General features: G+C 50.8%; 15 protein-coding genes across 15 annotated transcripts; 8 read left to right on the top strand and 7 right to left on the bottom strand.

Moving 5' to 3' along the window:
• Positions 1-1,567: 1,567 nt before the first annotated feature.
• On the bottom strand, positions 1,568-3,600 carry BD324DRAFT_606291 (autophagy-related protein 22-like protein; the record flags this gene model as incomplete). Its single annotated transcript, XM_022014009.1, has 11 exons — positions 1,568-1,724; positions 1,761-2,051; positions 2,094-2,308; positions 2,345-2,387; positions 2,425-2,507; positions 2,546-2,790; positions 2,832-2,874; positions 2,913-3,018; positions 3,057-3,158; positions 3,197-3,310; positions 3,348-3,600. The coding sequence occupies 11 exons, from the start codon at positions 3,598-3,600 to the stop codon at positions 1,630-1,632; spliced, it is 1,590 nt and encodes a 529-aa protein (XP_021867703.1). The 3' UTR covers positions 1,568-1,629.
• A 4,503-nt stretch (positions 3,601-8,103) lies between these two features.
• On the bottom strand, positions 8,104-9,239 carry BD324DRAFT_286293 (hypothetical protein). Its single transcript, XM_022012379.1, has 2 exons — positions 8,286-9,239; positions 8,104-8,246 (listed from the first exon to the last, which is right to left on the bottom strand). Exons 1-2 carry the CDS (start codon positions 9,202-9,204, stop codon positions 8,191-8,193), a joined length of 975 nt encoding a protein of 324 aa, XP_021867702.1. The 5' UTR covers positions 9,205-9,239; the 3' UTR covers positions 8,104-8,190.
• Positions 9,240-9,365: 126 nt separating this feature from the next.
• Positions 9,366-11,623, top strand: BD324DRAFT_640124 (general substrate transporter). Its single transcript, XM_022017319.1, has 5 exons — positions 9,366-10,341; positions 10,378-10,697; positions 10,733-10,888; positions 10,924-11,136; positions 11,173-11,623. The coding sequence occupies exons 1-5, from the start codon at positions 9,693-9,695 to the stop codon at positions 11,407-11,409; spliced, it is 1,575 nt and encodes a 524-aa protein (XP_021867701.1). The 5' UTR covers positions 9,366-9,692; the 3' UTR covers positions 11,410-11,623.
• A 2,143-nt stretch (positions 11,624-13,766) lies between these two features.
• On the bottom strand, positions 13,767-14,655 carry BD324DRAFT_640121 (hypothetical protein). Its single transcript, XM_022017318.1, has 3 exons — positions 14,546-14,655; positions 14,296-14,503; positions 13,767-14,244 (listed from the first exon to the last, which is right to left on the bottom strand). Exons 1-3 carry the CDS (start codon positions 14,627-14,629, stop codon positions 13,802-13,804), a joined length of 735 nt encoding a protein of 244 aa, XP_021867700.1. The 5' UTR covers positions 14,630-14,655; the 3' UTR covers positions 13,767-13,801.
• Positions 14,656-17,561: 2,906 nt separating this feature from the next.
• BD324DRAFT_658393 (hypothetical protein) lies at positions 17,562-20,449 on the top strand. The gene is made up of 4 exons (XM_022018882.1): positions 17,562-18,542; positions 18,583-19,215; positions 19,265-20,010; positions 20,055-20,449. Exons 1-4 carry the CDS (start codon positions 17,595-17,597, stop codon positions 20,329-20,331), a joined length of 2,604 nt encoding a protein of 867 aa, XP_021867699.1. The 5' UTR covers positions 17,562-17,594; the 3' UTR covers positions 20,332-20,449.
• A 1,511-nt stretch (positions 20,450-21,960) lies between these two features.
• On the top strand, positions 21,961-24,428 carry BD324DRAFT_610682 (hypothetical protein; the record flags this gene model as incomplete). Its single annotated transcript, XM_022014211.1, has 5 exons — positions 21,961-22,364; positions 22,404-22,902; positions 22,949-23,131; positions 23,181-23,995; positions 24,056-24,428. 5 exons carry the CDS (start codon positions 21,961-21,963, stop codon positions 24,426-24,428), a joined length of 2,274 nt encoding a protein of 757 aa, XP_021867698.1.
• Positions 24,429-30,076: 5,648 nt separating this feature from the next.
• Positions 30,077-32,839, bottom strand: BD324DRAFT_684322 (hypothetical protein). Its single transcript, XM_022019213.1, has 8 exons — positions 32,542-32,839; positions 32,056-32,481; positions 31,474-32,007; positions 31,334-31,411; positions 30,851-31,285; positions 30,658-30,804; positions 30,534-30,617; positions 30,077-30,494 (listed from the first exon to the last, which is right to left on the bottom strand). Exons 1-8 carry the CDS (start codon positions 32,818-32,820, stop codon positions 30,282-30,284), a joined length of 2,196 nt encoding a protein of 731 aa, XP_021867697.1. The 5' UTR covers positions 32,821-32,839; the 3' UTR covers positions 30,077-30,281.
• A 156-nt stretch (positions 32,840-32,995) lies between these two features.
• BD324DRAFT_640111 (P-loop containing nucleoside triphosphate hydrolase protein) lies at positions 32,996-34,561 on the top strand. The gene is made up of 7 exons (XM_022017317.1): positions 32,996-33,057; positions 33,107-33,171; positions 33,225-33,364; positions 33,415-34,105; positions 34,153-34,260; positions 34,314-34,467; positions 34,519-34,561. The coding sequence occupies exons 1-6, from the start codon at positions 33,003-33,005 to the stop codon at positions 34,407-34,409; spliced, it is 1,155 nt and encodes a 384-aa protein (XP_021867696.1). The 5' UTR covers positions 32,996-33,002; the 3' UTR covers positions 34,410-34,467; positions 34,519-34,561.
• A 4,268-nt stretch (positions 34,562-38,829) lies between these two features.
• On the top strand, positions 38,830-39,703 carry BD324DRAFT_285922 (hypothetical protein). Its single transcript, XM_022012378.1, has 4 exons — positions 38,830-39,114; positions 39,169-39,260; positions 39,314-39,401; positions 39,464-39,703. Exons 1-4 carry the CDS (start codon positions 38,974-38,976, stop codon positions 39,611-39,613), a joined length of 471 nt encoding a protein of 156 aa, XP_021867695.1. The 5' UTR covers positions 38,830-38,973; the 3' UTR covers positions 39,614-39,703.
• Positions 39,335-40,083, bottom strand: BD324DRAFT_640077 (hypothetical protein). Its single transcript, XM_022017315.1, has 2 exons — positions 39,464-40,083; positions 39,335-39,401 (listed from the first exon to the last, which is right to left on the bottom strand). The coding sequence occupies exon 1, from the start codon at positions 40,066-40,068 to the stop codon at positions 39,793-39,795; it is 276 nt and encodes a 91-aa protein (XP_021867694.1). The 5' UTR covers positions 40,069-40,083; the 3' UTR covers positions 39,335-39,401; positions 39,464-39,792.
• Positions 40,084-41,470: 1,387 nt separating this feature from the next.
• BD324DRAFT_640075 (hypothetical protein) lies at positions 41,471-42,532 on the bottom strand. Its single transcript, XM_022017314.1, has 5 exons — positions 42,415-42,532; positions 42,233-42,370; positions 42,066-42,179; positions 41,897-42,017; positions 41,471-41,845 (listed from the first exon to the last, which is right to left on the bottom strand). Exons 1-5 carry the CDS (start codon positions 42,472-42,474, stop codon positions 41,583-41,585), a joined length of 696 nt encoding a protein of 231 aa, XP_021867693.1. The 5' UTR covers positions 42,475-42,532; the 3' UTR covers positions 41,471-41,582.
• Positions 42,533-42,719: 187 nt separating this feature from the next.
• BD324DRAFT_640073 (hypothetical protein) lies at positions 42,720-43,860 on the top strand. The gene is made up of 4 exons (XM_022017313.1): positions 42,720-43,273; positions 43,318-43,435; positions 43,479-43,645; positions 43,689-43,860. The coding sequence occupies exons 1-4, from the start codon at positions 42,752-42,754 to the stop codon at positions 43,812-43,814; spliced, it is 933 nt and encodes a 310-aa protein (XP_021867692.1). The 5' UTR covers positions 42,720-42,751; the 3' UTR covers positions 43,815-43,860.
• Positions 43,861-44,829: 969 nt separating this feature from the next.
• On the bottom strand, positions 44,830-47,093 carry BD324DRAFT_610678 (hypothetical protein; the record flags this gene model as incomplete). Its single annotated transcript, XM_022014210.1, has 8 exons — positions 44,830-44,952; positions 45,130-45,334; positions 45,385-45,857; positions 45,925-46,178; positions 46,214-46,300; positions 46,338-46,760; positions 46,800-46,905; positions 47,040-47,093. 8 exons carry the CDS (start codon positions 47,091-47,093, stop codon positions 44,830-44,832), a joined length of 1,725 nt encoding a protein of 574 aa, XP_021867691.1.
• Positions 47,094-51,869: 4,776 nt separating this feature from the next.
• BD324DRAFT_610677 (hypothetical protein) lies at positions 51,870-52,641 on the top strand (the record flags this gene model as incomplete). Its single annotated transcript, XM_022014209.1, has 4 exons — positions 51,870-51,961; positions 52,000-52,177; positions 52,225-52,365; positions 52,405-52,641. 4 exons carry the CDS (start codon positions 51,870-51,872, stop codon positions 52,639-52,641), a joined length of 648 nt encoding a protein of 215 aa, XP_021867690.1.
• On the top strand, positions 52,514-53,061 carry BD324DRAFT_285667 (hypothetical protein). The gene has a single exon (XM_022012377.1). The coding sequence runs from the start codon at positions 52,638-52,640 to the stop codon at positions 52,977-52,979; it is 342 nt and encodes a 113-aa protein (XP_021867689.1). The 5' UTR covers positions 52,514-52,637; the 3' UTR covers positions 52,980-53,061.
• Positions 53,062-55,179: the final 2,118 nt, after the last annotated feature.

The raw sequence follows: 55,179 nt of genomic DNA, 5'->3' as shown, positions 1-55,179 counted from the left end.
CTAACCCCCTAACCCCCTAACCCCCTAACCCCCTAACCCCCTAACCCCCTAACCCCCTAACCCCCTAACCCCCTAACCCCCTAACCCCCTAACCCCCTAACCCCCTAACCCCCTAACCCCCAAAAAGAAAAAGTGCCGGTCTACACGGGGGTTGATGATGTACATATTTTAGGTGGTGATGGGGCATATAGCCATGCCGCAGGCCAAGCAGCATGCGCATATCCAGGCGACGCACGAGAAAGGAGACACAGATCATCCCCGCTGCGCTCATGGGCGCTGCGCCCTCGGGCAAGCGTGTAACCTGTTTGCTCGACAGTGAGGCTCATAAAATTTTGCGCGTAGTTGGGCACAGTAAACTTGGCGCTGTACAGCCCTGCGCCCAATAAAGTACCAATAATATAGCCTGTCTACAAAGAGCGGTGTTTGAGAACCCTAAGATCCACCAATGGATTTGCGCTGCGCAGTGTGCGCCACAAACAGGCCACATGGCGAAAGGCGCTCAGCACGCTGAATGTGCGGATGAAATTGGAGCTAAACCAACCTTCAGTTTGCCCTTCCTCGAGCACCGTTTGAAATCTGCCTAGTCCAAGGGCCAACGCGAGGATGGTGAGGTAGTCAATGGACCGTGTGATGCCCATGAAAGGCTTGTCTTTGGGCAGGTAGATGATGGTGAGTATGGCCGCCACAGTGCCGACGGGAAGGGTGACGAAAAGATTCATCGCCGGCTCATGTTGCTGGCGATGTATCCGCCATGAACCGGATCGATAGTGGGCCCGGCAATCACCACCGCCCCAAACAGGCCCTGGGCGATGGTCTGCTCCTCTGGGGGAAAAGTCTCAAATAGGATAGGTTGGGCATTGGCCAGCGATCCACCTCCAAATAGGCCCTCGATGATGACATCAATGAACTCACCATGGTTGTTCACGTACGCGGAGTTTAGACAATGTACAAGAAAAGATCAGACGCATCATGATCCAGTCTCAGAGGTAGCAAAAAGGTAGCTGATGCATCGTCTGATACCAATTTGCCTGAAGGAAACGCCGAAGACGCCTACCACCCGGTCCGCCGGATCGCGCATCACTGGCTAGATCGCGCCTCAACTTGGCGAGTAGTGATCTATTTGTGTCCTCACCAGATGTCAAGTGAGATTGCTTCCAGAAATGAACTGAGTCATAGTTCGGGACATCTGACTCTTCCCACCCTGGTCAGGTGTTCCAGATGCGTGCGCACGCACTACCTATTTGGGCAGTTTTCGATCGAGCCTATGTCTTATGAAAGCATCACAGACGAGGAGCATGAGTGGAACACAAAGAGCTCTTTGTCAGGCCCTTCCCTTTTACGTCCCACCTTCGTGAAGCACACGCAATGGGCTGGAATGAAACGCAGCCGTGTTGAGTAGGTTCGAGCCATTTTGTTTTCCCTTTGGCTGTACCGTAGCCAAATCCGAAACACGTGGCCAGTCTCCAAAAAGAGGCGCCCTCAGTCGTCCCCATAAAGTCTTAGCCAAGGGGCACTATCGTAACCACCCCCGGAACACATGTCTTCGACTCATCCTGAATCTGTGCATAGAATCTATATAGATCTTCTCATTTACACCAGTCACGCGACAAATGCCCCAGGCTCTCCGCATCAAGCCACATGTCTATCCTCGTCCACTTCCACGTTTAGCTTGTTCTCCACACGTTGCTCCTCGGTATATCTCTCTTCCGCTTCCCGCTCCGCCCCTATCCCGTCAGTGTCTGGCGCAAGCGGTGACTCACATTTCGCACAATCAATCTTTGCCTTGTCAGTATCAACGAAGAAGATGATGACGGTAGAAATGGATCCGATCGCAAAGAGGAACCAGAAGGCCGTGTTGCTGTTGCCATGCGATTGTTTGATGATCGCAGCTACGATAAAAGGACCGCTGAAACCTGTGCCTCCAACGACGGTCTTGAAAAGCGAGTAAAACATGAATAGTTTACTCGCCGGAACGACCTCGGAAATCATTGTGACATTGTAGGTCGAGGCACAAGCCGTCACCATATTCCAGACTTGGAAGAACCAGAATTCTGAATTGGCAAGTTAGCTGAATCCCACAGCCTGTCACTCACCCCACGAATGGTGGAAGCCAATCTTGTTCGTAAACGTCCCGATGGCACCCCATAGGTTCGGGAAGTTGCTAGTCATCGATCCGAAAAACATGATCCACTTGATCTTGAAGCCGTACTTCTTGTGTAGCAGCTGAATAGCGACGGTGCCAAGACCTCCGGCAACGTCACCAACAAGTGTGAATGCCGTGCTCTGTGCCGGCGAATAATGCACGTTCCTCATTCTCAGCGGCGTCACATGATTTGCAACTCACTCAAGCAGCAGGATGGCGTACACGCCGATGAACGCCCCGATGGCTTCATGTCAGCCCAGAGCGCGCGAGTTGTGACTTACCCTCCCATAAGAAGATGTAAGCGACCAGATACAAAAGAGTCTGCTTGAGTTGCAAGATACTTTTGGCAGCATACACCACTTGCCTACCTCGTCAGGTACACAACCTTACAACGTCACTCACCGAGGTCCCGATGTCCACATGGTGATACCCGCCGGGACAGCCGATCCGGGCCGCCATTGCATGAAGCAGAGGTATGGAAGTGCAAAGATCATTGAGAGGGGGGTGTAAAAGATGATGAGCCAGTGATAAGCACGCAGGTTGGCGGCTTCGCTTCCATCCCCCTGCAGAGCTCTAGCCAAGCCATACGCGGCGCCATACATCGCCAGGCCCGCGACTGAGCTGAAGATACTCGCATAGTTAAAAACCTTGAAGCGTATCAGCCCCTCGCAACAACGGAAAACCCCACCTGTGCTCGTTCCATTGAATCTAGCTTGTCGTGTTCCTCGGGACTACGCAACTCAGCCGTCAAATAAAGAATTTGGCTCACGTTTTGAGTCCATTCAATACGTCCTCTTCCGATTGAATCACTTTCGGGAGATCTCGAGCGAGTCCTGGATACGTCGCTTGATAAAAGATGCCGACCACACTTCCGGCTTGTTCGTTCAGTCGAGTTCCTAACCTCTCCACTCACTCAGACTGCCTATAGCCCACAGCACATTCGCGACTTGCCACTGATTGGTATTCTTGATGGCGAGCATACCGAAGCAAATCGCCCATGCAATAGTGACCGTGGCTTTGAGCGTTAGGAGACGGTCTCATGGGAAATCTCACTGATTAGGATCCATGGACGCCAATTTCCATAGTCCGCATAAGGACCGATAATGAACATCAGGACCAAACCTGCCACAGCCAGGATCCCATTGATGTCCAACAGCACAGTGTTGACTGTTGTCAGAATGAGTCACTGCAGTTGCGCGCTCACCTGGCTGACTGCTGTTGGCGAACGGCATGAAACCGCTCGGATGTGCGTCGAACAACAGCATCTGTCTGATATTCTGCACAGCTCCACCGAGCGCTGGGCGTGTCAGCCATGGAAACCTCCTCAACTCACGGTTCGCAGTCGAGTACATGTTAAAGAAAATGAACGACCAGTATTCCTTCTTTGTCGTGGGCTTTCGTTTGCCAGACAGCGGAATTGCACGTCTCTGCTCGATGACACCGAGACCCGCAGCCATTTCTTCTTCTTCCTCGTTGGGCGATCCAGGCCTCTCAATTTGCTGCTCTACGACGGCCTCCTTCTTCTCCATGTTGTCTTCCACCGCGGTAGAGTTGTCGCCCGCATAGCCAACCTCATAAGCAGGGCTGGGCGCGTGCGCTCGTGACTCAGCTTCAGTCATCGTAGTGGTGGGGGAAATCGAGCGAATAGATGCTCTGAGAGACTGGGGTCGTCGGAGTTATATGCCGGAGCAGTTCAATCGCGGCCATCGTAACGAAATGCTCGCCCCACGCGGTGCCACCGGACATAAAACTTTAATTCCTACAGCTCCACATGTTTTCGCGGCTTTTCGGGGAAATGGGGAAATGGAAAGCTTTGGATGTTGCGCCTCGCATTTGACCGTGTCCGACGGATCATTCTCAATTAGGGTTGAGTCAATCAGGCTAATATCTTTATAGCGCATCTCACATTGGCCGAGCGTTCAGAGCGCCCGCCTGATCGTCCGTGGATACGTGGATAGAATGAAGGCCCCCTGAATGGAAGGGGAAGTACTTGGCTGCCAGTTCGCGGAAATAAGGCAAGCAAGTGGGGAAGTCCCAAGGGAATGGATCAGGGAAGGTTGCGCCGTGGCTTTATGCCGCCAGCGGTTCGCCCGCACTGTTTGTGATCTTGAGGCTTCGCTTGACCAGGACAGCTGAGCCCTCCTCCGGCGGATCACGGAGGCGCACAATACCCTTCCACAGCACCGCTTGAACGGCCCTCGGCAACAATCAGCCTCTATACCGTTATACCGCGTATTTGTACGGACCGGCTCCCTGATTCGCCGAAATGAATATACTGAGGGAGGAACGCGCACATGGCATCACCTCCTATACCAGCCTCCATCAGTATCTGAGGCACATGACTCTGATGTGAATCAGATTGATGATCACCCCTTGGTCAGATTGTTTGGGGCTGTGTTGTGATTGCCAAAGACCACCGCTTTAGTATGCTGAGTCCTACTGATTTGTGTTCATCCTACAGCCTGATGGTGATGGGATTATGGCTCGGAGATACATACTGTATCTTCAGCTCGAATGGAGAACTTGACACTTTGCGGCATATGCTCTCACTACGCCCGATCAGCCACTGTGCTGCCCCACCCTGATCTCGGTATTATCCCGAATACTGGCTTATTTCCACAGCCGGAGTCTGCAGCAGCGTGTAGAATAATGTTCTTCCTGGCAGAGCCGTGTAGCGACGAATATCAACCACGGGCTCAAACTGGAATGCAAGCGCCCAGACCGAGAATGTGGATCTGCTATCATACTCTATGTGCGGCGGGCGAGAATGTGACCTGCCGGCAGAATGGATTTTGATCACTCCCCAGTCAGTGACAACAAAAACATTGATTGCAATCGCCTGCAAAGAGGGAAATGGCGCGTGCATTCAAACCGTCAGGCCTGCAGACCCCTTCGTAAGGATCGAGGGCTTCTTGTCCGCCAACATTCGATCTTTGATAGACTTCTTTTGTCCTGACAGAGCAGTTCAGATGATTTATCTCCACGACAGCCGAGATCATACAAAGATTCGGAGTCATAGTGCCAAGCGGTGAAATGGACAAATTTGAAGGATCCGGGAGAACATTGTTTGCTATGGCTCACTTTGTTTGCTTTTGGAAAATTATTTTGTTTGCTTCGATCATTTTGTTTGCTTTGTCTGTGTAAATCTAAGTGGCTCTTGAAATTCGTGTTCGATATGCTCGAAGGAGGTTCTCTTTGCAAGCCATGTGCAATTACGGATGTGCTCCCTCCAATGTAGTCAACTGAAGTAGATATGGTATGAGTATGGATACCTCCCGCTTAGACATGCTTACCGCCCCAGACAAGCAGTCAACCGATTCATGTCCACTCGGACGGGCGTCGTCGATCTGTTTTCGAAACCTAGAGGCCTCGAACTGGGCAGAATCAGCAGTGTAACTTAAGCCCACAGCGATCCAGTCCTCAATGCAATGCTTTCAACACGCAAACATGTATGAAAACGGAAATGACCTTCCCGAGAGTTCGAAACGTCAGGGCCGCGCACTGGTCGGGGCCGCGCACTGGACCTGGTAAGAAGGAAAAACCGGGTTATGCTTCGAACTCGCTGCCAACACATTATCGCTTTGACAGGAGCAAATCACTGCCCTGTTCATGATGTTTGTGTACTGCTACCTGGCGGGTATAGCATCGGAGGGTCACATTCACCGAGTTCGAGCCATCCGCAAGATTCAATCCCTGCGCATAAATGTGGTGCAATGTCATGGATCATCGAACTCAACGGAGATCAATGATGTAGTGGATTTTGAACCAAAGAAACTGGTAACATGCCCTGATAATGACGAAAATCACCTGGATAAGATGTTGGTTGCTTGCGCTGGCGAGTTCGATCTCATAAAACACGGGAGACTCGAAAAGGATGGGCAACCATAGTAAACGAGCATTCGAACTCGGCCGATCCAGTCATTTTTCGAGAGTCAAAATTGTAATAATCGAGATTCGGAATAGACCAATACATGCTCGCGTTCGCGGTCTATACTTTGCATTGATATGTGAGTTCGATGCTTGTAGGCTCGCGGGGGCGGAGATTTTGGGAGTGGTCCTTCACGCAGGTAGGCGGCGATGACCGCTTTCGGGACATCGCACCGTGAATCACCCATGAGAGAGAAGGCAAGTCATGAAAGTCTATATCCGGTAATGCACGCTTGTTCACTATGCGATGAGGGGATAGAATTACTCATGATCGCACAGTGATGAGTGATGATCATGTAGTGTATCGCCGATGCCGTTCGATGGGACTGTCCGCGCTGATTGTTGTGCATCAGCAGCACCCATCATTTTGTCACCGAGCTTACATCTGTGACACTGGAAAGGAGGAACACTTACAAGCGTTCAATTCCACGAAAGGACCAACACTTTTGCAACGCTGTCCACGTTCTGAGGTAACACCGTCGATTATTTCCGATCAATTCTCGGTTCTCCAGAAGGGGCCATGCTTAGGATCAACGGTCCTCGATCTCTTGGTATCCTAGCACAACAGCATCTCAGTTGTGAGCCATCAATTTTCCCGTTCATGGCTCAGTATTGGAGACAGAGGTGTGTAGCATGCGAAGCTCGCTTGATCCACAAATGATTCGTCTTGACCCCAGAAGACCGGGGTTTTTTCCAGTAGACTTGCGAGCTTTGTTACAGCCAACAAGGAGTGAGGAAACCAGCATGACCTGAGCCGTTAGGGTGTGACGCCGAGGAGTAAAGAAGTGTCAGGAACGGTCGGCGGTGATCTCCGCTGGCCGAGCCGTTACCCGAGTATAAGAGTAGGGCTCATAAAGATAAAGCTTTCTTCTTCATCAATATGTATATTCGTTGTCTATGAGCTACCCAGCTTGACATCCCTATTCAGAGAGCATCATCCAAGTAGGACCCTCGAGCCGGATAGGTCTGTTCTTGACAAGAAGGCAGCGCTACCAGACCCCGGGAATCAGAACAAAATCGGAGACATTATAAGCCTCGCTCAACGTTCTACTTGCTCATACATACAGTATCTTAGACCTCGATGAGTGTAATGTGAGACTTAAACCGTTCTTCGTTGAATATGATTTCAGTACCCATCAAGTACTTTGAATCGCAAATCCGAACGACTCCAATCTACGAACCTCCGCGGATGATCATACAGACTCAGTTCGGGCCTGAGAAGAAGCGATCGTACACTGCCTGTGGATCTGAGAGTCAGCTGTAGCCTGCCACAAAATACTGAGATAGCATTCAGCCTTTTTGTTGCTTCGAACTCGCCAGCACAATGGATATTTGCAGGCAATGCGGGAAAGACTATTTCAAAACCGGCATTGCAAACAAGGGACTGATGTTTGCTGGGATCAAAATAAGACACGGGCGAGTTCGATTGGAAATGGGAACCGGGTGAAAAGTGAGGAGATTCAAAAATAGAACGGCTCAAGCAATTTTGAACCTTTGAGGAACCCGTTCATCATTCAGCCATTTCTCATATCGTAATTCCATACGGGATGTCTTTCCTTTGGTGATTGGTGATTGAGCGGGGCGGGGAGCTGACAGCAGGCATAGACTGTCACTTACTCTGAGCTTGCCCCACCTTGCTCTTCTTTCGCCCCCTCGCCAATCAGATTATCCAATAGTCTGGTTTGAGCGAGAATACACCTAACCTGTAGATCCACCTCACCACTCGGTCGAACCTCATGGCGTCGGACGTCTAGCACACCTGCCGACTTCGACTCCGAACTGATGACATCTCAAGGCATTGAATGACGGAGTGGCCCATCCGGGTGTAGGCGATTGTGCAGACACTCATGTATGACTGGTGCATACCATATCAAACAAGCAGGTGATGAGCTGGTTGGGTTGAATTCTGTGCTTTGTACCGCGTCAGCAGAATACATCAGGTCCATAAGCAGTAAATCTCTTCCTCTCTCGACCTCCCTTCGGGGACGGAGCTGGCCCAGGAACAAACAAAATCATCGCTCCATGAGTATCTCCGACACCATCCCACTACTTCTTCACCTGGCATCGGACGGTCTCTGTAACAGACTCAGCTACCAAGCACGGAACATGAGCGGGGGAGTCTAGCAAGCTCCACTCTGGCTTTCACTGTGAGGTGCGAACCGATGCCGAAGCTCGTCTTTGAGTAAGCGCGACGGCTATAGTGATACTGACTCACGTTGGGATACAAATTCGGGCGCCTCCCGGGGCGTCACCAACGGTAGCCCCATTTCCCAGTCCTGAGCGTATGACGCAAGGATGTCCTGGGCACGATCCTCCTGCAGCCAGTTCACGAAATCCAAAACGATAGTTCTCCTCTCCGAGCTTCGGATCCCGAGTGCGCAAGAGTTCATCATGTTGCTCCCAGCCTCGACGTACACGGCCATGTCCTGGATCTCGCCTAGCTTTACGGCGGGTAGGAAAGTCGCCCGGTCCGTCAAAAGATAGGCGCCTTGCTCATTTGCCTTGACCAGCGCTTCTCGTGGAGTCAGGGGATGCCGAACATACCACGACGACCGGCTGCGGAGCTCGAAGGGCACTCCCGCCGTCTCCCACAGAGCATGCTCCTGGTGCATCGTTGCCGAGCCATCCCCACGGGTATGGAAACACATATTGCCAGCGGCGATGCGAGCGAGGGCTTCCTGTATGGTCGCCGCGGAGGGCAGTCCGGCCGGGTTCGAACGAGGGCCGACCAACAGAAAGTGATCATGGCAGAATACACCTTTGGAGATTGACCATCCCTCCGCTTCCGCTCGAGCCTCTTCGGTCCTCTCATACGTCATGGCAACATCGACTATCCCCGCCTGCAAAGCGACTTGGGAATGCCTCGAGTGATTGCAGACCCATTCGAATTTGACTTGCTCCGTCAACTGCCTGTCTTGGAGAAATCTCTCCGCCAGGTGTCCAACCAAGCCGCTTGGGCCTAAGCCTCCATTTCCGATTCGAATGGTCATAGGTGCATGCGAATGACCATATGTTTCGACGGTAGCGCTGGACACGATATGGGGATGGTTGGAGTCATGGTATTGGTCTGGCTTTAGGACCTCTGATGTCGTTAAGAAGGGCGTGACAAACGAGACTGGGTATCCGACGACCATGTTGTGCCCATCAGCTGGATAGTCGACGGTATTCTGGTGAGATTTGCCGGTAAAAGATTGGGGCGGCGAAACAAGCGGAGGCCCGGAGCCTCCGGGCCGATCGTCCGACATTCTTCGCCACATAAACGTGGACAAAAACTGCAGGGAGTCAAATCGGGAAAGTGGAGGTCTTTTTTCCGATGCCGATGGCTATTTACGGATGTGGTTCGATCGACGTCATGCAATATAAAATTGAATCGAATCAGCCGTTCTCTGCCCAACCCGTCGTCTTGATTCTGTTTCTATCAGTAAACAGTTGAAACGGGCTACGGGGTACCCGGCCCGAGGATCCGTTGCAAGCAGGCGACCCGAAGCGGCCCCGTGGAGCCCTGGACATCCCATAAGGGTGGACTTTGACACATCGCAGACCTCATTTTGGTTTTCCTCTAACCTATCGCCAGCTGCAATCGCACGTCTCTTCGACTGCCGACATTTAACACCGAGAAGTCATGGTCGGCAAACTTCGTGGCAATGCCGCAACGATTGGTGTAACGATCATGGCTGGCTTCGGTTGGATTCTATTTGGCTATGACCTCGGTGTCTTAGGCGGTGTACTAAATGAAGCCGACTTCTCGCATACATTTGTCCTGAACGATGTCCTCACTGGCCTGACAACCGGTGTATTCGAGCTCGCTGCCATGTTTGGTGCCCTAGGTATGGCGGCATTTGGCCAAGTCAATTCGCGAGCCAACAACACGATGATCGGAACCGGTATCATCGCTTTGGGTGCCGTTATCCAGGCGTCAAGTACCACGCTCGCTCAACTGATCGTCGGGCGATTGATTGGTGGTACTGGCCTAGGCATCTTCACCAGCGTCTGTCCACTGTGGCAAGCTGAAATTACTCCTGCCAATCGACGAGGACGAGTTATCGGCTTCTCCCTTTCGTTTTTAATCGTCGGTTTGATGTTGTCGTACTGGATCGACTACGGCATGTCGAAATACGTTGGTTCGGTGTCTTGGAGATTTCCGTTCGCCTTTCAATGCATTCTCGCAGGATTCAACATGATCTTGACGCGATTCGTACCAGAGTCGCCGCGATGGTTGTTGAAGCAAGGACGGACCGGCGAAGCTCGGCAATCTTTGTCTATGCTGTTCGGTAGGTCTCACTGCGTGTACGCAACCTGATTAACAGATGCACCGGAGGACGATGAAAAGGTCGAAGCCACTTTCCAAGAGATCGAAATTGCCATTGAAATCGAAAATGGGAATCGATACTCTTTGCTAGACTTCCTGCGCGGTGCCAACGACGGCGTGAGAGGTCGACGCCGTGTATTGACGGGCTGCTTCTTCCAGCTGGCGCAATGTTTTAGTGGCTCAACAATCATCTCCTTCTACGTTCAGCCTATCTTCCAGACGTCGATTGGCCTCACCCACGAACTAGCGAGTTTGATGAGTGGTTATCTCCAGATCTGGTTCCTTGTCGCCAGTCTGATGACATGGTATTTCGTCGAGGTGAGGACTGGATTCTAGCGTACCTGACAGCACAGCGATTCGGACGACGAAAAATGTTCATGTCCATGGCAGCTGCAATGTCAGTTGACATGTTCCTCCTGGCGGCCTTCATCAAGATCGACACCAAAGGGACGGGTATCGGTGCCGCCGTTTGTGTATTCTTATATCAATCCTTTTATACCTGGGGCTGGGTGGGTGGCAGCTACGGCGAGCGCTTACCAAGCAGATGGCGGGTGTCTGGCTCATGTGCACTGAGATCCACTCGCTGGGTTTCAGAACGGTTGGTGGCGGTCTCCAAGCTGCCACTCAGTGGGCTTTCAACTTCGCAACTCTTTTCGTGTTTCCTATCATCGTGCAGAATATTGGGTACAAGACTTGGTTCATCTTCGCGTGCTGCAATCTTGCATACGTCGCGGTTGTATACTTCTTCGTGCCAGAGGTGAGCCATGCCGGAAGGTGAGGGCTGACCAAGTAGACACGAGGATTGCCGCTGGAATCCATCGACCTGTGCTTCAGGCCCGGAGTTGACCCGGTGAAAGAGTCTCAGCGATTGCAGCAGCTCGTCAAGGAAGGTAGACTCGAGGAGACCACCCTTGTCGGTGACCTACGTCGACGCGAATTAGAGGCAAAAGGTCATAACGAGAAGTTTGAATCTGTGGGCGGAACGGTTTCAACAGCCCACGGTGTGCCACCCGCTGCTCTAGAAGTGTGATCATTCAGTGTCAGAGTTGTGCACGCGCATATGGTACAGCACCAGACACTGTGTGCATGGCAGAGCACCCGATTGGACGACGTCTAGGCCATTCTGAGAGTCTTGCGAGACCGCTGGGAATGCCGTAGACGTTTAGTCTCTCCCTCTTCTGGAAGTTGTCTGCGTTTTGGTGTTGGTCCTCGGAATGCTGGAGAATGTATGGTGTCTGCCCAAGCTGTGTAGGCGATTTTGTCTCTGCACTGTATAGCCTTAATTCAGGCGAAGTGTAGGCCCATGACAGCACTGCCTCCGGCGGTCGCATATTTCAGTCCGTGGCAGATTCTGCATAGTCATCATGCAGCGTCGTGCCTTGGGATCACTTGTGAACAACTGCAATAGTCCCGAATCATAGGCGGGGAGGCCGTATATCCCCCCGTCGGCTGACGTTGCACGAAAAGCGATCATGTTATGACAAGATTGGTACGCGAATAGGCCAGGTGCGACGACGGCCGGGGTCTTAAGGTTCACGTCGAGGTATCTCGGACTTGAAGTCTGCAAGTACAATCAGGAGGCGTCGCTCATGCCCTCCGCTTAAGAAGACCAGGGTGCAGACGCCCCGCTGGCTTGCAGAGAAAGGAAATAAAGCCTGAATGTGAAGAGTAGATCGGTGAAATGCTGCGTAGCTCATGGACATCGAATATACATATTGATGAAGAAGTCATTCGATCTCTCTCTGTATGTCGGGTAGCGGATCGGCTAGCGGAGGTTGCCGAACCTTCCTGACACTGAAGTGGTTTCTGCTCTCACTACAGTACAATCGAACTCGCTCCGTTGGCATGAAAAAGGTGGTTTCCATCTTTTCCGTGCCTTGAATACAATTATGTCAAGCCAAAAAAGCTTGTACAAGAGGAGAGTCAAGTTTCGTCGGCGAGTTCGACGACTCCAAAAATCCCCGCCCCGGCGGTTTTCGCTGCATCGGACGGCCGGGAAAAAGAAACTGATTTTACCAAATTTCACACTCAGACATGGCAGTGCATTGTCTTGTGGAGTGCCCTTTTGTGCTTCTCTGAACAAAGGTATTTACTACTGAAGCACTGTCCCCAGACCCTCCTTGCTGAAGAGCTAGAAATATGAAGGAATCATTTCGGCAAATGAAATTCAGGGTGGACCGCGACGCGACATGCCTGTTTGAGAATGTGTTTCGAACTCGCCAGCACTTGCATTCACACAATTAACTGTACTCGGTATCTGAAGTATACTTTCATAGTAAGGTATCGCGCTCTTAAAAGAGATGAATGAGCTCATACCGGCGAGTTCGAACATTGAAAATTTTCTCATCCCTCGCCATAGGACCGGTCGGGAAAATTCTCAAGATACGAAAGCCTTGGAGAGCTGTCGTCCTCTTGCGCAGAGCAAGTCTGCCGGGGATGGATTACCTATGACGCCTTCAACTTTAGTATGAACCGCTCAGCAATCCATAATGATCGCTTAGACGGATGGAAGCCTCAGGCGCAAACTGAAATCAGCGGTGGATCGAAAACGAGCTCTTGTATCGATTCTTAAATCGAACTCGCTGACCTGCACCGGTAGTCATTGATTCAGAATCAAAAAGAGTTATCAAACTTCGAGCTAGTATTAGCTGGATTCCCATAATCTGTTCCATCGATGAGTTCGAAAGTTCAAAGACACCAGGGTCTCCATTTAAAAAACCCTGATTATAAGTCGGGCCTATGCCTGCTCATCGGAGGCAAGTTGCATCTGCAGTTCTGTCTCGATGCTTGTCACGATTCCGCGCTCCTCAACTCCTCACTTTGCTCACTACTTTGTGTCGTGAATGATGCGAGGGGGCGGAGTCCATTCATAGGCTCTCCACGACATGAACTTCCGGCAGCAGACTCGCTTTTCTCTGAATCACGTGGCAAATAGTGCGAGGCAAACACGGGGTAAGAGCTCTCTCACTCTCTCCCCTCCATTCTACAGCTGTCATTATGTTCTCCAGGACGCATCGAGATTAGCCCAGCCTAGTACCGTCCTCACCAGCCTGATTGCTTGACCGATATAATTGATCTTTCCACGATTTCGGACAATACCCCCAAACCCGGGCCTGCATTCCCTGCATTGCATTCACATGCACGCAACGTTCTCAACGTTCGGCCTCCTGATGAGCTGGCTAACATAAAGCTGAGTGAACAGCTACGGGTATCTGTCACTTGCAGACCTGACCCTGACCAGATTCAACGGCGCCCTGAGGACCGAGTCCATATCTCGCCTGAATGATAGGTACATAGAACTGATGACAAATCTTGGATAGGAGCATTACAGAGCTTTCGGTGTCCCATTAGCTTCGTGTTGTCCACCGATACTGAAAGTATCTATGCATTTGGCATGGTTATTGATTCCTAGACTCGAAAAGTCAATGTTCCTTGGCGTCTGTGAAAGCATCCTGCTGAGCCTCCTCCACGTGGACTTGTCGCGGATTGGAGGCGGAATCTGCATTGCCGGCGCGGTTGGATAGCTTTGCAACGTTGAGTGGGAGGGCGGACGATCGGCGATGTAGGAAATCGTGAGGGGAGGGCGACTGAGCCGGTGAGACGCCGAGGGCAGTCATCCACTCGTCAATCTTCCGGATGGGGGCCTCGATACCGATCACAGCCTTGTGACGTGCAGCTGCGACCCGAGGACGGCGGTAGAGCCCAGTCTTCGGCGCTGCAGGGCTGGGATCAGTCTCGACAACTCCTGGGAGACTATCAGTCAATGTACGCAGATTTGCCTCACCACTCTCGGGGCTCTCTTCGAATGATTCCTTCGACAAGCCTTGTGCAACATGATAGGGGAAGTCATCCTCAGAGTCCCAACCTGGCAATCATGTGTTAGATGTGAAGGCTAAGGTCATACGTATTAACTTGCCCTGCGATATTGACCCTTCAATAGGCTCTTCTTGGGACGAGAAACGCTTTCTCGTCATGTCACGCAGTCGTTTCTGGATCCAAAACCTCTTCAGGCCTCTCACTAGCTTGCCACCATTTTTGGTTTCAATGCCATGGGCTTTGGGGATTACAAACCACTTGTCTGAGTCGATGTCCGCAGTTGGCGATGAGGTCAGAGGGTGCCAAGTCTATTCGCATCAGCGGATGTGCGGCTCATATGTGAAGCTTACGTGGAGGTCGGGTGTGCTAAGCGCTACGCCAGACTGAACTCTTGAGAGCCCTCTGTGGATTTCTGGGGAGGAGAAAGAGCGCATTTCGAGGGTTCAAGGGTAGATTGTAGCAAACAAAAGAGGACGTGAGCGAACAAAAGGTAAATTTTGCTGCAAAAATAGTTCCGGTCTCCGCTCGGCATTATCGCCTCGGCGCCGGGCGTAGTCCAATGTGGCACTCTTCCCCTGGTATCAGCAAGCCTCGAGACCCCCAAAGCCCCCAGGAAATTGTGAACACTTGGACAAACAAGTTCATGCTCTGTCAGGGGTGTCGTACGAGGCTCAGCGTATGCAGCTTCAGCCAGTTCGTGTCTTTGAGGAACTTGCCTCGATCATTGAGTACGAATGACTCGAATGTAAAACTTCCGATGTCGCATAATAAACTGTCGGTATCGAACTCGTCGTTGACCATGGTTGCCTGTAGTTCAAGGAAGCCAAATGGCTCAGCAGATTTGTCTGAAGACACTGCATGGCTCTCTACAGTGATGTGTGTCGATATTGGCGAGTTCGCGCCTTCAAACTTTCTGTGGCACCCTCAATTGACACTCAAATACTTCCACGAAGCTGAAAACTGGAAACATCCCTCGGCAATGCTGTAGATCGGTCACCACTAGTTGTATTGGACGTATCATGCAATGCATCATGGATCCGTCGCCAAGCCTTTGGTCCTTCTTCTCCTCAGATCCGCAGTCCGAGTCCGAGCAGAGATAGAATCAGAATTGAGACGTGAAATACCGACTGTATCTGGGGACTCGAAGGAATCATACAGTGTTCGTGCACTCGCCTAGACGCCATCCAGCTATTTTTCTCGGCCGACGGACCCAACCGTTACCAGCTGCTCCGATTGCTAGCCCTTCCGAGCCGGATCCTCGTCATACAGCTGTGTCGGCTATCTCCGCAAGCCGAGCCGTTACACCAGCACACAAGTGCCGAGATCAGAAAATATAGTCCCCTCATCATTTTCTATATTCGTGGTCTATGAAATACTAGCTTGGCATTTCTCTTTGGGAAGGTTAATAATCGAGTAGGATCCTCGAGCTGGATAAGTCTGCTTATCATGACATTCGTGTCAGATCTCGGAGTTCAACCCGACCGTTTGTGATCGTACCGGGGCCATCTTGTGAGGTACGACAATACCACTTATCTCGCTCTCATCTAAAGCGCCTCGTATGATGATGTCGCCTGACAGATCGCTTCTAGTAGATCCCATTGAGTCGATGGTTCTCTCACCCCGATGTGATGAACAGCCATTGGTAGACGTCTCGAAGCACTGACGGATTGTTTGGTTTTCATAAATGCCTCGTGTCAGGTCAGGAGGACACTGGACAGGCACATGTTGTGTGACTTCGCGGGAGAAATAAACATTGCTATCTTGAGATAGTGCAGACTTTGATCTTTTGCTCGTTGCACTGTAGCTGATGAACAATACCTCATGGTCTAAAAGTCGATTGAAGGTGATTCTCTCGAGTTTGCAGTCCTCGAAGGGCGTAGCATGGCGGAATCCAGCATACATTTCTGACCTCCTGTGTTGAATGTTGCCTATACCAAACTAGCGGTGATCTTTCAGACATCCTTCGTGCTCTGCACATACTGTCGATGGTCAACGTCAAAAGAGGGAATAAACGCTGAACCATCACTACGGCGAAGTCGATGACTAGAAGTTGTCGATGCAAACGCTGCTTCGCGCAATATCTCCCACTTACATGACGGATCAGAGGAGCACTGGCTCATCTGGGTTCGTGCTGATACTGTGACACGCTTTCGGGCTGTCAGGGCTTCGACAGGGGTGTCAAGCACAGACTTATTTGGCTCGAGGGTCCTACTTGCATAGTCACTCTCTGATAGGGATGTCAAGCTGGGGAGCTCATAGATAACGAATATACATACTGATGAAGAAGAACGTCCTATCTCCATAAGTCATACTCTTCTACTCGGGTACGGCTCGGCTAGCGTAGGTCATCGCCCACCGTCCTGACAGAAGGCTGGGCGCCTGATGTTCCCAATGCCATTGAGAGCATTCCTGCTGCACTGAACTCTTCAATCGCTTAGTCTTCGTACTGCCCTCACGTCAGAAAAATCGTGTATTTAGCAAGAGAGGAGGGTTGTTTACAGGCTCAGTCGATACGGCTGGAGAGGCAGGCCATAGTAGAGCAGTCGGCTGGCACCATCACAAGCTCCATCAAGTATAAACTGATATATGTCGAACTCCCCAGATACTCCCATTATCTCATGCGCTACATACAATTCACAGAATAACACCCGTTTTCGTGCGCGTCTCGGCTGAAGTAGAGCGGAAGTCGAGACTTCCGACGAGTTCTAACGAATACTAAATTTACCGAGGCTCGGCCAAATCCGCCGAGGAAGCTTTTGAGAATTCTCCGCAGATTACTGTTCGGAGTATCATTGATCTGCATCATTGATAGCCGGCTCTCCATTCACACGGAGTTGCAAAAAGCACAGAGTTTCAGCTACCGGGACCCAGCGACTCGCACGATGGGAGAGAGCCTCTCCGCCTTGTCTCCAGCTACACCTGCGAAACGGTCAGAAACACTGTAGCCTCTCCCCACTTCAAGGCTCGGCCGCGCATGCATGTATGTATGTATGTATGTATGTATGTATGTATGTATGTATGTATGTATGTATGTATGTATGTATGTATGTATGTATGTATGTATGTATGTATGTATGTATGTATGTATGTATGTATGTATGTATGTATGTATGTATGTATGTATGTATGTAGACGGTCTATTGTGTGCCGTGAACAGTGTACCTGATGCATAAGCATTCCTCGTTTCCCTGTGGAAGGGGAACCGGCAGAACGAGGCTTTCGGATGATTGGGTTGAAGGCTTTGGCGGAATGAGCGTCAGCCAGATACTGCCACATGCAGTGGGTACAGAGAATGCCGGATAATTCCGAAACTTCGGATCCGATGCAAACATTAAAACGGCGGGACGACTTCATTCCCTCGTCATCCCATTCCAATCAATCTGTCGGCTCTCCTTCAATATGACTGCAGACGATCCCGTACTGACAGCGTGGGAGGGTACTTGGAGCAAGCTCTCGAACTCTTGGACTCACCCTATGAGACAGCCTCGCTTCTTGGAATGCTTATATACCTACCGCCTGGATCCAATCAATCAGGTCGAGCCTTCAACTGCTCCTCCACTGCCCGGGCCTGAAGACGATGATGATCTAATGCCACCTTCCACACACTCTTACAGGCTGAGAAGCTCAACAAATAGCTTGCCCGCCTCCGCGATCTCCTCCCGGGACTCTTTGCAGCCCTCAGCCGGATCAGGATCAAGTGCGCGCATCGGAGCGATAAACATACCCAGTCCTCAACGCAATATCTCGACCGACTCTGCCAAAGTCGTGTCCAATCTACTATCACATGCCAGAACTAGCACCATCACCCTCCGAAAAGATGATGAGATGCTACAACAGCTTCATTATCAGATGTTCGATCTTGTCAACCTTGACAAGGAGATATCTAGTCCATTCATGGAGATGTGGACGGCCCATCAGCGACATCAGAATTTCTCGATTGGAATCTCTTCGCCGCGACCATATGAGTCTGGTCAGCAGCAGCTCTTCGATCATTACACAACTTCTGTCCGAACGCTCCTCACGAGCCTGCCGTTCGCCAATGAAAAGGGCAGAGAAGTGCTCGATCGCCTCAACCCAGCGCACGCTGCAGCGAAGCACACGACCTGTCCTTCCGACGAAGCTTGCTATGTCTTCATACTTTCAAGGGCCATCGTGGCATATTTGTTGGAGGTCAAGAGACTCCTAGTCGCCACCGAAGGTGTCTTCAATGCCATTCTGGCATTGACGGGCAACAGGCACGATGCGTCACGATCGTATTCCGTGAAAGAAGGAGAGATATTGTGGGGTCGGAGACCAGCTTCTACAAGTGTCACAGAGTTCGAGACTGCTTGCAAGGTCCTGGAGCAGGTGAGTGGCTTCGACTCTTATTCGAGGCTGATTTTCTCAGGGCTACGCGCAGCTGCACATCAATGAAGCCCGTCGAGTTGTGATCAGTACCTGGGATCGCATGCTGGTGCTTCAACTAGACGAGCAATTCAAGATGTCTGTGTCGCTACCAGTTCACCGAGAGGATGCAGATCTCAATCAGCTCGATGGCTCGTATCGCAAGATATTGGAGGGAGGATATGAATGGGTGCCCAGCACTCCATCAAGTCTTGACAATCCACCGGTCCCGACTTTTCTTTCCACTCTTATCGCTCTCAGCTTGTGCCCCAAAATTGACCCTCCCGAAGGTGGGTATTTAGCTTTTACTAAACAGGCCAGAGTCGTGAATCCCCTTGGAGGAGTCAATCCCGGGCAGCTAACAAGCACCTTGGGAGCAACGCAATTCGGCCACCAACCAGGTGGCTCGGGCTCGGCGGGCTCGGCGGGCCCGGCGGCGGATACCAGTCATCGAGTCCCTCCGCCTGGCAAGTCAAACAGCCAAGCGCTATTCGATCAAGGCGCTTCTGATTCATTGGATGCGAGAGAGTCGAAGAGGCCACGAAATGGGATACCCATACTGGAGCATTTGACCTTACAGCATGACTCTGGCGACTCAGAAGCTCACACCATCTCTTTGGAAAACACCCTTGCTGCTGTGAGTCAACAGAAACTTCTCGATGTGCTTCGCATGTTTAACACAACAGAAGGCGCGGGTGACTGCCGTCAGGCTTCCTTCCTGCGCCATACAAGTCGAGCTCTCAGGTGCAGTTTTTGAGTCAGCCGAACCTGACATGGGCAACCTCGGGTCATGGCGCATCCGCAATTCTTCTCCGTCAAGTGCCAACATGGTAGAGGAGCCCTGGTTCTGTCTGGGTTCTGGTCAAGAGCTGAACATCGGTCATGGTCGCTTGTGGAGCACCGTCGCTATGGACACCTGGGGCCATTCCTTTCGCGGCAATGGCGTCACGGATGCAGTTAATCCTGGTGCCATTGCGAGGAGCCAAATCGACGACGACCGATCTGACGTGGGCGAACATGATCACGACCATGATGTGGATGTCCCGATTCTTGACCGCTCCTTCGACACCGCCTCTTCTAAATCTGTGACGACTCCGTCGCAATTCCCCTTCAAGCTTGCAGCGAAGTTCTCGCTGCCTGACTTGGCTGTCAAAGACGACATTGGGTCTTATGATCCTGCCGAGGCCCTGCAATCAATTCACAATGAAGTCGCGGTGTGTCAAGAGATCCGAATGCGAGGGCTAGCAGTCAATGTCCCCGTCATCTATGGGCTATACCGCGCTCGTATGTGTCTGGACGAAGACGGTACGACCCTTCGACCCTTCGATCCAGACAATGAGGAGCACTCAGAGCAGAGGATCATCAAACTATACGCAATGTTGCTGCAAAGGCTTGGTCCCGATTTATGTCACGCTCCGACTGCTTACCAATGGTGAGTCGGATTTAGCTTCTGAACGTCATTGACACATCTTGCAGTGGGTCGGTTATCGCTCAGTACAAAGCATTGCACGGTGCACGTATCCAACATGTAGACCCGTCCTTGCGGCACATTTTGACCGAGACCTTGCCGTCAACGGCGTTCAGCGACCCCTTTGAGTGGAACGCGCATGTCAGCAAAACTTCGAGTTTCCGGCCATTTGGCTCAAGGCTGTACCTGGTCGACTTCGAAGCTGCAAAATTGAATGCGAATGACGCCGAGCTGGAAATGGAGCGACGCGAAATCATGCGATTACTTGGAGGTGACGCGTTGTAAATGGAGATCTTTATGTAAGACGGCCTATGCCTCACGTAGTGGTCCTGGAGACCACAGACGCATCGAGATCGTATTTGTGCATACTGTATTATCTCGACAACATTGATGTGAAGGATCCATATTTTTTTACCTTCAGCTGGGGGCTGTACCCCCTGCAATCATTTCTTTGCCGGCCTCGGCGTGATCAATGTAGTGCGAGTGCCGGAATAGAACACCCTCCGTGGCGGCCTCGGCTAGGAATGTGCTTGCAAAGTTGTCACATCGGGTCGTCATGGGTCAGGCTGCTTGATGGTGTAAGGAAAGTGGACAAAGGCAGTGATGAGGGGGTGTGTTATCTGCAAAGACCCTTCCTACGGCGTACAGGACCGGTCGAATTCGTGAGACCTGAGAGATCTGAGCGAAAGAGAGACACCAAGGAAGGGAGCAAAAAGATATTGCTTCACTCTGTTCATCTATTTCAGGTCGCCGAGGAAGAGTCAAGACAGACAAAGTCCCCCCAGCTGACTCTCTCATTGTTTTGCGTCTTTTCCTCTCAGCCATGTATGACCCCGCTTGCATTGATACTACGGCATTGACCAACATCGCCGCAAGGACCAGAAAAGACTTGAGAGGCCGTTGGTAGACTCGGTTCAGCAAGGGAAAGAGTGATTGATGACACGATGGGACTTCGAGTGGCACTAGTAGAGTCTTGAGCCCGTCATAATCGATCGCATGAGTATGTTGCTGCTCTAAGAAGTAGTCTCTCGCATCAGAGTCAGTGATCAACACACATATTATACATGTATGGTCCGTATTTGTCGTGGGGCTTTGAGCCACGGTATTGGAGAATGAATGCCACTGGGACGCAAGATGATGGCGACTGTAGTCTATAGTGAACCAGTAAGAAGTTCTATGTACAGTTTTCCATTGAGGGTGAGAAACAGCTTCCGCAGGCGGGATACATCAATCTGGATACTTGTGAAGTCTAGAATGTCTTTGTCTTTTCTGAGACGATGGAATTTGTGATCAGGGATAGTCTAAAGCCCTCAACTGAGTTCTAGCGTGGTCCATACCGGCTGTCTACCGCGGAGTAGCAATTCGCGCCATCAGCAGCCTTGTGACCCGAATAAACAGAAAAGCGGTGGACGACTGTATGTCGGCGACGGCCGCTCGATGCATTGAGCAATCATGCCGGGTAGACCGCAAACAAAGTCACGTGGCGACTAAAAATGCTTCCGTGTCCAATAATCGCTCCACAGCGCCGAAGTCAACATCTATTCAACCCTTGAATCCTGTCATCTTAGCATTTATTACGTCTCCCTACCGTCCTCATCATATACCCAGCAAAGGCCCCCAGACGACCCCAGTGACCAGAAGATCATTGACGCAAGCAACACACCGCATTTCGCTGTGTCATCCACACTGGACCGGGTTCAACCGTGAAAACGCTTCATTTCATCACTACATTCTATTCCCTCATACTAGTCAACCCCCGTCCGACCGTCCATCCAAGGGTCATTCGCTCACGAAGGATACGACACCCGTAGTCTCATTCTCGCTCGATAGATCGAGGTCTGATCTGCGCTAGCTCCCACTCTGCGAGTCTTATCCCGGTCATCCTTTAGTTCATCGATCGGCCCGCCCTGAAGCATGTCCGACATGTACGAGGACGACTCGTTCGTGAGAGAGATCAATAGGCTCAACGCATCCGGTCAAGAATCCTCGCCTGTGGCCGATGAGAGTAGGGTGGATGAAGATGCTTCGGCGGACCGCTCGAGTGGGATGGAAGTGGACTCGGATCGGGACGATGATCGAAGTGGGATACGGGATGTGAATCATCGAAGCCGGTCCGATGCTGGAAGATCCACCGAAGGAGGACATCCCAGAACTAGTAACTCCACATTGGAATCCATGGACGGCCCTTTGTCTATAGACGACTCGCAGGCCTCCGATCGACAACCTGAACCGAATTGCCGGCTTCGAGCCTTCACTTGCGCCCACGATGAGTTTTTACGCGAGCTGGGCTGGGAATACACGGCTAGGCATGGCTGGCAGTGAGTTGGCTGTACTCTATACCGGCTGACAGGCCGAAGCCATGCGCAGCTGCGGTGTCTGACTTTTCGGCCCAAAGTCACTTACTTTGAGACCGTCTACGTCTCCAGACAAGAAGGCAATCACTTCCTCCTCCTCCCAGTCTGCGAATCCTGCAAACAGTCAAATCCACAGCATGTCAAAGGAATGACCTGTCACTTCTCCCGCCAAGCGAACTCCTGTCGAATATCTGTCTTCCTCGTTGGTTGGAAGATAGGTGGGGCACATATTCCGCACGATCCAGCTACTTCAATCGACTGGGATAAGGAGAAAGAAGCAGATCTAAAGCAGCGCGCATCCAATACTCGCAGTCGTATCTACAGACTGCTTCGCACTACCGCAACCCAGCGTATGGGATCCAGGCGCCGGAATGAGGATGGAACCCTGGCGGTCCAAGCCAGCGTCGACCTGGCACCAGCAATCAATCTCCGACAGATGGCGAAGACCCTCTACGAATGGGATATTCCCTTGGCGTTGCGCAAGCAGAAGCAGCTTTTGGACGTAAGTGAGGCGAAGACGAACTCTCTATCCCACTGACACTATATAGACCAGCATGGAGATGCCGAGGCACGGTAGTGGACACTTCGACAATGATGTTCTAGATTTTGGCCAGAACGATTCAGACGCTATTGGATTTGTCGATTTTGGACAGGACCCCGGAGCAGACAACTTTGCGATGGACTATACTCACGACCCTACGTCACCATCGCCCTCGGGAAGAGATGCATCCGTGAGTCTGACTCTCTCCACGACGTTCCTTTAGCTGATCAGCTTCTCAGACCCCCCGGGGTATCCTACAGCAGTCGCCCCCGGCGGTGGAGGATGAGGAGGTCTCTTCAGAAGCACGTTCTTCGTCGGAAAGTAGCTCACAGCGTCCGTCACCTATTCCTCGCCTTCCTCCACGTTGGACCTCTCCTGGACCCGATACCCAGACACTCATCGACTCCCTCCTCGTCTCTCGACTGCGTGAACGGGAGACACGTCTGCTGGAATATGTCGATGCCCTGGAAGAGCACCCCAGCCGGAAGGCCATTCGGAGGTTGGAGAGAGACAACGACTCCTTGAAACGAATAGTCGAATCCCAGCATGAGGACCGGATGGATCAAGATTGTCAAAGGATCCATCAGACCAACATTCTCCGTATAATGGAGAAGAAGTTGCAAACACAGGAGAAGCGCTATGAAGAAGTCGCTTCGTCGGCATCCCATTTCAAGGATTTGGCACTCTCCTACGAGGAGAAAAGAAGAGACGAACAAGGAGAAGCTGAGCTCGTTGAGTACAGAGTCAGGGAGCTGGAAGCGGAAACCAAATGTCTCACTCGCAAATTGGCAGCTCGGAAATCAAAAATCGAAGAGATCGAAGGACGGTTGGCGGACTCACACAGCCTACATGCCATGGTCCAACTGGATTGCAAAACGTTGTCAATGGAGAAAGATATGATGCGGACGACTAGTAAATCTCTGCAAAACGATTTAAATCGGGCACAGACAGTCTCGGAACAGCGACTCGAGGAGATTGGTCACTTGGAACGTGTTTTACATCACCGATCGCTTTTGGTCCGCAAGAGAGATGCTTATATCCTCGAGCTGGAAAGGTCAGTCGAGCGCCATCAGACCACATTCGAGGAGGTACAAAAGTGTCTACAAGACTGTAGATCAGACATCGTCAATCAAAAGCGTACGATCGAGGAACTCGAGTCTGCCATGTCGAGCAAAGAGGATGAGATTGTTTCTTTGCGATCACAGCTCAAGAGATCGCAACAGGAGGTTGAGGAGGAGCGGAAGAACCTCGGTACCTCTCGCAGGATAGTAGATGAGAAGCTCTGGAGAGACTACAAGGGCCAGCAAGACCTGCAGTCAATGTTGACCGTTGCTTATAAGGAAATACACCGAAGCCACAAGAGAAGGAGGCAGGACCTAGAGGACGATGCGCTATTGGCTGAGTTGCTGGAGAAACGAAAGGCTAGGCACATTGCTGCTGAGGTAGAGGGGTTCCCCGAAAATGACGAGAACGAGGCTTGTGGGTAGCGACAAGCCACTTACGCCCTGTTCATGACGCCCATGCAATTTTCATGCTTTACTGTATATCAGCAGGCGGGCGGTGAAGGGTGCTGGGTCAGAGGGCTATCTTCAAGATACCATGCTCTGATAGCTTAGCGCAGCCTGGCGTATTTAGCAAGCTGTAAGATTGATGGAGCTTGCCTCCCACGGGTAATTCAGGCGCCCGGACCCATGGCCATCTCCCTGGTCGTGAACAGCTTCATCCTACGCTCTTGGTCAAAAACCATGGATTGAGGGCAGTCCTCTGCTTCGTACGTGACTTTATGCCTTGCATGAGATCAATATTGATGGATCAAAGATCATAATGACAGCAGACTCAGACGGCGTGCTCGGGTACTGTCTCCCGTAAAAATGAAAGTCAAGTCTCAAGGACTTCAGGTAACACTACACGCCGGCGGATTTTTCGTCTCGGATAGCGAAATTTGCAAAATTTTTGCAAATACTGTTTACGAAAAACGTCTAACATCTAACCCTTTGGCGCGTCACCTTCGGCTTTCGTAGAGTAATTGAAGATACGGTAATGGCCTTCAATCTCGGTCAGCCACTCAATGCACACAATTCGCCAAATATAATCAGAAAAATCACTCGCACTCTTTTCTTACCTGACCGTATGGTGCCTAACTACTTTGAACAGCAGATACAAACATGGAGATGACTAACCTGTACGGAAACCCACACAGTACGTATCTCATTTCGAGCGGACAGGACGAGCCTGGGATACACACAGGTGCCTATCAAGGGTCACAGTGGGATGTAAGATGTTCACTTGGGACAAGGAGTCTGAAGCTGCACAAATATTGTGGCTTTATGCGCATGAGACAGAAACAGCGAATTTTAGTATTTGTTAGGAAATTCCGCTGTTGGGGAAGAGCATTTCAAATGGCCATGATTTCGGAGGATTCTGCGATTTGGTGATTTGACATTTGACTGCTATGCTGCTTTTCAATACGGGACTTTGGCGCTTCGTCGTACTGGTAGTCACCTCGCTCGTTGAATGTCCAATGTCCTCGCTGCCATAGGACCCTCTGCTTTTATGCGGACTTCCGCTGTCGTTGCCCGCTTTCTAAATTGGATCCAACCAAATCTGTCATCAGCAATGCTTTCGGGCGGGATACATATGTAACAGCTTCTCAGGATGCTTCTGTGAATTTATGAGCGTATTTAGCCATGTATATAGCGCTTCTGGTATCACGCGCCATAGAGCACGCTTCATATATTACGAATTGGGAAAGAGTTACCTTATGTGAAAGAGTCAGCTTTGCGAAGTAGCGGGCTCTCCAACACAGCAATTTTTTCGAATGAATTTGGCTTGAGTCTGGAAATCGGCACCAGTCATTCTGGTGAGATCTTCAGCACGAGCGAGCGTAACCTTTTGCATCCGGAGTGATGCGCATCTGTGTTTGATTGCACGGCCCTAAGAGACCAGCTCCCGTCCCGGAACATGAAGGTCACGTCTATCCCATTCCAAATCTCGCTTATCATCGATCTATAATTATCCTTATGCTTTCTGAACCGGTGCTTCAAATCAGAGTTTTGATTGAGGGTGAATCATGCTGTATATTGTCGGATTCATGAGTATTTGCTTCCGTGGGTTTTTTAATCTCGCCATCAATTTATTATAATCCTTCTATACTTTCACACGCGAATTACACAATATCGAGATCCAATGCTCAGACACGACAGACATCGGCGTTGAATGATTATTTGAGGTGCTACACTAGACACAATCCCAAGTGTTGACATAGAGAAACACTTTATTCATTCCAGGCTTTGAGCGAACTCACTCATGATTTTGCGCGACATATGCGTACGTCCAGTCTCGAGTCTCGATCTGACTCCGTTCGGCTTGCATCATTACATTGATCGATGATCAAAAGGTGATCAAGGATTAATGTCCAATTGAACAACCTCGTAGTGATACGATGATCAAAGATCAAATCAATAATCGCAGATCAATACAAAGATCAATCATCAAATAATTAATCCCAGATCAATACGATGATCAATGATCAAATAAATAATCCCAGATGAATACAATGATCAATCATCTCTTTTTTTCATCATGATGGACAATTTTAATAATTAGTCATGATTTAAGACGGAATCAGGATTTATTGCGCGGAAAGTATGCCCCGCCTACTGAAAGTCATTCTATAAGATCAAATCATGCAAGAAGGCATCAGGGTGAATTGATATTTGAGGAAGTCGTATCGTCGACGATGGTGCACTTAGCATGTCTTTTTTGCATAGCATTTTGTCAAATGGTATTCTGGTGAGCAAACGCCATCCTCATCATGAAGCAGGTCTGAGCAGAGCAATATTTCATAATAGCGAACTCAATCAAGGCGGTTTGGTAGAAAGAAAAAGGACGCCAAACACCTCGCCGCTCAACACCTGGCAAACTTCACGCACATCGATTGCCTTGGTACACTGCTGACAATGACTATGCCAGGTGTTGACGTCTGCACGTCGAAGCCCCGCACGCGCCGGTGGTTTGCGTCACCCACCAATGTGAGTCTTCCATTCCCTTCTAATGCTCAATGTGATCAAAGAGGTATCTACTATACCACTTTCTCTCATGCGCGAACAGCGGCCTATAATATACACTTTACCTACAGCGTGTCATGGCCATTCCTTCCAGTAGCAATTCGCGGAATCCATCATGACCTAGATGAGTTGAAGTACAAAGAGGGTGAATAGTCAGTACGACATCATTCACAATCCGACATCCCACTGGCAGTAGGTCAGATCCTAATTTCACCCATTTCAGTCTCAGAGGTGTCCCGCCATAGATCTGAGGATATGAAGTGGAGGCAATCGAGCACCATATCTTGAACGGTCCATTCGTGCACGTAGTTGTACATGCAAGCACCACATGCCTTGGAAGATCAAAAGTATTGTCGCCTCACGAGATCAAGCCCGACAGATCCCGAGAGCTCACCTTCTTACGATGCATCATCGCTGGAATTGATTGCACGATGACTTGGGCCGTTAACACAATTGGACCAAAATGGACACAGAGGAGTCATTATGGAATCCCCTGACATTTGTCATCAACGTTGTATAACAAGCATCATTGTCGAAACAATTGATGACTGTCGAAGCAATTGATAATTGTCAAAACAATTGATCATTGTCGAAACAATTGATCATTGTCCAATTAATTGATCATTGTCGAAACAATTGGTCTTTATCGAAACAATCGAATGTGCTCCAATTAAATGATGGTTGTCGAAACAATCGATCAGCGTCGAATCGATTGATCAGTGTCGAGAAAATTATACACGCAAACGAAAGTTCTAGATTCACACCCTGTAAATCAGCATGCAGTAATTCCCCCATGACTCCCATACAGAACAACGGCAAACATCATGGAAGAAAACCGCATACTAGATGTCAGTCTGAGGTGAACGAGGACTGCTTGATCTTGCCCCAGCATCAGAATGTTTATCATCTGCGCGAGGCCAGGGAAGTAAAAGTACACGCAATCCTCTGAGCACAGATGCTGTCTTTGCTAGCTCGCATGTTGCTTCACTTAAGGCAATGTATGACCTCGCGGACGCATGCGAGGACCATCTCACTGACGTTTGAACGGATTATGGATGCACAGAACATTACAACTCTGAGTGCCTTTCAAGACACCGTGACTCAAGAATCCTGATTCTGCGACCACTATGCAGGAGCAAAGCAAGTGGGTGGGTGACTTCGTGCGTCTATCGTTTTGATTCGCGAACCAGGATACGAAAGGGAGAAGACAGTCAGTTCTCTATCAATTTTTCTGACCTGATGATTTTAACGACACCCTAACCTCCTTTGCAAAATTTTCACAGCTTCTTGCGCTACCTCATGATTTTGCAAAAAGGGTTAGTCGTTTTTTGCAAAAAGGGTCAGTCGTTTTTTGCAAAAAGGGTCAGTCGTTTTTTGCAAAAAGGGTTAGTCGTTTTTTGCAAAAAGGGTTAGTCGTGTTTTGCAAAAAGGGTTAGCCATATCATTTTGCAAAAGAAGAGCCACCTCATTTTGCAGAGGAACGATCAGTCTCCTTTCCATTATCATTTTGATCAACCTTTTTTCGATTTTCGCAAGATGACACAGAATCTAGCAGTCACTCACGATAAACTTTTTGTCTGGGCGGCGCAGAACATCTATCGTTGAGCTGATCGTCCACTTGAGATGCAGACCGTCAAATGTTTGTTACACACCCAGGCGAATCCGGAACGGGTCGCTAACATTCTGTTAGCACAAGGTGCACAAGGTGCGTTGATAAGTGTTGTTATCGCACAGCTCTTCTCCGGGTATCGCTCCTCCTGCGTAGAATATCCCTGCTCAGGAAGGCATAGGTGTTTAAATCACTACTCATTGGGTCTTGATAAATTACCGTCCATGACCGAAGCTTTGATAATTGATTGACTTTTTGGTTCACGATTAGATATTTCGTCCATGATCAAAGATTTGATCACTGATCAATGTTTTGATCATTGATCGATGTTTTGATCAACGCCTTCAAAACACATTGGGATTTGCGCCTTCGCTTTCTATGTCGAATAGCTAGTTGTGCTTGGGCATTGGCTCCCACTATGGCATCATGGCGATACCTCTCAAATCACGTCATTAATCGAGACGAGCGTGCTTTGCGATGTCCCAGCGCAGTCCACTGAGGGCAATGTTCTTTCAAGCCTTCGGTAGGTTCGGAGAATGCATAGCCACGGTTGTGGCGAAAATACCAATCAGTACAGGGTTTATGAAAAAGGAGAAGCGAGGGTTCAGTTATGCGCTACAAGCATCTCTTCCCGGCACTTTTTCACCCACCTGTAAAAGCAAGGAAAAAAAGAATTTATCATTGACGACTCAGGAAAATGCAGGTGTGAATTTCGATGAATTTGGATCTCTTCGCAAACTTCCAAAGATTCGGCCGACGTCCACCAGATTTGACAATTTCTGGAACGTCACGCAATTCGGCATAAAGTTTATGTAGAGTGCCAAAACTGTATTCAATCGTCCTCATAACTACCAATATCTCGTTCGATTTTTGAGAGTACAGAGAAACCGGAATTGTAGCATACTGTATCATCAACCTAAGTAGTTCATACGCCATTATGCCATTTTATGTAGGTATGCCGCTGCAGGAAGCTAGCTGCAATCCATCTTCTCATCTCGTCCATTTGCACCTGTGACCTGTGTTAGTGCTTGCAGGACTAGGGAGATTAGTCATTCCTGTAGCTGCATGAGTGGCTTGATGGTAGTGGAACACAGCCCAAGCGGTGTTGATTTCGATTCGTGGCATCAAAAGAAGATTGTTATCGTCTGTCATCTCGTTGGCTGGTACGGTAGCGATCAAGTAGGAAGGTGCTCGGAGCAGTGCGAATATGAGTTTATAAGTGCCTTGTGGGCAGCCGAACGATTTCCTTGCGTATAGCAGAGAATCGAAAGCGGACGAATTCTTGAGAGTTCAAATTGATATCGATCGTTGATAATCAGTTAAGCATCCACATATGAAAACCTGAGTCCACCGGAATTTATCTGCAGCTTTTATTCAGGCGTTACTGGACACAATGATAATCGAGCTACTGACTCGTACTACATGGTTCCTTCCCGGAGCCTCTGAAGGAATGGATATGCCGCAGATGAAACGTGCATACAGTATACCACAATGCTATGCTTGTACTCGATCTCCTCATATAGAAGAAGCGACTTTCCCCCGTTGACATTACAAAAAGCATTAAAGCAGCTATGTTGAAACCCTGTCGTATTCCCTTGAGTACTCATGGCTAATTTCGATACCAAGTACTGTTGTGGATCCCCCGAGCTCTCTAGCGCGATCTCCTACAAATATGTATCAACTTGACCTGGTATAGCATTAGCCGCAATATCCCATAAACTGCTCTGGATGAGGGATCGAAGGTAACGTAGACGATCTTCACGCTCGTATTCGAGCGGAGCCGGGATTGATATACTCTCGTCCCAGCGGCTAATAACATGGATCAACCATGCAAGCGTTGCGGCTGAGGATACTTCGGGCTGGAAAGGTTGAGATAGCTGACAATATTTCAGCAAGAGAAACAGAGAGTTTCTCACCAGTTGTACCGAGGTAGTGAACGCCGACGAGCTGGGCTCAGCGCCAGCTTCGAATAGAGCATCGTCCCAGAAGTCCATCACAAGCTATCCCAAGTCAGTAGGTCCCATGCAGGGGATGCATTACCTGTGAGATATCTTCACCAGAGTCCACTGTCTGGCTGCAGGGATCAAAGCATGTGATCACTCGGTCGCAAGGATCGATAACAATACCATACCAGATACTGTTGACTTCGAAAGCCAGAAGACGAGGGATGTCCAAAGCGGAGACAGTCTGGTTACAACTGGTCAGAATTGATTTGACAATTTTGTGAGCTTACGATCGCTCGCCAGGCTTGGCATTTGAGTGTCACCTGCGAGAAGGGGACATTGCTGTACTGATCATCTTGTGTAGCGATTCGGTAGACTGAAAGTGGTTCCTGATCCAATATTCGGATGGCTCGAGAGCTTGAAGATTTGTCAGAATTGCTCGATTGAATGCCAGATCTGGCTGTCCTATGGTCAGTCCTATGGTCGAACTGGAAGAGCTTGTGCTGCAAGATCGAACGCATGAGAACCCATAAGTCTGAAACCAGATCCACGGATCGGGGTGCCACAAAGGATATTTCTTCGCCGGAAGTCTCATCAGGAGGGAGCCGGCCCAAAGATGAGCAAAGGGCTTGGCAGGATGACAACGAAGGGAACGCTGAACGTCCAGCATTAGCAGGTGCCTTGGCCCAAGCCTCCACAGAGGAGCACCACAACCTCAAGTCATACTGTGAGCAGATATGCGGTCAGCTACAGCGGTCAAGTCAGAGCCCGACACTTGCAATCTGTGAAGTATTTAATGAGGTTCCGAGAGCGTGCTGGATCACTTCCGAAGGATTCGGGGATGTTTCATGCTGAGAGATGGCAAATGTACAGTAAGCTGGAGGGCATTGAAGAAGAGGCACTGGTCACTCACTGAGAGGGGTGCCGGTATGGGTCCGGGAGATTCTGAACGATCAGATGCAGCAGTCAAGATCGGAGATCCAGCGGCAGGTGGCAACTTCTCGGGCGACTGTGAGACCATATCTTCAAGACGTATAAGCCGGGTGCTATCTGAAGTTGAGAATGCCGAATCATGATCATAATCACTGTCACTACCCGCAAAGCCCCCATCATCGTCAAAGGATGACTGGAAGTCTGATGTACTGACGGATGCCTCCGAGTCCTCTAGTCGAGCCGTCGAAGGATCAGCCGTGTGCCGCGAGGAGGCAAGAGATCTGGGAGTTGGCGGACCGGCGTCGTGGCTTGGGGGAGGTGTCGCTTCATTGATCTCAGCGATCGGGGATGTACCCTCGTCCATCTTGCGCCGACGTCTGGTATGCAAACCAGCGCCACGCCTTCCGGGAACTGCAGTGGCAGCGAAAGCGGGACAGGCGTGCTCGAACAAGGCTAGGTTACGGCCAATGAAATTTGAAATGTGCATGGGAAGGCTCTGGTTCTGTCGGGGCTGCTGATCTTGACATCAGTATTGACACATGTCACCAACAATCTGACGTACTTCGACATCGAAATGGGCATAAAACTTGGTCCTGGCACCTCGTTGTGACCAGTCAAAGCGATCCATGGCTTCCAGGACATCATGCGCTAGCTCGCGTTGGGCGAAGTCGAGGGGAGACTTTGCATGTCGAGCAGTGGCTGTGGTAGACAATAATGATGGGTCTCCTGAAGGTCCAGCCCGGGGTTGAACACCGGACATGTCCCCCACAGGTCCGTCAGGATCTAATACCTGTCCCCGGAAAACGCAGAGTTTGATCCAGCGTCGGGAGACTCGTTGAAGATTGGAGAGCTCAGGATGAGTGATACCCAGGCTGAGTCGCGGACCTAGCCCAGAATTAGGAATTCGCTCCTCTGATGGCGATGGGATGACGAGGTAATCCATCATCGTCACTCGAATCGGGTCGGTTTGAATGACTCCTCCAATGGTCTTTATACTTCATCAGCCCGGAGGGCCGTTGAAGAAGATCGATTAAAGCAATGAACTCACTTGAATCTCAGATCGGAGCCATGCAAGCTCTTCCTCAGCCCAGACATCATCTACCACCACGAATCTGCGATCAGATGGCCAAAATTGAGAGACAGAGAGGGAGGTTAAGATATTGAGTCCCGGTGGAGTAGGAGCAGCGGGTCGAGGGGTCTCGGTGTAGACGGAACTAGGTGCTGCCGAGCGTCCTCGGCCTACACGACGGCGTACGGTGACAGTGGAAGCTACTGTTGACCCCGGTGAGATTGATCTGAGGCGCTTAGATCTGGTTCGTGAGGGCATCGGAAGAAGTAAAGTGATGAGAAAACGGGAATGATCGGGAGAAGAAAACAAGGCCGTATGTGATAGAGTGACGGAATCAATTTCGGCGTTATAACGCATGTGGCATTGGGTCTAGATTTACAAATTTTCCTTTTTGTTTGCAAGCGTCCTCCTTTGTTCTCTACTTCATTCCATACTCTATCATGCCGCTCCTGGATTTGACAAAGTTGACCCCCGCACCTTCTGATGAAAGAGCTGGTGAGAGACGTCTAATTACACGAACATGACCCGCTCACGACCATTTCAGTTGCAGATCTTCTTCATGGACGATGGGTTGATGGGGACCTGGTATCCAAGGTTGGAGATATATATGTAAGTCCTGCGGAAGTCTTTCCGTAAGAGCCCCATCGCTGACTATCCTGTTGATCGCACTGAGGCCTGTTGGCCTGGAAGATGGGCATGTGGCCAGTTTGTCAGCCCAGTCAATCAGTTCAATGGCCGATACCGCATATACGAGACTTCAGGCAACAGGGAGGTCTCAAACAATATTGACCCAGGGAGAATCGTAAGGTCGTTGTCCATTCACTTTGTTTCGGTTCACTGAATGCCGCACAGGGGCAGCGGCAAGACCACCGCCATGAAGCACCTGATGAACGCCCTGGGTGAAAAGATGAAGCTCCAAGACGCCGAATACATGAGTCATGCTGCGGAGCTATCGGATCGTGTGGCACATCTTCTCGACGCTTTTGGCAGTGCGATGACCTCTCTGAATCCGCAGTCCTCTCGATACCTTAAGACCATCTCCTACACTTTCAACACTGAATCGATGGAGCTTAAAGCTCTTAGGCTCTCTATTTCGGCCTTCGAGCGCTCACGGGTGGGACGAACTCATTGGCATCAACATGAGTCCAATTTCTCGGTTCTCCATCAGCTCCACGCTTCACGGGCTCTGTATCCGCATCTCGAACTCCCGGATGACGCGGACGGCATCCCATCCCGCTTCTCTGAAGACAATCTCCAGGCCAACTGGGCGGAAACAGTGACAACTTTGAAAATCGTGTTGGGGAACGAGGAAGCCGCCAAGATTGTCACGGTGCTTGGAAGTGTGATTCACCTCTCGATGATCAAGGGCAAGAACCATCCCGCGGTCTCAAAAGCTGCCAGGTGCCTCGGGGTCAGTGAGGAGAGATTGAAGCGATCCATGTTCTTCCGCGAAGCTGGCGGAGAGCTACTGCCAAGAACGCCCTCAGAGTCGGAGATAGCTCGTGCAAGCCTAGCACAAGCCCTATACAAGCGAGTGCTAGATGTGAGACGTCATCGGATCGACAGGAATCGAGGCTGACTTACACGCAGTACCTGTTGGCGGTGGGAAACGAACAGCTTGCTTTGAAGTCGAGACACAGTCGGGAGACTGCAGATACCTCAGAGGTGAATCTGCTCTCAATCGATCTCATCGACATGGTGAGTCAATCGCGAAGAGAAAGAGGCATTTCTGAGGTGTTGTCCACTCTTAGTGCGGCTTCGAAGACTTCGCAAGCGGTAACTCTTTGGACCAGTTTTTGATCAATGTCTTGAATGAAGAGTTGCACGACCTTGTGAGTACAGACTAGTCTTGCCAGGTCATCACTGAGGGAGGGTTTGATAAAGTACCTGGACAAGATGATGGCCGTAAGTGTCCCTATAGACCGTTTGCACGCGTTAATCAGGCATCACAAACAGACCCACCTGGAAACTATGTTGAGAGAAGGTATCATGGAGGCTGGACCGCTCCCAGATTTCGCCAATCTGTCGTGTGTGAAAGCTGTGAGAGCCATCATGCAGAGCCTCAACGATTGCTCCCGGAAGCCCCGGGGCCCCGACGCCGATCTGGAGTTCGCAAAGAATCTTCTCACGCAGCAGCTGGTCAGTGTCAGATCAGACAGAGCTGCCCAACACCCGACAGACATTATGGTCCAGCACTGGAATGCCGCAGTGTCTTATCAATCTGCGGGCATGATCGACCAGAATCGATTCTCCGTGCCCGTGAACATCTGCGATCTCGTCAATGAGTCCATCCTTGGTGGTATCAAGGGAATGAAAAAGGTATCTGGAGGCTCGAACGCAAACAAACCTATCGGATCCCTTCTACAAGCAGAAATTACGAAGCTTCGGGATACTCTGAAGGACAGTGACTTTCAGTCCCTACTCTGCATCAGGCCTTGGCCCTCCGAGGGCGCTTTCATAGCTGTGGCGCGTACAGACAACATGTGGGACACCGAAAGCATTTCGAAGCAGATCAAAAGCGGGTCCGTGATGGACGCTCTCCATATTGGTAGGCTTCTCTGGCCTGTACGAATCTCCATAGAGACATTCGAAAAGCGGTAAGTAGCTTGTTGTTGTCAGAATTCTCAATGACACGCCTAGTTTTCTATGTCAGCCAAGCCCGACATTCCTCAACGCTCACTTGAAGGCTGGCGAGTACGCAATTGGGAAGACTCAAGTCTTTCTCAAATCTGAAAGGCTTTTGACGGAAATGGAGACAAGGAAGTCGGAAGCGTCTATGGTCAAGCAGCTGGAGCCAACTGGCACGGAAGATGTCCACGATGGCGAGGACGACGATCTCAATCAAACGATGTACGGTAACATCTCCTTGGGTTTCGCAGCAGAAGAGGATGACGAGGACGACCTTGAGATGCAAGCGGCATTGGAAGCCGAGAGAGTCGCGAAACAGCAGATCGCCCTAAGATGTGCGGAGCTCGAGACATCGCTGGAGAACGCAAGACTCAGCCACGCTCAGGACATTGGCACCCTGAACATGGAGAATCGACAGCTGAAAGTTGAGATTGCGGGTATGAAACGCGAGCTGGCTGAAAACTCACGACACTCTGCGGACATCATCCTGAATCTTCGAAACGAACTATCCAACCAAGGCTCACTCCTCTCGTCCCAGGAGCTCTCGCTGAGAGACAAGCAAGACAAAATCGACGACCTCATGGACCTCGAGAGGCACGTTCTCAATCTGGTCGGAACAATCTGCACCATGCCCGACCCCTTGAAGGTCAATCCAAAGGGAAGCTCTGTCGCCTCGGCCATCTCGACGATCTGTTTAGTCCTCAAACAGCAGACCCCAGCTATTGCGGTCGATGTGCTCGAGTCGATGGCGAGGGTGAGTGGCGTCAAGAGCGTCTATCAGCGCTGATATCATAACAGCATGGGCCAAATGGTTTCCGAACCTCGGTGTTGGCCTACCTGGTTTGCGTAGAGCTGGGTTACAAAGAGTCCGCAGTCTCCATCCGGCGTGTAGCCCTGGCGAAAGCATCCTTGCAAGCCACACTAACAAAACATCCCAATATCACGTTTACGAAGCTTCAAATCCGTGTCAAGGAGCTCCTCGTCGATCTACAAAGTCTCGGTCTTGCTGTTGAGGATTTGAAGCTCTTCGTCGAACAGATGGTCGAGGAGATCAGGGAGAAGACGGAGGACAAGACCATGACCAAAATCACTCTACAAGACTTTGCTCGGATCAAATCGGAGGCAGACGAGGTCGTAGCAAACTATGCTGTTGCTCTGTAGACAGTCACTGATTTATTTGCTCCAGTGGCGGGTCTCACCTGAGCAGCCTGGCAGACAGGCAAGTATGTACAAATTCCGTCCAATATGAGCACTGGGTCTGGACTTACCGTGCATCGCGCACTTGTGCGTGGGCCCGACGGAAGCTCCGAGGCACAATGCCTGCCCCTTCCGCGAGCTGCGATACAAGGTAGTATTCGACTGTGGCGCTTGCATCTGAATGCTGAGGCTCACCGCGTATCATACAACAAAGAAGAGTGCTCCAACGTCCGTCTGGCAGATTCTAGTCGACCTAGCTGTATAGCTCGGGGTGAAATAGCTCATTGAGGGAGCCTTGCCATCGCGGAAGGACCGGACAACCAAGCGCAAGCGGACATAGTTGATGGGGAGATTCTCCACCGACCAGCAGCAAGATTTGCCCCTGACAGGTCTTGTATTTGCTCATCAGGCCTCACAGGCTCGGCTTGGAACAAAGATTGTCGAGCAAGCGAATTTGCTGCTTGCCTGTTGTGCCCACGCGACTCCCTTGGGGGAAGTATACTCCGGAGGTGTCGGTCACTATTGTCCCGTGAGCGTCAAAAATCTACTGTACTTGCCAATCAGGCCACGTCGTCGCTTAACACTGACCCTCGGTGGAGTGCCATATGTCAACTGCCCTCCCATGCGCTACTGTCCTATCAGAAGATAGCTAGAAGATGGCTTGATCTGATAACTCAGTCGAGGTGACTTACGCCAATTTCTCTATCAGTCCAACTGATATCTCGTAGCTTAGGGCTGTCTTCATAGGTGGGGGTAGGTGTTTCGTCCAATTGAAGACAAGTACAAGGCGATGTATTCAACAGGATTGATCCTCTCTTCGCGAGAATATGATTCGTCACGCATCACCGCTTGCAGGGATGAGACTCCCCTGCCGTCCGAAGACATCTGGCGAATTTGTAGAACAGTACGAACCAAGGCTCAGGCAGGGCAACCCTGAACTGGTCCGTAATGGTATGCATGTATGTTTATATGCACTGTATGTCATAATCTTGTAAGCGAATCGACGCACTACTCTATATCCTACTGAAGAAAACGCTATCCCGGCGAGAGACTCGCCTGAATTTGTGTCACGGTTGGCGAGGTTACGGATGTCACTGTTGGCGAGGTTACAGATTCGGCTCTCGGTAAGCGCGTGTGCTGTAGCAACTGTACCTGAAAACAGCACGCCAGTTTTGCTTTTGCCGGTCTGACCAATTCATGACTCAGATAATTCCCGGCGAAATCGTTGGTGACTGGGAACATCGATGAGTCACTGAGTCGATGAGTCGATGAGAGGGCATGAGTGGCCACGATCATTCCTCTCACGGTGTGCACCTAAGACTTCCACACCAAGGATGACGGCAGGCACGGCAAATCGACAGTGAGCAGGAAAACAAGTGTAATAAAAATTTTCCCGGGATCTCCACACAGCGTAAAGGGTGAGAAAGCTCGGGATTTGAGCACTTCAGGCGGAAAGCAGACCACGTTCAACTCAGATGGCGACCGCCGTCTAATGCTCCATGGCTGCGAACTAGATCTGACGCGTGAAAACCGAGCACAGCGGGATGACTTGTCAGTCCGCCACCCCTTCATTGTCAATTCAGGGTATTTTTTTTTTTCGAGAATCTGAAAAAAATCAAAAAAAAAAACCCGCCCTGTATTCTAGCAGTGCATGGCGCCAGAAGTGCGACATGACTCCGCTGAGAAGCGATTCTTGCTCTGTCAAAATTTAGAGCATATCGTGACATTCGCATCCCGCACCTATTGTCGGGCGGTAGACCTGACCTTCACCTGCCCGCCCCGTACGCGCATGACCGCATGGAGCGCCAGGTCTGGACGTAGTCACAATCGTGCACGCGTCCGTAAAAACACGATCGTCAATCTCGCCGGCACCAACAGAGATCCTGGATCTCTGCCTAACACAGCAGTCACCATCTTGATCACCGCGTCTGGGCTCATGGACCTCATCTTGGCACTGTTTACTGTAGTGAGATGTTGGTAGCAAAGGGATAGCGTAGTCTATTACGTCAGTGATACGCGCTGCAATCGCTTCTTCATCCCGGAGAAAGTGCGTTTACTCTCATTGCCTCGCTGGCAACTGGCAGGCTTTAACATTTGGTAAGTCAAAGAACTGACTACAATGGTCGGATATCGAACTAAGGGCTGACCCAAAACAAAGTCAACCCACACCACCAGCAGCCAAGTTCGTTTCGAACTCGCACCGAAAATTGTGGCGTTAAAAATGACTCAATGGAAGATCCCAAGACCTTGAAAACCCAATACAGACAAGATCTGGCGAGTTCGAACGAGCTCACCATATCTGCTTACATTTGCCGAAACGTGTTATAATTAGAGGGAAAGAAATGCATCGATCTCGCTAGACTTGGAATACCTCTATATACTCTTGTGCACTGGTCCACGGTCTCTTCCATCGAAGATGGTGGTTCTTGTTCTTCAGACCATGCCAAGACAGTTCGCGGTCGAGACAGAGCTCTCGCCGTTGGTTGCAACAAAACGCTTCACCATCCGACCGATCTCATATGGATTCATTGGCTCCATCGAGGTTATTCACAGGGAGGTATCCGCAACAATCGACGCTGCCATGATATGTACCCACCAGTATCACTTGGAATGTCGTCTCAGACACATGATATAAATCATTCCGTACAAGATGAATTCTGTCCGATTGCGCTGAGGGAAATTCTCAATTGTCGAACTCGCCAAATATCAGTATCGTGGGAGTGTAAAGTGCGTCAGCTAACATGATCACCTTGAAAATAAGATCGATGATGAGTTGAGTAGTCAAAACCTGTTCTGGGTGAGTTCGACAATGTTGGCGGAGTCTATCCAGGTGACCGCCCTACGCTGTGTATTTATTGGTCGAATCTCCAACCGTCAGTCCTGCTCCTCCCTTTTCACAGAGGGCCGTACTGAGAGCAGCTCCGAGGACCAAAGCCGTTCTGGCCATCGCATATAGTGCGATTCGCACATGCGTTGTCACATGCATGGTTGAGGCGCACTCTCGGACGTTCAAGGTAATGAATTGTCCGTTGACTTCCCCGACGAGGGAGCTGAGAGACCCTCCTACATTGCAAAGCCATTGACGCTGAACATTGAGACCGAAATGCTTTCCACGGCTGGATCGTATAGTGCTTGCGAACACGCCATCATCAATTTACGGGTGGTTTCGGTGATTTCGGCAATCTTGGCGAGAAAAGACCACATACCTGTCTTTACCACTGACTGAAAGGTGCTTGGTTCCGACCGTGCAACATTTTCGCACTGCTCCGGGGTGGTCCGGAGAAGCGCTAGATGAGAATTGGTCGGTCACGTGACAGCAGAGAGCAGTGATCTAGGGCTCCGTTGAGGGAGATAGAACCCTCAACCCGACATATCACTGCTCCAACCCCTCGAGATCATACAGAGTCACTCTACAGCGTTTTCCCACCCACCCACACCTTTGGAATGGCCTGGATCGGCCGGCTGTTGGGATGTCTGCGGACTCCCCTGGGTACGCGGGGAAGCCCCTGGTACGACAGTCTTGTACATTATGTAGCTATTTATAGTCCCCTTCCCGCCCAGGGAAGGCTCATGCATTCTTACGACCCAAACAGACCCATTGGACGATCGAAGAGGGGCCACCCCGGTTAAAAATCGGACGAGCGCGTCTCCAATTGCCCAAAATCTGGACATCAATGACATGATTCCCGGAACGGCGCGTTTGTAGGGCGATCTTGACCGGACGAGCACTCATGACCCGAGATGAATCGGTGTGTGTGAGAAAAGGCCTGTCCATTGTTTGTACACGTCGCTTTCGACGCCGAGGTGGTGCTGACTCTGCACTCACCTGGGCGGTCGCATCTCGTTTGTTAAACTGCCTGTGTCAAGACTGGCAATACTCGGACCCAGCTGTATCAACATGCCCTCGCTTTCATCGTCTCGACACGACACTCCCCTCCCGCACATCAACACTAGACGCCTGCATCAGAGCCTAGGTTTCGACTTTGAAAGCGAGAGGCCCAGTGTACTTTATGGCCTCCTCTTCTGAATCACTGAATATGTTGTCCTCGTGCTATCTATGCCGGGTCACTCGCCAACCTGGCCGGCTGGATAGGCAGTCGCCCTTCGGATGGCCATAGCGCTGGGCAGATCGGCAGAGATCACGGACGATGTGGCATTGGTCTCCGTTGCCGCAGGGGAAGAGCTGTCGATTAAACCGCCTGGCAAAGCCGTAGAAACCCAGCCGCTTCTTCAGATCGCCGTCTTTCCATGGCATTGTGGGTTAGTTTCCCGACGCAAAAATCTCCCCTCAGTCATGACGGTCTAAATCACCTTGCTGGCTCTCGACACGACAAGAAAACACCTCGTACATTCCCACCGAGCATAAGGCGAATGACGCCTGAATCATGGAGCAGTATTGGCTGACCGCTACCAATCTGGGTTCATTCTGAGGTGACGAAGAGGCGAGGCCCAGCTTCACTGCTACACAGTACAGTATGCTGGATAACCGCTGCATCACCGATTAGCTGATTTTACCAGTTCCAAACGAATTCACCTGCTGCTATCGAACTCGCCCATCACCTCATTCAGTCGCCCAATAGATGTAGAAAAGCTTTGGGTGAGATATCATAAATGTGCGGGAGAAGCCATGCATGGATAACACTGCAAGTCGCTGCGTTCGTTTGTTGATTGCAAAAATGTCAAGAAAATGTAATTGCGATGAAATCACGTTTACTGTTAATATCGCAGAAGTGGATATTCCCCCTCTCCGTTTTCGTCGGGTCTCATGGCTCTCTTCACTCTTCACAGTGGTCGCTACATCACAGTCCGAGACTTTCTGCAGCAAGGCGTCCGATCGAACGCTTCAGGCGCCAGGCAAAAGCAAAATTGCCCAGGCCCTTTCAATTAAACATCAGAGCACAACGGACTTTCACCAGCAATTACGGGTCCCGCGCAACGTCTGGTGGTCCCTATCCTTGACATCAGCGGGTTCAGATTTTGTTATGTTCAGGACTGCTCTCAAACCACCCTCACGAGCACAGTGCCGCCACCATACATATCAGTGCCCCTGAGACAAGTGTGATACCGCTCTGAGGTGTGCGCCCCATGATCTAATATCGCATCTCTCAGACGATTGTAGGAAGATGTAGTGTAAGCATAAGGAGTCCACCTTGATCTCTTCAGGACTACAGGATGCTGCTCTATACTCCTCTATACTACTCTCTCACTTTTTGTACAAACAAATACTGATGCGTCTTCTGCCATTCGACGATATCCGGGGTCTTCGCAGGAAACAAACTGGCTTTTCCTAGGTAGTACTTCAGCTTCGCCACCTCCTTAGAGGAAAGCTCCTTCTTTGAACCACCATCAGGCTCAAGTCGATTGAGAATGTGGTCCAGATATTCGAACGGAAGGTTGAGGAAGAATGCTGCACCAAGGTGATATCGTAGACCTGGCCCTTTGAGACGGCGGCCTCTTTCTACATGCTGGACGTCAGTATGCAACCGGCTTGATAGCAGAATGTACTCGCCAACAAAATCCTCGTGTAGAACCTCAATCTCTCGCCTAACTCTGACGACGGCTTCAGAGTGTTCATCCGAGTCCTCAGTCGCACTGGCTAGCTCTTCAGCCAATTCATTGAAGTCAAAGAGCTGAGGGACCTAAGTGAGACGACTTCGATGAGTAATTCAAGTACTCACCAGGGCGGTGTCGCTTTGTTGCTCCTCTCGGTAGCCTCGCTGACGTTGGTTGTGGTCCACAGTGTCGGCCTTGCGTCTATTGGTTCGAGATCGTTTGGGAGTCGAGCAAAAGAACTAAGTCATGACATCAGCATTATTCACCGCCTCAAGACCACCCTAAAACCCACCTCATTGGTGGTATGACCACTCTGGTTGACAGAGACTTCCCCCAAAGGTCGTCTGTTTGATGTATGGGTTGAGGCCGCAACACCCTGGCAGTAGGCGCTGAAGGCAACGAGTGAGTTGCTGTCTTTGATATCGTAAGGCTGAAGATGACATCAGCCATGATATCTCCCATGCTGGCCCATACCCCAATTGCCTGCTCATAGTCGGCCAGCAGCTTCAATATCGCGGATTGGGCAGGAGTCATGTCGAGCGGTCAAGCAATCAGTTAAATGACAAACAAAGTGTGTGAGAGCAAACAAACAGCAAACAGACGCAAACAAGAATCTTTTCCCCCAACCCTTTTGTAAACAACTTGTTTGTTGAAATCTGAAACGTGGGAGAAAAGAGAAAACATGACGTCAGTCAACATTGATACGGGAATATTTGTCAATGCCACGCAAGGAGAAATATTGCCGGCGCCCGCATTTGGCTTCTCGCCCATGCTTTCAACACTAATATTTTGTTTGCTTGAGACTCTCGAAATGGACGGCAGTGATAGCGAGACCGATCAGCCCACCCTCAGACCAGGATATCGGGGCCACATCACGCTTGATAACCTCTCACTCGATGAAACCTCTGCTCTGGGCTCTGATGACGGGCAACGAAGCAAGGATCTTGGCGCTTCAGACTCTTCCGTCATCAATCCCTCAACCTCAACCGATGACCAAGTGACATCTTCTTTCCAAGATCATGACGACAGTGTTGACGATGATATCTCCGTCGAGCTGCATCGGTTATCACTCCGAGCAGCAGTCTCGTCCTTTCATGGTCAGGGTCAGGAGGGCGAATCTATCCTCTATAACGACATGGATATGGGCACTGTTCTGAGTCTGCGCGCAGAGGATGCTCCACCGATCCCATTCTCCTCCCGTACTCCTGCTTCTCCCACTCCGTTCACCAGCGACCGTAGTGAGCCAACTCCAGCTGCCTTCAGAAATCAAAGAAGCAAATCTAGAATGCCCTCAAATGTGGTCTCGGCAAGTCACGATAACCAGAAAGACATGGTAAGATTGCCCCATATCAAACAGAGCTAATCGTATCCGACCAGTTGACCGCCATCAATGCGAGACTGGAATGTCTGGTTCGTTGCGCCAAGCAGCCTGAGTTTGAGAATCGACTCAGGGAGCTTGACGAGGACTTGCATATACTGTTGCCAAGTATACGAGGTGAGTCGAGGTTGATCGCCATTGCCGAGTTCATCCCGCCCAGAGGCTCGCCCACATCCCTCTACCAGGCAGCATTGGCACAATCGAGGCGGTTTCTTCCTCGACTTACCCCTTGCATACTTCTTACACCATCGGCACATGGTCATAGCCGGAAAGGATGTCAACATACAGCAACTGAAGGATTATCTCGAAATGGCTAGGACTTACAAGGTAACTTTTCTCGTCCATAGAGCTTGAGCTAATCTTCGCTCAGAATACAATGTCTACTGTTGCAGCATTCCAAGCTCAGTATGGAGAGACGATCACATGGCGACCCCGGGATGGATCTGTTGGAATCTGGGCCAAACAGCAGAGGAAACAGAATCACAGCGCCCAGTAGAAGCTGAGATTCATTCTTACGAGCTATGAATGTCCACCGTATCGAGAGCTTCATACTGTACATGTGGTGGGTTTTCCGAGCGATAACTGGAGCAAATGTTCAGTGCTAGAGATGAGGATCGTATGCCAGCAGCAGCTCTCCGATTGGCGGTCCGTACGTTACGTAGGGTAGTCTCGCGCATCTGTGTTTGGAGCTGTCACATTGAGGTCGCTCGTATTCAACTGTGTTTCCTATTCTAAGGCCTAAACCGGAGTAATGCGGATGCCTATCAGTGCTCAAGGACGGTTTGGGCCCGAATCAGACACTAGTGATGAACAGACCGTTGTGCAGAGCTCTCTAGTTGATGTGTAAGGGGCTCCTTGTGGTCGATCCTTGAGCTTGGAGCTAATCAGGAATCCACTTGGCAGTCGAGTCACGCGGATGTCTCTCCTGTGACATCGATGCAAGACAGAAGTCTGGTCGTCAATACATTCACCTTAAACCCTGTCCACACCTTCACGCAGCATCGAAGGGACGTTGTCTACGTTGACGATATGAGCTACAAATTCAGCAGATGTAGAATGACCGCGGATGATAGTGCTCAGGAATACGAAGGACCGTCGTAAGATGCATGAGACTCTAGGGTATATTCGTGAAAGCTGTTCACTTCCTTGCCCAGCTTGGCCGAGGTTGGTCGAGTTTGTGCTTCTGATCGCGCCACCTGGCCTCAAAATCCCGTATCGCTGTGAGCCTGTCAATGTTTTGCAGCCGATGTGACTGAACCAGCGAATTATGCTTCGGTAGCTTGTTGGGAGTGTCGGAGAAACCATCATGAGACTCCCAAGTGGCTGACTCCCGTCTTAATCCGGAGCAGCTTGAGGACTCAGCGACAAAGTCTTTCGTCTGAGCGGTGTCATCCTCATTAGTCCTGCCTGTTCGAAGTCATTATTGGTCACACAAATAGGTAGCCCCATTGTAGACTGCCTACCTCTGGCTAAAACAGCAGGCTCCAGGGCAGTCGACTGAACCCCGCCTTTCACCGCCGCGAGTGATTCCTCGACACCTCGAAGGATTTTAGAGGTTGAGACCGCGTCCTCAGAGGTGTTTGAATTTGTACCAGGGTCCGCGCCAGGGACCACGGTAAAGTCATTGCGGGGATCTGGTAAAGTATTGGCTTAAAAAAAAAAGGGGGGGGGGGGGGGGACCTGTGTCTTCACTCGCCTCTAGCTGTACCCTCTCGAGCTCCACTCCGCCCCCGTGTACCCGTGTCGCCAGTGTCCATCGACAACCCAGAGTTCTCGCACTCCGTCTGTACGCCCCGATCAATATGACTTACCGAGGGAACCCTCGGAGCTTCTGGGAGCAAGGGGTCGGTCTGCACCTGCTTCTCCAGATATACAGGAATCTTTGTTTGCTTTTGAGTCTCTGCCGAGGCAGAGGACGATGAACGACGGGGAATCGCTATGAAAGTCGCTGTCGAGAGAGACGATGAGGTGTTGAAATTGCTGTATACTGGTTCATCCTGACCACACGAGGAGGGTCTGATGAAGTCAGATGTCCGCTTAATGCTCGTCAGAGAGAATATCCTCACGGATGGCGCTCCTCGAGAGATTGCTCAGGGGCGATCTCGGCCTCAGCATCTACATCTGCGAACTGAACGCAGTCCGAGGTCATTCCAGTTCCTGTCTCGGTGCGCTCATTCAAATACCTGGGTCCCGCTTGGGTGGACTGCGTATCGGATAAGTAAGTCGTCGACTTCGCAAGGGAGGCCGCTCTGCGTTCGAGGCATCGGTGGTCGAAGGAGAGGGCACCGTATGACCTTGTAGCGCTAACAGTTCTGCGAAGAGATTTATACGTCGAAGCTCGATGTTTGCTGATGTGTGGCGGAGAGTCGATCTCGGGCTTGGCGATGTCAATGGCCTCAATGGCCGGCGACTCAGCGTTGAAAGCGTAGTCATATACGCGGATAAGTGGAGCGGAAGACGGTGTCATCGCCTTCCCGCCCACTTCTGCTTGGTCTTGGTTTCTAAGGTCGCGGGCTGGTGCCGCGCCATCTGCGCAGTACTTTGTCAGCCGATCAGCAAGCTCAGACCTGAGACTACCTACGTATATTGATGGACGCGCTTCTTACGAGACCGTTCTCGGCACTGAACATTGGCAGCACCGAGGTTGTTGAACCAGGCGGCGACGCAGGACGAAGAAACATTCGCCTGGACTCCAGCCAGTTCTCATGAGCCGCGCTTCGCATTTCCCAATGCGAGCCAATGGAGTCATGTCGTAAGTGTGGGCTGGGAGGAGCTACACGATTCCCCGAATTGGTGGACGGAAGAGCCGAGCCATCGTGCCTGAGGGTGGCTCCCGACGATGGACAGGGGATCTCTAACGCTGAACGGTCAGGCCACATCATGGAACGAACCCACCTGGGCAGTCTCGGACTTCTGCTCGCTCGCGCTCGCTCGTGTCCGATGTTGTCTCATCCTGATTCTCCTTCATCACCTCCGTTGACACTGAGGAAGGGTAAGCGGAAGCAGTTTCAAAACCTACCACCTGGATCCTCTTCAGACGCCATGAGCCCGAAGACCTGCTGGTTTAGACTGCCCTTTTCCTGCTCTCCGCCAGACCGGAGAGCCACCCGACTCATTTTCGCTCGAGTCATAGAAGTCTGATCAGGTTCGAGACTGACTGAAAAGTCATCATAGGCGATTGATGATCGAAGAGAGTCCACTTGATGCGAAGAAAGATTCGATGACGGGATTTGGACTTGATCGAAGACGCCTTTGGTCGAGGGGACGACTGGATCATATGCAGCAGGCTGAGTCATCCAGTCACTCGGAAGAGACTTTCGCCGCAGGCCTCGCGTTGCCACTGCATCTGGCTCCGTCGCTGGTAGTGCAGCGGTCTGTGAGTGAGTCTGCTGACTCAAGGGTGATGGACTTGGGGGGGTGTCTGGCCGATAGGTTCGTCGTCCTATATCACGATCAGTAAAAATCGCACAGGTCCACTCACGCGAAGGTGCATCGTCAATGATGACCCAAGGGGAGGGCTCCTCGGTGACAAGGAGGGCCCTTCGGTATTCAGCAATTGGAGATGGATACGGCGCAGAAACTGTTCTCTTCATTGCGAGTCAGTCTGGGAATGAGAAGGGAAGTAGGACGGGAAAGCAAATAAACTGCAAACAGATGCAATCATAAAGCCCATCAAGATGAAAATTTTCAAACGCCGATGTGGCACAGCAAACAAACTCACATAGCTGCAAACAAAAAACACACCCAACGCAATACCGAAACGCCGATGTGGCATTATTCAGGTCCGAGTAAAGAATATCGCTCATCATAAGCGCGCCTACGTGCATCAGGGACGGGCAGTGTTTTACCTGCGGTTTAGAGCACCTGTGGATCATCAGCCTGTAGTATTGATCTCTGGAAGGGTTCGCATCGTCTAGGTATTGTTGATCTACCTGCAGCGACCTCAACAGAAAGGTGGCGCATCATACTGTATTCACATCATGCCAACAACCAGAATCACTGGATTTTGTACACGATCGAGATGGTCAGGCGCGCTATGGTGACAAGATCTAAAAGAGAGCCTTAGTCTCCGCCTGCTCCGTTGATGCCACCAGAGGATACAGTGCCCCGTTGCAAAGAATGTCACTGGTCCCAGAAGCATGATGACCAGGGGCGCTGAACGTCACATTCTTGCCTCGAGTCGCTATATCTCGACAAGAGTGCTCGAGCGTGGTGCACGATCTGACGTCGGGATGGAGATCCGGCCAGAGCCAGAGCGGTTGTGGAACGAATTTTCGGTCTTGTATGCCAACCGTTCAAATCTTAGAGCGAAACAATAGAAATCGTTCAAATCTTAGAGCGAAAAAATAGGAATCGATCTCGCCGAGATGCAAGGATATAACCAAATCCTTGAAGCAAAAAGTATGTCAGTCAAATGTTTGAGAGGTCAAAGGGCGTTATCCGGCTCCAGGATGATCTCCCGGTGAGTTCGAAAGAAAACGAATTTTCCAACTCCATTGCGCACAGATCACTACAATATGTTCGGATGTCGAACTCGACAACGATATCTTCGATACGAAGCTCGGTTTCTTGAGATGATTCAAAGTCTGCCCACTTCGAAGCTCAGTGGCTTACTGAGGATGTTATGAGAATTCGGCGAGATCGAGATCTTCATCGATTGTGGGGTCTCAACCAGGCTATCCGTTGATCACGGGTCCTCAAAACGCGCGTGGCTCTTACCTTGAAAAGCGATTGTTCTTTTTCTCGCGTTTTGTCCATATACACCGGAGTAAGCATGCGGGCTTAGCAGTAGCCTACGGGTTACTAGATTTCACTAGCTTCGTGAAAAACAAGCTCTGTTACGAGAGAGCTCAGCTCGACATGCAATGCGTGCCGCCCAATGCTTTTCCTCGTTGGGTGTGCCGGTACGACGCTAGCCTCAGTCCGGTATCCCGCCAGATCGCGATGTCCCCACCACCTCTGGACGACTCCCTTGATTTTGATGTTCCAGAGGCGCGCGCAACGAGGTAACTGCTGTCAGGGTCGAGGCCAAGGTAAAAGGAAGTGGCTGACTCATCGTCTCATTAAAGCGTCATGATGTAAGCGTCCCCCAGATGACTAAGTATGTCTGACTAGAGTTAGCCTCGTGCATGAAGATACTGTACGTCCAGAGATATACAGCTTGCGAGCGATGAATGAAGGATAAATAACATACCTGATGACCCACGCGACCGATGGAGGTACCGGATGATTAGGGACGTAATCGAGGATCCCCGGGGCGTCGCCGCGCAAGTGGGATCCTCACAGACAATTCACATGGAAATGAAGGGAATTCACTCCAGAACCATGACGTGGTGAATAAGTCCGTGCCAACCAGAGCTCAATCGTTATTTTTGTTATCTTTACAACCCAGAATCAAGTGCCGCCACGTGCTAAGGGATCCAATGCTCCATGGGAATTGCCGTCTCGAACTCGCTGAGACCTTTGATCGCAGAATTTTCGTTGTTATTGAAGGGTTTTGCAGTCTGTATGCAAGCAGAAACACGGCTCATTAAGCATGGACCGGCGGTTCCCACCGAGTTCGATTAAGTTGTTGTGCCTCGAATTTTCTGGGCTCCGGAAAACCGATGAATGTGGCTCTTGTTCACAATTCGGAAAAAAGATGTGAGCGGGCAGACCATGCCGGAGAGGAGAACAATCCGGACAATCGACGCCTCTTCCATTGTTCCGATCTTTCCCAGTCCCTAGTGGATGCCTCGATGTGCGGAGATACAGTGCTTATACCTGCATATTTACCTAGTTACCTTCTGGGGAGGCACAGACGCCGTGGCTCCAAAGCAATGACCCAGACTGGCGTCGGAGTACAAACGGGCCGGAGAGATTTTGGTTGTGTCCTGGAAGCCGCACGCAGCAGAAGCCATCCGCCTTTTGCGATGTTTTGAGAATTTGCACCCCGGCCTGTAACTCCATTTGTTTAAGGTCAAATGTAACCAACAGTAATTACCAGTTTCCTCTGTTGCAGGTTGAAAGATAACATGACAACCCGTCTTGATCGGTGACTGAAACAAGCTCAACCATTTACCCGGCTCCTCCCCTCCTTACTATAGTTTGACCGAGGTCACACTCACTAGCAAGGTACATGGTATCCGTCTCAGTCACGTACTGCTAAACCTGAGAGGTCGAGTTGTCGTTCGGTTCTGTAGCGCAATCTCTACCGGCCGGAAGCACAATCGATTCCAGGCTAAACTCCGGCGTACCTTTACATCACTCCTCACAGTGCGAATATGGGCTGGGGGGTCAGGTACAATCCGCTGAGTCGAAATGAAGGTATTGCCAGCTTCTCAAGCATGCCATTGAGAATGCGAATTGCCGCAACAAAATTATCATTTGTCATCGACACTCCGGCGTGTGCCGCAGTACACTGAAAACCTGGATGCATCGTAAGGCATCACCCTACATTTGACTACCCCTCTAACGATTTACCCCTTTCTTGGGCAGTCTGGATTCATTAAAAAAAAAACTCTTCTCAGTCCAGAGATGGACTTTGGCAAGTATGACGTTGTGAGGTGACTGAGTCGCGAGCAAACATCTTAGTGTCCGTCCAATCAGAGTGTTGTATCAAGACGAGGTTTGGATGAATGCACTCAACCCAGACATCCTAGGATGTGGACTATCTCCTGTGAGGACCGATTGCGCTAGATGCAACTTAGATCTGGCTGGTATACAACCCCCGCTCTTCCGGAGCAAGTCTACGGTACGAGACTGGTGTGGCTAAATCACACACACATGTGGACGATGGTGTCGAGACGCCATGTCGGGGTTGCTGCAGATGGCGCTGATGACCCCACGGCCACTCTCGCATACTGTTCCGTACGTCGACTGATGGATGATGTCAAGCGGGGCTACGCTGAAGTCATGCAGGTGCCACACCCCACAGCAGGACTGTACCAACGGATATTCGAAAGAAATCGGAATTTCTGCAACAATCGAACTCGTCGAAAATGGTTGCAACGACCATTTTAAGGGTATAATCAGTGTTTGTTTGCAAACACAAATCATTTCTGATGCTCAACACTTTGATTGAGGTGTACGATGGCGAGTTCGAAGGGTACAAAAATTGTCAAAACTGGCGTGGCACATGACTGACCGGCTCACACCAAACATTACCCTGAGCGATATGCTGAGCTCACAACAGAGACCAAACTCCCCACACGACACACTCGCACCAGACTCCCCACACAATACACAGAGGCAAACAAGACCCCTACGATTCGTCATAAATGGCTATGAGACTGCCGCAGGCGAGAGACAAGGTATTAAACAAAGTAGATCAGAGGATCGAACCGACGCTCGAACTCGTCGATTGACTCCTCAAGAAGAGAACGAAGGTCAAAGAGTCACAGCTAGTAGTCTTTAGCTCACTTTTGCTCACTTATTCGCATCTACGAAGTGAGTTCCGATGAGTTCGACCCTCCGCGGGACTGAACCTGGTCAAGGGAGACTTTTCGCCCGAAACACACAACTGTCACAGGTCGAACTTGTCATCAATTGTAGTTTATGATCTCTTCGACCAGCATATGGTGATTACAAACCTTTACTAAGTCTGACGAAGATCTGGACCCTCAGTCAGTATGATCCTGGGAGTTCGATAGTACACCAATAATCCGTTCGTGCGGCCCATCATTCATTGTGTCTCTTCGTTGATGATTGACTCCCTACCAAGGTAATCATGCCAGCCATGCGGATGAACGAAAGCGTCTACGCCAAGCTTGCAATGCCTCGCAGGCACGGACACCGCTCTCTAAGATACTTCAACCGCATGTCAGTTAGCTGCGATATAAGGCTGGGAACTGATACCTTATCGAACTCGCTCTTTCCGCAATTCATAGGCTTCACGTTCATGCATGGACGCTCCAAAAGTTATGCATCATCTCACTGACAGGTTATGTCAAAAGTTGGACATGGTCTCAGCGAGTTCGAGCGACACTACCGTTGAGCCCTGCATCTAACCGCTAGAACACCGTTCCGACTGTCCATCTCTGGCCACGAACAAGACACTGCCTGTCTTTGTTGATAGTTTGTTACTCGCTGGAGCTCCTGAGTGGATCGCAGCGCCATGTGGAACACATCTCCCACAACCTTGGAATTGCCTCGCGTACCGTGACCGAGATGCCTCTCCGTGACCGAGATGCCCTTACCGCAACTCCGAAATAAGCATCACAAATTCGGACAATCATCGGGTCCGAAGAAGCGGAATCAAAAAGAGGGCACATGAGAATTTTTTTCAAGCACTTTCCAAATTCAGCCGTTTTCCTCTCACAACCGTCTCTCGACGCACCATCTCCCCATGCCGTCGTGTGACGATACGTTCGAGTCCTGGACGGCGTCACTAGGGGATGAGTTCGCCAGATCAAGACTATGTCAACTGCTCGCCTCTGCGCAGAGCCTCTTGACGTCTCAGCCGCAGGAGACGCCCAATGCAGCTCAAGAAAGTCCATCTGTTCATCCTCCGATACATCAAATCGATTGGTCTCTCGCAAGTGTCGCCGAGCTCGCTCTTACGCCGACAGTCATGACCGCTTGTGGCTTCACCGTGGTGCCACGAAGCGTTGAGGAGTGGGGGGTTGCACCTGCCAGTGGGGAATGGCCAGCATATGGCTTCAAGTGAGTTCTGATCATTCTCTCAGTAACTGACTCAGCAGGCATCCGGAGCTCGTTTGCAAGAATCGATCGGGTGGACCAACAGTCGTGCATCGTCTCCGCAGCGTTGCGCAGTTTCCCCCGTTCCTCACACTCTGTCTGGGCGCTTGCTGGGGTTGTACGATAGAAAAGACCGAGGACTGCAGCGTCGATTGGGTCAAGGGCCGAGTGGGTGGTGGGGTGAGCATTCTCACACTTCTCAACTGCGTATGTTGATTCGCGTGAAGCTCCTACCACCTCGAGCCAAGGCACAAAAGCGCCATCTGCCGGGTCAAGAGGGCTCCGCAGCAGAGGCCGTCGTTCCTGACAGCTCCGATAACGATGGTCCTCGAGTCGGACCTGCAGATCACACGGATGTTGTCCCCGAGGTGGGTCGGGCAATCGCATATGCATTCACTGACGAGCAGACGCCTCGTAAGAAACAGAAAGGCGAGGATACTACTCAGAATGACCATCGCGAAGGACGTCAAGACAATCGATCTCGCCCAAGGCCTAGTATGACCCTCGGTATGTCAATTGTTGCCTCAATCAATATTTATCCCCGGGCACTCGACCCTCGCGCTCATTCTCTTCCCAAGGCTGACACGTTACGTCAGAGCAAGTGGAGCCACGCACACTTTTGTCAAATTTCATCAATGGCATGACCCAGCAACTCGATCTCGGCCGAGAAGTGCTAGCGGTTCTCCCTCGAGCAGATCTCGCTCCCGGACGTAGCGAGCTTTTGAAGATGGCCAAACTCAGGGTCGATATCAAAGATGTACAGGTGGAACTTCAGTCAACCAAAGACGCGCTGTCTGAGGCTCGGTCGAAGGTTTCTTCCCTGCAGCAAAAGCTTGAGGCATCCGACTCCCGAGCTCTGGCCGCCGAGAGATTGAACAAGCATTGGGAGGACGCGATGAGGGAACTCTTAGCCGACCACGGCGTGGAGGCTCCGGACCGCGTAGGTCCCGAGCTGGCAGTACTGCTCAGTCGAAGACAGTGATTGTAGGGAAGCTCGTGGAAACTCGCAATGCATGGGCGCTCCCGTTCCGCTGATCTCGAGCTTTGCGATCTATGGGATTGCAGTCCTAGGCTCACGATAGCCTCGCTAAAATCTTCGGAGGTTCTGTACTGTATATCCACATCTGAGCCACGCCCCCTTCAGCACGAATCATCGCTGGGCGAAGGCATCGGATTGCGTACAACCGTACACATTGAACACTAGCAGTGCATTTTTGGCCCTACTGTAGTCCGTAGTGATCGCTGAGTGGCGTTGGCGGTCTTGGGAGCAGATTGAGAATGGTGGCCAACATCAGGTTGCAAACAAGGTGACCATGACACGTGGGTGTCTTGAGACACGTCGGCGAAACCAATCGTATCCCAATCCGATGAATGTGCAATGCTCGAGGCGTGTGCTTCTGAGGATGCCACCTTGACCTTTAGCAAAAGCTCGAACGTCGAGGCTCACGTTGCGACATTGCGACGATGAGTACCTAAGGACGAAGGTTCGAGCGCGCCGTGCCGATACTTCGCACAGCCTCCATTCGCCCAGGAGAAGTCAGAGCTTATATGCGCGCTACGAGTCTTGGAGTAGAAGGAGCATCACAACACGATACCGACAATAATAGGCCGCTAACCCCCCCGTTGAGCGCTCGAGTCGGTTGTAACATATCGACCCACGGTGATACATAGGCCCGTAAACTCGGTGTCCGGTCGACGCAGCGAACGACGCAGCGAATCCTTGTTGTGGGCAGTTACTGGTAAACGTCGCTCTGAGCAGACACTTTGCGCCAATTAGACAGAGGATCCGGGTCGACCTCGGGGCAGTCTTCGACAGCTCCACCTAGTGAGTCTAAATGGGTCATCTCGTTTTGGGTTAACTCTCGACTTCTCAGACGATACGTAATCTCACTTGATGGGAGAGAATATCGCACTCATGTCCTACCTATTCCATCTTCGCGAATCATGGGCAATTGCAAGCCTGGATGACAACGGTCGTCCTGGGGCCGCGAGCCCGTTGGCTGTCCATCTTGTCCGAGATCAGCAACAATGCTCCAGCGCATGCCATGGCAGACGCAGGTCCAGGTGGTAAGGACCTTACAGCGATTCGGATCTTAACCCATGTGCCCGTAGCGAGAGGCCTCAGCCTGAGGTGCCAAAGATCTTGCGCCGTCATCTTTTGGCACCATTCATTCTGATGAACACCACACCTATGTTTGCGATTGTACCTGTACTGTAGTGACAACCGTTTCTCACCGAATCCCCTGCTTTACGGACCTGACTCCCATTGGTGAACCTGTTGTCGCCAAATTGAGTCCCGCAGCTCGACGCCTGTCAAAGAGCTTTGGTTTTATCACCCAAACTCATTGACCAACCCGGCCGTTTCGGAGATACGCAGGGTATGTATTTCGGGCTCCCTGCCAAAACAACGAATGCAAATGATCAGTAAAGATACAGTATCCCAACCTCGTACGGACAGACAGTCGTTGACAGCCACAAGCAGCGCGGAGTATACCACATAGCTATCGAACGTGGGGCGGCATGAGCCGAGTCAGAAGAGACGATCATGGCGGAGTCCTTGGTCCAAGCGATCCACAGCTATTATACCGTGACTGACTGAAAGAACATCGCTGCTGTACAGTATGGAGACACTGTGCGTGCTGATCAGCTGGTCCTGTAGTGGCCCACGATCTAGTTGCTCGGGACAGTCTTTGCAAGCGGCAACAAGAATCGGGAGTCGGCAGACAAGCTCGCAGCCAAGCGCTGAATATGAGGGTTGCAACCAATGACTGGTCCAGTCTGGTGAGGTGAGACGATTGATGGTGATCAGTTCGATACTTTTGTCAACACCGTACGTCGGTTCGACGGGAAGAGACACATCAGATCTCATATCAGAGATCAGTACGTAGATGCATGGGCGAAAATGTTTGGAGCGACGCCATGAACACTGCAAGGCATTCTGCGGGCAGCGATGTGGGCTGTACTGCTTCGTCAGAGACCCTTATGATTAAGCTTTGCAGGTGAGGTGTTGTCTTTCGGCCCAGAACCGTCTGTGAAAACGAAATGACGCTTCGGACGTAGACCGTGGTGTCACTGCGGAACACGTTGCTCACACCGGACATTGTCATCACCTCCTGAGCTCATGATTCCGCCCATGACTTGAGGGTGTACATATGGCAGAATTACGGTGTGGAGTGTCAATT

Source organism: Kockovaella imperatae (genome assembly GCF_002102565.1).
Source record: "Kockovaella imperatae strain NRRL Y-17943 chromosome Unknown BD324scaffold_24, whole genome shotgun sequence".
Classification (NCBI taxonomy): domain Eukaryota; kingdom Fungi; phylum Basidiomycota; class Tremellomycetes; order Tremellales; family Cuniculitremaceae; genus Kockovaella; species Kockovaella imperatae.
This window is presented reverse-complemented; position numbering and strand designations above follow the sequence as displayed.

Bases quoted from the DNA above. Each gene is read 5' to 3' on its own strand.
- BD324DRAFT_286293 (XM_022012379.1), bottom strand. From the start codon at position 9,204: ATGGTCGTCGGATACCCAGTCTCGTTTGTCACGCCCTTCTTAACGACA. The intron at 8,247-8,285 runs GTGAGTCAGTAT...GCTTACTCAAAG, and splicing joins GCCCGAATTTGTATCCCAAC to ACGAGCTTCGGCATCGGTTC.
- BD324DRAFT_640124 (XM_022017319.1), top strand. From the start codon at position 9,693: ATGGTCGGCAAACTTCGTGGCAATGCCGCAACGATTGGTGTAACGATC. The intron at 10,342-10,377 runs GTAGGTCTCACT...CCTGATTAACAG, and splicing joins ATCTTTGTCTATGCTGTTCG to ATGCACCGGAGGACGATGAA. The intron at 10,889-10,923 runs GTGGGTGGCAGC...CTTACCAAGCAG, and splicing joins CCTTTTATACCTGGGGCTGG to ATGGCGGGTGTCTGGCTCAT.
- BD324DRAFT_640121 (XM_022017318.1), bottom strand. From the start codon at position 14,629: ATGCGCTCTTTCTCCTCCCCAGAAATCCACAGAGGGCTCTCAAGAGTT. The intron at 14,504-14,545 runs GTAAGCTTCACA...TGATGCGAATAG, and splicing joins TTAGCACACCCGACCTCCAC to ACTTGGCACCCTCTGACCTC. The intron at 14,245-14,295 runs GCAAGTTAATAC...CATGATTGCCAG, and splicing joins TGAAGGGTCAATATCGCAGG to GTTGGGACTCTGAGGATGAC.
- BD324DRAFT_658393 (XM_022018882.1), top strand. From the start codon at position 17,595: ATGACTGCAGACGATCCCGTACTGACAGCGTGGGAGGGTACTTGGAGC. The intron at 18,543-18,582 runs GTGAGTGGCTTC...TGATTTTCTCAG, and splicing joins CTTGCAAGGTCCTGGAGCAG to GGCTACGCGCAGCTGCACAT. The intron at 20,011-20,054 runs GTGAGTCGGATT...CACATCTTGCAG, and splicing joins GCTCCGACTGCTTACCAATG to TGGGTCGGTTATCGCTCAGT.
- BD324DRAFT_684322 (XM_022019213.1), bottom strand. From the start codon at position 32,820: ATGCCCTCACGAACCAGATCTAAGCGCCTCAGATCAATCTCACCGGGG. The intron at 31,412-31,473 runs GTGAGTGACCAG...GCCATCTCTCAG, and splicing joins CCATACCGGCACCCCTCTCA to CATGAAACATCCCCGAATCC. The intron at 30,495-30,533 runs GTGAGAAACTCT...AAATATTGTCAG, and splicing joins TCACTACCTCGGTACAACTG to CTATCTCAACCTTTCCAGCC.
- BD324DRAFT_640111 (XM_022017317.1), top strand. From the start codon at position 33,003: ATGCCGCTCCTGGATTTGACAAAGTTGACCCCCGCACCTTCTGATGAA. The intron at 33,058-33,106 runs GTGAGAGACGTC...CGACCATTTCAG, and splicing joins ACCTTCTGATGAAAGAGCTG to TTGCAGATCTTCTTCATGGA. The intron at 33,365-33,414 runs GTAAGGTCGTTG...AATGCCGCACAG, and splicing joins ATATTGACCCAGGGAGAATC to GGGCAGCGGCAAGACCACCG.
- BD324DRAFT_285922 (XM_022012378.1), top strand. From the start codon at position 38,974: ATGTACCCACCAGTATCACTTGGAATGTCGTCTCAGACACATGATATA. The intron at 39,261-39,313 runs GTCAGTCCTGCT...AGCAGCTCCGAG, and splicing joins TATTGGTCGAATCTCCAACC to GACCAAAGCCGTTCTGGCCA. The intron at 39,402-39,463 runs GTAATGAATTGT...TACATTGCAAAG, and splicing joins CGCACTCTCGGACGTTCAAG to CCATTGACGCTGAACATTGA.
- BD324DRAFT_640077 (XM_022017315.1), bottom strand. From the start codon at position 40,068: ATGTCATTGATGTCCAGATTTTGGGCAATTGGAGACGCGCTCGTCCGA.
- BD324DRAFT_640075 (XM_022017314.1), bottom strand. From the start codon at position 42,474: ATGACTCCTGCCCAATCCGCGATATTGAAGCTGCTGGCCGACTATGAG. The intron at 42,371-42,414 runs GTATGGGCCAGC...TGTCATCTTCAG, and splicing joins ACTATGAGCAGGCAATTGGG to CCTTACGATATCAAAGACAG. The intron at 41,846-41,896 runs GCGAGTACATTC...TCCAGCATGTAG, and splicing joins TCTACACGAGGATTTTGTTG to AAAGAGGCCGCCGTCTCAAA.
- BD324DRAFT_640073 (XM_022017313.1), top strand. From the start codon at position 42,752: ATGGACGGCAGTGATAGCGAGACCGATCAGCCCACCCTCAGACCAGGA. The intron at 43,274-43,317 runs GTAAGATTGCCC...GTATCCGACCAG, and splicing joins ACGATAACCAGAAAGACATG to TTGACCGCCATCAATGCGAG. The intron at 43,646-43,688 runs GTAACTTTTCTC...ATCTTCGCTCAG, and splicing joins AAATGGCTAGGACTTACAAG to AATACAATGTCTACTGTTGC.
- BD324DRAFT_285667 (XM_022012377.1), top strand. From the start codon at position 52,638: ATGACCCAGCAACTCGATCTCGGCCGAGAAGTGCTAGCGGTTCTCCCT.